At 45.8% G+C, this 72,089-nt stretch overlaps 1 protein-coding gene across 2 annotated transcripts; it reads right to left on the reverse strand.

Annotated features, from left to right (window-relative positions):
* Nucleotides 1-4,483: 4,483 nt before the first annotated feature.
* Nucleotides 4,484-30,654, reverse strand: HNRNPAB (heterogeneous nuclear ribonucleoprotein A/B). Of its 2 annotated transcripts, none has more exons than XM_069763897.1 (9): nucleotides 30,499-30,654; nucleotides 30,159-30,381; nucleotides 15,233-15,401; nucleotides 14,777-14,935; nucleotides 12,666-12,797; nucleotides 9,489-9,585; nucleotides 5,136-5,291; nucleotides 4,935-5,017; nucleotides 4,484-4,794 (listed from the first exon to the last, which is right to left on the reverse strand). In XM_069763897.1, the coding sequence occupies exons 2-8, from the start codon at nucleotides 30,350-30,352 to the stop codon at nucleotides 4,947-4,949; spliced, it is 978 nt and encodes a 325-aa protein (XP_069619998.1). In that variant the 5' UTR covers nucleotides 30,353-30,381; nucleotides 30,499-30,654; the 3' UTR covers nucleotides 4,484-4,794; nucleotides 4,935-4,946. The 2 variants fall into 2 exon arrangements, with proteins under 2 accessions (XP_069619998.1, XP_069619999.1); XM_069763898.1 differs by having other exon boundaries at nucleotides 30,198-30,381; nucleotides 30,499-30,637.
* Nucleotides 30,655-72,089: the final 41,435 nt, after the last annotated feature.

The following is a 72,089-nucleotide window of genomic DNA, read 5'->3' on the forward strand; positions in this document are numbered from 1 at the left end:
GCTCTCAGCCAGGAAAACCATGGCCTCTTGGGCCAGAACGAGCAATTAGGATCACGTTTGCTCTGTCCTCCCTTATCTTCCTGATCACTGTCGGAAGTAGTATCAGCGGGGGAAAGGCATATGCCTTCTTGAATACCCATGGTACTTGTAGGGCGTCGAAGATATCTGGATTGTCAGATCGGAACAATGATGCAAATTTGACTTGCCTGTTTTGTCTTGTCGCAAAGAGATCTATCTCGGGAGTGCCCCACTTTTTTATTATCATACAAAAGATACGACGATTTAGAACCCACTCTCCTTGGTGGAGAGTGTGGCGACTGAGGAAATCTGCTCTCGAATTGTCGATTCCTCTCACATGTAGCGCTGATAGGGACAGGAGGTGTTCCTCTGCCATGGCTAGAATATCGTTGGCTATAGACATGAGTCCTTCCGATCTTGTTCCTCCTTGGTGGTTTATATATGCTACCGCTGTCATGTTGTCTGAAAAGACTCTTGTATGCGTTCCGTGTAGCTGCGGAAGAAATTCAGATAAGGCATGATAAACAGCCTTCAGCTCTTTTTTATTAGAAGAATCATCTGATTCTCTAGGAGACCACAGACCTTGCACTATTTGGCTTTCTAAATGTGCTCCCCAACCACTAGGACTGGCGTCAGTGAAAACAGTTTTTGATGGTTTAACCACCCAGGGGACCCCACTGGAAAGATGATTCGGATTTAACCACCAAGAGATTGTATCACGTCTGTCGTTAAGGAAATACGAGTATCTAATCGGCCATGTAACCTTTCTTCCTCACGAAGTATTGTATACTGCAATTTCCTGCTATGGAATTGAGCCCACGGAACAGCTGGAATACAAGAAGTGAAGGAACCAAGAAGGGACATACCTTCTCTTAGGGAAATTAGGGGGTGGTTAATCACTGATTGTACTTTGTTTATGATTGCTATTTGTTTTGACTCGGGAAGAAAGCACATTTGATTTGTAGAGTCTAGAATAATTCCTAAAAATTTTTGCTCAGTTGTGGGGGACAATTTAGATTTTTCCCAATTCACTAACCACCCTAACCCCTGTAAGGAAGAAACTGAATCAGATAAGCGTTGATGACATTGAGAAAGAGTTCCCGACTATCAATAGGTCATCTAAATAGGGTATTATGAGGGTATCTTTTAACCTCAAATATGACATTACCTCTGAGATCAGTTTTGTGAAAACTCTAGGGGCTATTGATAGTCCAAAGGGCATTGATGTGTATTGATAATGCCGTATCTGACCTTTGACCATAACTGCCACCCGTAGATATTGTTGATGCTCTCTGAAGATTAAAAGATGATAGTATGCATCTTTAAGGTCAAGAACTGCCATGAAGCAATGGGGAAACAGAAGCTTAATAGTTGACCGAATGGATTCCATTTTAAAAGTTTGGTTCTCTAAGAAGACATTTAGTCTCTTAAGGTTAATTATTGTTCTGTATGATCCGTCGGGTTTTGAAATAAAAAATAAAGGGGAATAAAATCCCCTTCCTTTTTAATGAAAAGGGACTTTCACTAATACTCCTTTGGACAGGAGAGTTATTTCCTGTTCCAAGGCCTCTTGTTGTGATGGTGAACCTAAGGAAGTCAAACAAAACGAGTCCGGGGGAACTTGAGAAAATCTTAGTTTTAGGCCTGTAGTTATAAGGCTAGTTGCCCATGAATTAGAGGTTATTGCCAGCCATTGTGTGGAGAAGGACAACCTACCACCAACGGGTAGATCTGTCCTAGCGGGGTTTATCCTCAGGTTTGAAAGGGCGTTTTCCGAAGAAGGCTCCTTTCTGCTTAAAGTCCTTATTAGCCCAACAGTCCTGGTTTTTATAGTCCCGTCTTCTGTTGAACATGGGCTTTCGGAACGCTCTCCTATAAGATGGAAGATAAGTGTTATTGGGGAACCCTTTCTTCCTCTCACCCGCTTTGGTAAGAATGTCATCCAATTGAGTACCAAATAGGTACTCACCCTGGCAGGGCAGACCACATAACTTGGATTTTGTTTGTGGATCTCCTTTCCATCCCTTTAGCCACAAGGCGCAGCGAGCCGCGTTGGTTAGACCTGCTGATTTGGCTGCTAATCGGATGGAATCAGCCAAAGAATCTGCCAAAAAGGCAGTAGCTCCTCTAATTAACGGAATAGATGACATGAGTTTATTACGGGAAAGGCCACCTTTTAAGCCTTCTTCCAGATCATTCAACCAAACCATCATGGATCTAGCAGTACATGTGGCCGAGATAGCTGGTCTAAAAGCTCCTGTACAGGATTCCCAAGCTCTTTTTAAAAGGGAGTCTGCTTTCCGATCGAGCGGGTCTTGCAAGGATCCTGAATCTTCAACAGGCAATAAAGATTTCTTAGAAGTGGATGCCACTGCCGCATCTACTTTTGGGGCTTTTACCCATTTGGAGAAATCCTCGTCATTAAAGGGATAGCGACGTTTTGAAGAAGACGGCAACCCTCTTTGCCCCCGACTTTCCCACTTTTTTTTGACTAACTCCTTTATTGCTGGAATAATAGGAAAGGAAGGTCTCTTTCTCAGACAGGCCAGCAAACATCACGTCCTGTGGTGTTTTAAGGGTCTTAGTATCTTCCATACCCATGGTGTTACGTACTGATCTGACTAAATGGTCAATGCTTTCTGTAGGGAAACCTGTATCCTGTTCACCCTCCGAGGATATAACCTCTTGGGAACTGTCCGACTCCTTATCCTCAACCTCAGATGACTGTTCAGATATAGGAGAGCTGTATTTCTTCCTACTTCCAGGAATTTTATCCGAGTTTCGAAAAGCTCGCAACTCCTCTCTTATCATGCTACGTATATCATCCGACCTTACTGAAGACTCCTCTCGTAAGGTGGATTCGATGCAAGACTGGCATAACTTTTTTAAATAGGTATCCGGGAGCGGCTGAGAGCATAAGGCACATTGCTTATGTTTGGATTTCCCTGTTCTTTTAACCTAGGGAATTAGATGAAAGAGGGAGTATAATCAGCTTAAAATAGGGTAGACACACACTCACCCTGAAGCTGTCATAATACCGGCTGGAGAGGAGGAGACGGAGGCACAGATGGAGGAACCGACCGGTCCGATCTTTTTTCCCTGGTGCTCTTGGAGGATGATCTGCGGCTGCTAGTCCGGCTTCCTGGTCTAACAGCGTTAACTTCAGAAGAAGGCAACGTTGTATCTTGAGGAGATGCCATGATGGACGCCGGGAATCAGCGCCGGCGTCCTTTTGTTATGGGGGCCACCATCTTCTTCCTGCCGCACCCGGAAGTGACCACTACATCCGGGTTGCGGCTCTGCTGTGTGCGCCTGCGCTTCTATCCAGCGATCGCGCAGGCGCCGTCCTCCTCCTCCATCACCCCGGAAGCTGTAGTAATACTTCCGGGGGAGAAATTACTGGCCCCACGCTGCCTGTGCGCCACCCGAGGCTGGCGTCACAGGATCTTACCCCAGCGGTCCGGCCCGCAGGTCTGCTGGATGCTTCTCCGTGAGCCAGGCGCCTCCCCGATCCTGGCCTCACGGTACCTGCCAGCAGAGGGGGGAAGCTGAGACAGGACCCCCGACGCTGCTTCCAGCTCTGGAGCCTTTGCCGTCCCTATTCAGGTAAACCGCGCAAGCGGCGTCCAGGCTGGGAATCCTCTTCTCTCCAGGTCTCCCGTAGGAACAGGAAACCAACTGTGGGAGCGAGGGGGACCGCCCCTTTTATTCTCTCCATAGGGTTTCCTGTTCCTAGGGGCGGATCCCCTCTCTCAAGTGGGTGCTGTCGTGGCGAAGAGAAAAAAGGGCACATTCGGGGAAGTGAGGTGGATGCTTAGTGGAAAGGCTGACCGCAAGCACTCCTCTCAGATTCCCAGTCCCACATTCATATATGTAAAAGAATATTGCCAACGTTATGCAGTGCTCTTTGAAATGTCAAGATACTGCTCTGCTCAGATCTGACTTCCAGATAGTGCTCAAGTACTTTTGGGATTTGCATGGCAAGTGCAGTGGGTGGGCTTTGCATGGACAGCTCTCATGCCCTTCTCAGTTCCATGCCACCTGTCAGATTTAGCTTTAAACTGGTTTTTAAAAAGTTCAGAATTTAATCAACATTAAAATTACTCCATTAGTTAACACAATCAAATAGTGTTTTGATACATTGGCTTCATTTTTATGCAACTCATCCATCCATTTGTAAAACATTACTTATGGAGGTTATTGCTCTTGGAGTGCTGGCACAAGTTATGCTAGAAACACTGGGCAGTAGAGCCAAGTAGCCATATATAAGCCAGCATCATGAGTGGGTCTTATCCTAATTAATGGGACCTCTGCACAATATTTTCAGGATGCCAAGTTCCATAAGCCACTGTACTGCTTGGGGTAGGTTAGCATATCTCCATTTGTAATATCTACACCACAATTAGACATGCATGCCCAGACAATCCTGTCAACGTGCACTTACAATTAAAACCAAAGAAACAGATTAGTCAAAGTTGTTTTTATTTCAAAAGCTTTGACAGCTTCAAAAATGTAATGGTGAATTTGCACATGTAAAATACCTTACAATACACATTAGAATCCAAAAGGTACCAAAAAGTACAGTAAAATTAACACTTCCAATTCTGGAAATGTATGACACAAACAATACAAAATAAAAAGGTGGAAGTTGACACTGGTTCCCTAGGATGAGGCCATCTGTACAAAAAGGAGCATGAGTCCTTACTTAACTCCAAGAGGCAGTCCCTAGAAGCAGAGCTGCAGTTTTAAGCAGACCCCCAAATCAGCTGTATTTACCTAATGATAGAATAATAAGTTATTACTTATTCATACAATTTAACACTGCCAATTTTTACAGTATACATGAAAGTCTGGGAGAATGCAAAAAAAATAAATTTGAAATTTGTGCCGCACTGGAACTCCTAAATGATGCATACCTGAAGAAATGTTCAGTATGGCTTGTAGTTATTTTGATGGCCACCACGTCTAGGAGTTTTTCCATAATTTGCACTGCCCTGACCTAACATGGGGAGGGAAAGAAAATAAAGGCCTTGGAAAATAGATTCTACATTGCTCAGGTGTATAGCAATGAAGAATTTAGATGAGTTTTTCTTGATTTCTTAACTAGTGACACTTACTGTAATCATAACCTGGTCCATATCCATAATACCCGTATCCAGTGTAGTCATAGCTTCCATAGCCACCATATCCTTGTTGGCCATAGCCATATCCTTGATTGCCATAACCTTGGTTCCAGTAACTGCTGTATCCTTGATTCCAACTCTGTCCTTGACCTACGAAGACATTTGTCAATACATACCAATATCTGAAACAAACATGTACAGAGGAGGTAGTTTGGGTGGAAGAGACCTAAAAAGTATTTAGTATAACGGAAGGGGATAAAACTGATGTTTACCATAGCGCTATGCATAAACTGGTCCAAAATGAGTATTTTGAAGTCTCCTCAGCGTGATCATCACTATGTGGTGGCCTAAACATCAGTTTACACTTCACATTTTCAAGCCTTAAACATGATAATGCATTGAATAGTGTTTTGTTGGAAGCTACAAAATATTTAAGTGCCAATACCCAAAATAATAGTCTCATAAGTTAAATGTTACACAGCTAATGATTACTTTAATGATTACTTTTAGGGTTTGTTCACATTGAGTTTTAAAAGCTTCTACCTGAAAAGACAGCATCACAGCAAGTCTTCACATGAAGCTTTTTTGATTTTCCTGAATGAAAAACTCAAAGCCATGGCCAAAAAACTGCAACATAAATTGACAAGCCATTTTGAGATCAGGAAAAAACTGCAGCAAAAAACTCTGAAGTTTATAGACATCACAAGTCAGAAATTAGCTGTGTGAATGAAACTTTATAGAAATCCAAGTTTACTGGTACTGTAAAAGTGTTTTCTGCATGAAAAGGTCTTGACAACCTTTAATAGAAGTGAGTGACATTTCTATAATCTCATTCACATTGTCTTTTTCCAGAATTTCAGTTGTCATTTTTAGGACAATTGTGCAATTCGTGCAAACAAAAATATACTGCCTTTTAACATTCCATTAAGAGCAACCTAATGGCATTCACCATCTCCAAGATTCTATTTCAGTATGTACGGACCTAATATTAGCAAATCAGAAGAACTACACTACACTTATGTCATTTACCCTATGTGCATGGCAATTGCTTAGGCATCCATGGTTATGACAAGTGACTTTGCAGTCAAGAGGTTGTAACCATGGATACCCAAGCTACTGTAATACCCTGCACATGGGGTAAATGACCGCCAATCAGAAAAACTAATACAGTTCTAATTGGAGGCATTTGCGAAGGTTACACCTACTAAATACTGGAAGGGTATCTTGGAAATGGGAATACTCCTTTAAAACCCACTGCAGCTCTGCTGCATCTGCCAATGGCTTTACAGTTAAAAATAGGCCCAAATTCATCAAGAGTAAAACATTGTTCACACCAGCTTTAAGGGAGTCTACGGAGTCTGGTGTCCGATTCACTAAGGCACACATCTTAGAGAATCAGGCATGACTGGAAAGCCACAAGTCGTGCATTTGCTGCAGATTGCAATATTTTTTCACCAGATGTCAAAGGGTGAAATGTGAGGATGACCTGCAACGAGTGGGTGATAAGTGGATAGTAGAGATCTTTTTATACCATTTCTATAAGCTTCATAATACTGCAGAATTGCCAGTTTTAAGACATAGCTTTAAAAGGGAATGTACCTAAAAATTATCCACTGTTTAAAACTAGGTTTGTGTTACTAGTATAACACATTTTTCTTTATACAATGATCTGCCTGATATAAGTTATGACCAGCACCTGTCACGACTGATATACAACATTCTATAATGCTGTACATCTACCCCCAACCCGACCTGCAAAAGAAAAATAAGTTATACTCACCTGCTGGGCGGCCCAGTCCGAGCGGTGTCTATGTTCTTAGTCCGGCGCCTCCCATTTTCTTATGATCGCCACCCTCCTGCTTGCTTCATGTGGATGACATGGCAGCATTATCCACACAGGCTCCCTGGCATAGTGCTCCTGCACAGGCGTACTTCTGTCTTGTTGAGGGCAGAGCAAAGTACTGCAGTGCGCTGGTGCCAGGGCCCTTTGACCTTTCCTGGCACCTGTGCACTAATACTTTGCTCTGCCCTCAACAGGACAGAAATACGCCTGCGCAGGAGCGAGACACGAAGCAAGCAGGAGGACGGCATAGCAAAATGGGAGGCGCTGGACCAAGAACAGCGACATCCCTCAGACCAGACCGCCCCACTCCACAGGCGAGTATAATCTGTTACTTCTCTGCTCCTACAGGTCAGGTTGGGGCAGATATGAGGCATTATAGAATGCTATATATCAGCCCAGAAGGGTGGGGGCCATAACTGGCTACAGGTTCCCCCCTTTAAGTTAGTTTCTCTTTAACCTGTGTGCCCATGTAAACCGTAGACTGCTGAAGAGTAGTACACATCTCACATCAGATGCCTTGTTGATAAATCTTTAATCCGTCTGAGATTACCTCTTCCAGGTTATAGGCAGGACGTTGCACAGAAGAGAACGCTTACTTCAAAATGCATATTTCACTTCCCATCAATGCTGCTTAATCCCCGACATCAGCCGCTTGAGTGGAATGTGCATTACTGATTTTTTCCCATCCAGTGCCTTCTGCGCAGGTGCCGTTCCCAATGCCATTACACGTGTGCTAGATAGCACTAGGAATGGCAGTTGATGAAGAAACAAAACAGTAATGCGCATGCACGAGATTTCCTCAAGCGGCTGATGGCAGAGGGATAGAGCGACACTGATGGGAAGTGCGATGTGGTGATGAAGCGTTCTCGGAGACTATAGGCAGGACGCTGCCCTGAAGAGATGTCCGTTACACGCGGATTCACGAGGATTTATCCACAACAGGGAATCTAATACGAGACACGGGCATCTCTCTCCAGCAGTCTATAACCTCTATGCTCTTAATAGCAGGGCTGTGGAGTCGGAGTACATTTTGGTGAAGTCTGTATAAAAAGGGACAAACTCCTAAAATAATCAATTGGGTATAGTTTAATGCAGAACACTCCTAATAAAGTATGGCCATCAACATCTCATACCTATAGACCAGTAGGCAACAGCGAAAAGTTTGCAAATACACAGATCACCAACCAGCAATAAACAAAACACATCTTTACTCAAAAAAAAAAAAAAAAAAAAAGGCAAGTCAGACTATTAGAACCATTTAAAAAGCACAATTGGTTATGTTCGCCACTGTTCTTAAATACATATTGTACAGACCAAAAGTTTGGACACGCCTCATTTAAAGATTTTTCGGTATTTCCATGACTATGAAAATTGTACATTCACACTGCAGGCATCAAAACTATGAATATATAGCTATACATGATTGTAAGACATCCACTAGGATACCAAATAATGCACAGATTCACATGGACATTGAACAGCAAAACAGGAATAGACTGACCTGCAGAAAAAATGTCTATGTGAATCGCTGCATTATGTGGTATCCTAGTGGATGTCTTATAAACATGTATAGCTATATGTATTTAAGAACCGTGGTGAACATAAAACCATTTAGAAAGCACAACTGGTTAATAGTCTGACCTGCATTTTTTAAATAAAGATTTGTTATTTATTGCTAGTTGGTGTCCCCTGTATGCAAACTTTTTGCTCTTATACATGTGCTGTAAATTTTCTCAAGAGTTTGGGAAAGTTATGAAAAGTCTGCTCTGTTCCTGATCTAAGGATCTCGGCTGCACGTTATGTACATGCTCAGCAGTGACGTGCTGTATTGTCTGGGAAAATTGAGGAGTCCGTAATTAGGCTTACAGACCCCATAGCCCTGCATGATGGCTGTAGAACAAATATGTTGACAGATTCACCTTAATACGGAGCTGATGAAACCAGAAAGTAATGTCACAACATTCACATGCTCATTAGCGCTTTAATGGTACAAAATACAGTAAGCCAGGCTTCTGCTATTAATGCTATGTGGACCTTTCAAAAACCAGAAGTAAAGTAACACTTTTGCAAGATCTTTAATATGGGGGAGAAAAAAAAAAAAAAAACCAGTTAGTCTGGGCAAGATAAGGAATTCTATTTTTCCAGCCATCTCAGTTGGTTGGCATAATACTGAAGTCTAGGTGTCATTTACATGATGGTGCAGGTACGTTGCATTTCTAGAAGCCCCTGTATCTGCAGAATATTCACTGCAACATGGCATTTGAAGAAACTGGTCATGATTTCTTTGGACTCATGAAATGACCAAATTTGGAAGTAAATTAGACCAATATGCCAATACTGTGTTATGGAACCATACAAACTCCAGTTTAACAGGTTCATTCAAAGCCTTTATTTTTTCTGTACATCTTGGATAACATTGTTAAACATTAATTGTAACATAATATGTTCTCAATGTTTACTGAACCACTAAGCAGGTACTCCAAGACATCCCTTGTATTACTCACCTTTTCCACCCCGTCCACCTCTACCGCCAAAGCCGCCTCCTCTTCCACCATACTGTTGTTGATATACTTCTTTAGGTTGGGCTATCTTAATCTCACACTAAAAAGAAACAAGGGAACAATTTAAAAAAAAAAAAAAAAAAAACCATAGCTCCATCCCTGAATGAGGATCAGACAACTATTATACCCAACAAGACCACATCTATACTCTAAGGGCCATTTAGATAGTTATATCATTTGGGGGCTGCACAAAAATCAAACTTGGAAGGTACCCAGCTAAATTTGGTCAAACCATTAACTCACCCCTAATGTGATGGCTAATGTGGTGAGGCATGTGAGGTTAGGTGGTATGGATTATGTTGCTACACAACTGCTTTCACATGTGGGTGTCTGGAGCACTTTCAAAGTTTTGTAAAGAGTGTGCAGCAGCAATTTGTTCTGAACACTGATGTATACTGTACTTATGCCGCTCTCAAAGAGGAAAGTTAATCACTTGCTTAGGGTATGTTCCCACAATTGGGAATTGCTACATATTTATGCAGCATCAAACCAGCAGCGGCCAGATGTTCCAGCATAGTGGATGGGGTTTCTAGAAATCCCATGTCCACTAGATGAGCATCTGAGCCTGTGGACACTGACATGGAGTCCTTCAAGACTGCGGCGTGTACATTTTTCTTGCAGAGACAATCAAGAATATTGAATGCTGTAAATCCACACAGTTCAGTGAAGACATACGGATTCACCAGTGCTCAATAGAAGGCAGCACCCAAAGCTTCCAGATCGTGGGCACGTACCCCTACATTACAGCAGTGGGGGGGCTGCAGTAGAGATACATCAGACACTAGGGTTTTACTGTATACAGTGGGGTTGGAGCATGTACATCACAGGAGACAAGGGCTGCTGCTGGCTTCACCTGTGGGATGGGAGCACATCGTACACAATCCTTCAATGAATGTGCTGCAGTGTTTAGTAGTGAACACTATGCATGCAAAAATAATTATCCCCTGAAGCTTTTTACAGTTTTGCATTTTCGTTTTTCACTCCCCTCCTTCCCAGAGCCATAACTTTTTCCATCAATATGGCCACGTGAGGGCCAATTTTTTGCAGGACGAGTTGTACTTTTGAATGACATCATTGGTTTTTACCATGTCTTGTACTAGAAAATGAGAAAAAAAAAATTCCAAAAGCGGTGAAATTGCAAAAAAAGTACAATCTCAAAATTGTTGTGTGACTTTTTTTGCTAGGTTCACTAAATGCTTAAACTGACCAGCCATTATGATTCTCCAGGCCATTACGAGTTCATAGACACCAAACATGTCTAGGCTATTTTTTATCTAAGTGGTGAAGAGTCCATTTTTCAGGATTTCTGGTCGGGTGAGGGATTATCTTTTGCGTGCCAAGTAGTGATGAGAGAGTACTCGTTGCTTGGGTTTTCCCAGAGCATGCTCGGGTTGTCTCCAAGTATTTGTTAGTGTTTAGAGATTTAGTTTTCATTGCCTCAGCTGCATGATTTACAGCTTGAATACATGTGGGGATTCCCTAGCAACCCCCACATGTACCCAGGCTGGCTAGCAGCCGTAAATCATGCAACTGCGTCAACAAAAACTTAATCTCCGAGCACTAAAATACTCAGACCACCCGAGCGTGCTCAGCAAAACCCGAGCAATGAGTACACTCGATCACTAGTGCCAAGCTGACGTTTTTAATGATAGCATTTCAGTGCAGATATGTTCTTTTCATCATCCGTTATTGCATTTTATTGCAATATTGCGGCAGCCAAAAACGTAATTTTGGCAGTTTGAATTTTCTCGCTACGCCGTTTAGAGATCAGGTTAATTTTTTTTTATTGATAGATCGGGATTCTGAACATGGCGATACCAAATGTGTAGGTTTGATTTTTTTCTTTTATTTGGAAAGGGAGGAGGAGGGTGGGGGGGGCCCGATTTCAACTATTTTTTTATTTTTCATATTTAAATAATTTTTTTTTTTTGCCATGCTTTAATAGCCTCCATGGCAGGCTCGAAGCTGGCATAGCCTGATTGGTTCTACTACATAGGAGCGATGCTTAGATCGCTCCTATGTAGTAGAACTACAGCATTGCTATGAGCCGACCACAAGGTGGCACTCACAGCAATCTGGTGTCAACCATAGAGGTCTGCTGGAGATCACGAGACGGGGGTCAGCGGTGCACGCATTTCCAGCCCAATGGCTGGAAGCACTTGTCAAATGCCACTGCCAGCGTTTGACAGCAGCATTAACTAGTTAACCGCGGCGGGTGGATCAAGATTCCACCTGCCGATATTGCGGGCACATGACAGCTGTACAAAACAGGAGGTGCTCGGAGAGGTCAGAGGCTCAGCGCCTGCGCACTGCAATACTTTATTCTGCCCTTAAGAGGGTAGATGAGTACACCTGTGCAGGAGCGCGATGAAGCAACAGGAGGGCGGCATTGCAAGAAGATGGTCGGGTCGGTGGCCTATCTACAGCATTATAGAATGCTGTAGATAAGCTCTGAAAGGCGGTGGCCATATCTTATATTGGCCAAAACTGCTGACAGGTTCGTAACTTTTCACGAAAATTTTACTTTAGACCCAAATCAGCATTTGACGGCGGCATTTAACTAGTTAACAGCAGCGGAAGAATCGTGATTTCACCAGCTATTGTGGGCACATGTCAGTTGTACAAAACAGCCGACATGTCTCGGCTTTGATGTGGGCTCACTGCCGCAGCCCACATCAAAGCGGGGGTTCTGCCATCGGACATACTATTCCATCTGATGGCGGAAAGGGGTTAAATATTCTTTTTTGCTTCCACGTTCATTTGAATTTTGTGAAGCATCTTGAGGGGTGCAGTTTAGAAAGGTGGCGTCACTCTTGGGTATTTTCTGTCATATAGACCCCTCAAAGTCACTTCAAATGTGATGCGTGATCCCTAAAAAAAGGTTTTATAATTTGTTGGAAAAATGAGAACTTGCTGGTCAACTTTTAACACTTCCTATGCAAGAAAAAAAAAATTGTTTAAAAAATTATACTGATGAAAAAGGTTAAAAGCGTAGTGCAATCATGGATTGGGACAGACTCTAGATGAGTGTGCTAATGCCTTTACCACAAACATCACTGGCCAGTGTTAATATAGGAAGACTAGAGTCAAGTTTGTCACAAACAAAAAGAAAAAAGTTACCTTGCTACCACTGACGTTATGGAACTTCTTTTCCAAGATCTTTTTGACAGGGTCTTCTTCTTTGAATGTAATGAACACAAAGCCTCGTCTTTTGTTGGTTTTTGGGTCCATTGGAAGTTCAACTGCTTCAATCTGAAATGTGACGTTTAGTAAGAATGCAAGCATTTGTTAAATTCCCCAAATATTGTCTGGTTTCAGGGCCAACTACCCACTTTTTTTGTAACTTCATGTAAAAATAAACCTTTCCTTAATTCCACTGATCAAAATGTGAGCTGCTTGGCAAATCTAAGGTTCTAAGTGAAGATTTACTAAAATATGAAGTATGTGGAACATTAAGACTACCTACCAACACAGACCGATGTTAGTTGTAGGTGGTTTTCAAGTGTTAATTACTCCAGATTTTTTTTTTTTTTAAACCACAACTGAGTTTCCAACTGTTCAGGATTTACAAGTCCAAATAGAATATGCCAACAGCTGAGCTTGAGCCCCCTTCACACAAAGACACTTTCCCAGAACATAAGTGAAACTTTTGCTGGAGGGTGTTGCAGTTTTCAGAAAGTAAATGCATACATGTAATTTAAATAAAAAAAAAAAAAAAAAAAAAACTTTATCCCCTTCATGACCTTGGGATTTTTCGTTTCTGTGTTCGTTTTTCACTCCTCTCCTTCCCAGAGCCATAACTTTTTTATTTTTCTGTCAATTTGGCCATGTGAGGGCTTATCTTTTGCGGGACGAGTTGTACTTTTGAACGACATCATTGGTTTTAGCATGTCGTGTACTAGAAAACGGGAAAAAAATTCTAAGTGCTGTGAAATTGCAAAAAAAGTGCAATCCCACACTTGTTTTTTGTTTGGCTTTTTTGCTAGGCTCACTAAATGCTAAAACTGACCTGCCATTATGATTCTCCAGGTCAGTACGAATTCATAGACACCTAACATGACTAGGTTATTTTTTACCTAAGTGGTGAAAAAAATTGATAAAATCGGGCGATTCTGAGCGCGGCGATACCAAATGTGTAGATTTGATTTTTTTTTTTATATTCATTTATTTTGATTGGGGCGAAAGGGGGGCGATTTAAACTTTTATATTTTTTCACATTTTTTTTAAACTTTTTTTTTTTTACTTTTGCCATGCTTCAATAGCCTCCATGGGAGGCTAGAAGCAGGCATAGCACGATCGGCTCTGCTACATAGCAGCGATCATCAGATCGCTGCTATGTAGCAGAATTGCAGGTGTGCTGTGAGCGCCGACCACAAGGTGGCGCTCACAGCTGCCGAGGATCAGTAACCATAGAGGTCTCAAGGACCTCTATGGTTACTATTCTGAAGCATCGCCGACCCCCGATCATGTGACGGGGGTCGGCGATGACGTCATTTCCGGCCGCCCGGCCGGAAATGGTAGTTAAATGCCGCTGTCTGCGATCGACAGCGGCATTTAACTAGTTGATAGGTGCGGGCAGATCGCGATTCTGCCCGCGCCTATTACGGGCACATGTCAGCTGTTCAAAACAGCTGACATGTCCCGGCTTTGATGCGGGCTCACCGCGGAGCCCTGCATCAAAGCAGGGGCTCTGACCTCGGACATACTATCCCGTCCGAGGTCAGAAAGGGGTTATAGGGAATCTGTCACCAGTTTAATGGCATAGCAGCTAAAAATATCACCTTATTAAGTGTCTGCTATGCATTCCCTACATCGTTATAGAACCCCCGACTCACCTTGTATACTCACAAAAACGTTTTTAATGTGTCCCGTGCTGTATCAGTCTGGTCCGATGGGCATGGTTTTGGGCCTCTACATCATGCCCATCGGCTGTTGGCCGCCATCACACATCATAGAGGTTGCACGGGGCAAGAGGTGTTATCTATGGCGACCAAAAGCCGATTGGCGTGATGTAGAGGCCTGAAACCATGCCCATGGGACCGGACTGAAATATACAGCGCGGGACACAAAAAAAGGTTTTTGCAAGTATACAAGGGGAGTCAGGGGGGTTCTATAACAATGTAGGGAATGCATAGATGCTTAAGGCGATATTTTTAGATGCTATGTCATAAAACTGGTGACAGATTCCCTTTAAGATTTGATACAGGGTTAACTGCTTATTTGAACTTTACCTCTCCAAAAGTTACAAAGTATTCTCTTATCTTGTCTTCTCCTGCTTCTGGATTCAATCCACCAACAAATATTTTCTTTATTGGATCTTTCTTCATTGCCATTGCCTTTTTAGGATCAATCAGCCTTCCATCCAATCTATGTTCCTTTTGCTCCAGAACCTGAAATGGAGTTTTGTAAAAAGACAGTGAACAATTTATAAAGCGTTTCACGGTTCATGTACACATTACCTACTCATACATTAGTACTTATCTGCCATATTCACTAGTTGCCTTTTTTTTTTTTACAATATGTATAAAGAAAGTAAACCAGTAACTTATCAAAGTCTGCCCCCCTCTGTACATGCAAGAGATTGTTAAAAACATTCCTAGTGCCTTATACAGAACACCGGCAGTCTTAGGTCACCACAAACTCCCTCCCAGTCATAGGCATGCATGTCACCCAGGAGTAAAACAAACCTTGTCAACACTTGAAGAATCTTTAAATAGAATAAAGCCAAATCCTCTAGATCGCCCTGTATTAGAGTCCATCTTGATAGTACAATCCGACACCTCTCCAAACTTTGAAAAATAATCTTTCAGGTCTTTCTTGCTTGTATCCCAACTGAGACCTCCAACAAACATTTTCCTAGATGGAAGTGCATCAGGTTAGGGAGAATTAAGTGTTAGAAGAATCACAGATGTTATTTTTAACCACTTCCAATTTTTTGTATAAATTACATGTCTGAACTTTGTTAAAAAAAAAAAAAAAAGTTTTAACTTGGAGTAGAAAACCCATCCCCTTATACATTAGAGCTGAATGCTCATGTGACACTACCTTTTTAGATGGGACAGAATCTGGAATCCTCAGTACCCAACATTAAGCTAAAAACACATCTCTCCTAAAAGTGGACAATTTGTATCAAGTTGACAAATTAAAGGGAATCTGCCAGTAGGATCAACACTTCTAAGCTATAGAAATGTAGGTCATTGAAAGCCAAACAAAGCGATACCTTGCTTTCTCTGGAATAAGACAGCAAAAATTGTTTTGTTTTTCTTTAAAGGGAATCTGTCACCCCATTTTAGGCCTATAAGCTAAGGCCACCGCCATCAGGGGCTTATCTACAGCATTCTATAATGCCCCCGATGTAGCCTGAAAGAAAAACAAGTTAGATTATATTCACCCAGTGGCGGTCCAGGCCGACGGGCGTTGTGGTCCGGCGCCTCCCATCTTCATACAATGACGTCCTCTTTGCTTCTTGCCGCGGCTCCTGCGCAGGCGTACTTTGTCTGCCCTGTTGAGGGCAGAGCAAAGTACTGCAGTGTGCAAGCGCCGGGAAAGGTCAGAGGGGCCTGGAGCCGCGGCAGGAAGCAAAGAAGAGGACGTCATCGTATGAAGATGGGAGGTGCCGGACCCAGACCGCAAAGCCCATCGGACCGGACAGGGACCGCCCCTGGGTGGGTAATCTTTCAGGTTACATCGGGGGCATTCTATAATGCTGTAGATAGCCCCTGATGGTGGTGGCCTTAGCCTATAGGCCTAAAATGGAGTGTATTGTTCTTCAATACAAAAAGTAAAACTCAGTCATTACAGAGTGATCTATTTTAAGTGTATTTCTGTTAATGTTCACGACTATGGCCAGCAGCCAAAACAAAAAAAAGTAATTATCTCAGTAAATTACAATACTTTATAACACCAGCTTGAAAAAGGATTTTAGAATCTGAAATGTTGGCCTACTGAAATGCATGTTCAGTAGTGATGAGCGAATATACTCGTTATTTCTCGAGCACGCTCGGGTATCCTCCGAGTATTTTTTAGTGCTCGGAGATTTAGTTTTCCTTACCTCAGCTGAGTGATTTACATCCGTTAGCCAGCTTGATTACATGTGGGGATTCCCTAGGAACCAGGCAACCCCCACATGTACTTATGCTGGCTAACATGTAAATCATTCAGCTGCGGCGATGAAAACAATCTCCGAGCACTAAAAGATACTCGGAGGACACCCAAGCGTGCTCGAGAAATCTCGACTAACGAGTATATTCCCTCATCAATAATGTTCAGTAAATGCATTAAATACTTTTCCATCAATTAGGCTATGCTCACATTAGCGTTGGGTCGGGCGCAGCCCTATATTTAACATGGGGGCGCATGGACATGCGTTGTCTTGCGTTTTGTGACTCATGCGGCATTTTTGGCGCAAGCATCAGGGCGCAGAGGACGCAAGTTGCATTTTTTTGCGTCCAAAATAAAGCCAAAAATGGACGCATGCATCACAAAACAATGCGTTTTTGCATGCGTTGTGTCAGCGACGCAACACACAACAACGCAAATGTGAACGTAACCTTACTGCATCAATGAGGTGTGGCATGGCGGCAACCAGCCTGTGGCACTGCTGAAGTGTTATGGAAGCCCATGTTGCTTCAGCTCATCTGCATTGTTGGGTGTGGCCAAGGAAGCACAGTGATACTGTGGTTTTTAAACCAGGTATTGGTATTTTTGGCAGTGTGGACAGGTGCCAAGTCCTGCTTGAGAATGGAATTTCCATCTCCAAAAAGCTTGTCAGCAGAGGGAAGCATTAAGTGCTCTAAAATTTCCTGGTAGACTGCTGCGCTGACATTGGTCTTGATAAAACACAGTGGATCTACACCAGCTGATGACATGGCTCACCAAACCATCACTGATTGTGGAAACGTCACACTAGACCTCAAGCAGCTTGGATTGTGGCCTCCACTCTTCCTCCAGACTCTGGGACCTTGATTTCCAAATGAAATGAAAATTTACCTTCATCTGAAAACACCTTGGACCACAGAGCAACAGTCCAGTTCTTTTTCTCCTTGGCCCAGGTAAGACGCTTCTGGCATTGTTTATTGGTCATGAGCGACTTGACATAAGGAATGTGACACTTGTAGCCCATGTCCTGGATACATCTGTGTGTGGTGACTCTTGAAGCAATGACTCCAGCAGCAGTCCACTCCTTGTGAATCTCCCCCAATGTTTGAATGGCCTTTTCTTAATCCTTTCAAGGCTGTGGTTATCCTGGTTGCTTGTGCACCTTTTTTTTGCCACTTTCCTTCCACTCAGCTCTCCATTAATATGCTTTGGATATCACAATCTGAACAACCAGCTTCTTTAGCAATGACCTTGTGCCTTAACCTCCTTGTGGAGTGTGTATTGACACACTGCCTTCTGGACATCTGTCAAGTCAGCAGCTTTACCCATGATTGTGGACCCTACTGACAGACTAAGGGACCTTTTTAAATGCTTAGGCTGGGTTCCCATTGCGTTATGGGACCGCGTTAAACGGACAGCGTTGCACGGCGAAATTAACGCCGTGCAACGCGTCCGTTAACGCGCCCATTCACGCTAATGGGAACGCGCTACACTAGCGCGTGCCATGATCAGCACGCGCTAGCGACGCGCCGGAGATTCCTGGCGCGCCGTGGACGCTGCTTGCAGCGTCCGAGGCGCGCCCGCGGTCCGTTCCCCGCTCTCGCAGATCGGGGATCTGCGAGAGCGGGGACGTTACCGCGACCCCGAACGCGGCCCCATAAAAAACATTGCGTTAGCGCAATCCGCTAGCGCTAAACGGATTGCACTAACGCAATGTGACCCTAGCCTTAGGAAGCCTTTGCAGAACGTTTGTTAATTATTCTAATTTACTGAGGTAATGACTTATGAGTTCTCATTGGCTGTAAGCCATAATCCTCAAAAAAAAAAAAAAAACACTTGAAATATTACAACCAGAGTGATCTGACTATATAAAATGAGTTTCACTTTTTGTATTGACGAACTGAAATAAATTAACTATGATATTCTAATTTTGTGAGAAGAAGCTGTACATCTAGAGGAAGAGAGTCTCTCACTTCACACAAGTGTATGCAATTTCTTAGTAGGTGGGGCAAGGGCAAGTGAAGCAGCTGCCGATTGGCTGGAGGGATCGCATAAAAAGGTCAATCCCATGCCGGCACCAGAGGGAACTGGAAGTGTTATACAAAGGGGAAACTGGGATTGAGAAGGGCTTTCATGAGTAGTGGACAACCCCTTTAAGAACTATGGGGTGGACACAGATCTCCATGAGAATCTGCCTCCATATCATTTTATATGAGGGAGTTACCAGTGTGATATGTAATGGCTGCTCTCTGCAGAGCTGTGTCATTAAAACATCTGCAGGCTCCTTAGTGCTTCAGCTTCCATCTCACATGCCAGCAAGCAGTGTTGTAATACAGAAGAGCTGTGAGAGCTGTGTGTTTGTAATGAGAAAAAAAAAATGGAAATTAGCTTTTGAGAGCTAAGAAAATGGATTTCTCTGGAATAAGACATTGGATCAGATATGAAGGCTTCTCTTTATACTCATGTAGGTCATGGAAAGTTGACTAAACAGCTAAGGGGAGATGGGGTGTTTGACAGATTCCCTTTAAAGAATCACCATGTCCATTCTATTGAAGGGTCAGTCTATTGTGCAAGTGGATGTCAGACTTGATGCACATGTATTGAGTGGATCATGTAGTCAACCTTATGAACAGCTGCAGGCCGATATGCAGGTTCAGCCAGGTGCAGTGTCTTGTAGCCACTTATGCCAAGCTCTATTATGCCTGAAAACACTTGCAGGACCCCTAGCCACAATGCAACTGCATTGTGAGGGTGCCTCAGTATTTTACGGCTCAGATGCCATAAGAAAAAAGGGATTAGGTGGCCTAAATCCGGTATAACTCAAATTCCGGACGTCACAGCTGAAACCTGCTGCATTCAACTCCACAGAGTAATGTCAAACGCTGGGGTTAAAACCTAAACTGCAAGACAGTGGGAAGCAGCATTATGAAATCTCCATACTTCTGACGTCTTATATGCGAGTGAACAATGACAAAAAATAATTTAGAAGTATCCACCAGAGCCCTTTCCACCAACGCCTTGGTTATAGGCACTGTAGACTGACTGCAATCTCTGCAGGAATACTCCTCTAAATGGGATCACATTCACGAATGACAACTGCATTTAAGAGCTCCGGAGTGCCAACTGTGAAATGTTGTGTCTTTCATTGGATCCAAGACTTACACAACTTTTTTGGAGAGAAAGTGCTTGAAAAAAACTGAACATGTAATTTGCAATGTTGAAAAGACTCGTGCACATTTGTTACACCTGCCCAGGGTATCCCAGGCTCTGCTTCAGTCTCCCGACCTGTTGTGCTCCACGACAGGTTTTACAAGTTTTCCAGGATTAATGACATCTCTCTAGATCCAGTTAAACACACCCGTGTCTTGGGACTGAACCCATGATTGGTGTGCTCCACATGCTTCCACTTAATCAGCCCTGCTGCTCTTATAAATCCTGACTGCCCCAAGTCCTCGCACCCACATGTCTTCCTATGGTCAGTATGCCCCTTGTGAGTAACATGCTCATTCGTAGAGTTTCACATCAGTTTCAGGCAGGTTACGAAGCAGACCCACCTCAAAAATATGTTTGTACACCCTAACAAACTAATGGAATCCTCAAATACCAAAAAATCCCTCTATAAATATTTTTAACCAACTACTTAGAAATCTGCTTTATATTAATACCCCATCCTTCATAGATGGGTCATTTATACATCCTGTAAGGGTTCATTTAAGGAGTCTCAAACAAGTCATCAGGACAACTCCTGCACTCACTTTTCCCTTCCATCATGCTGCACGGAACAAGACATCATGGAGGAGCACTGCAGTCATCACAGCCTCTTCCACTGCTGCCCTCTGCAGTCAGTAGTATCGATATAAGTAATTGGAGAGGCGATCCACCACCAGCACATTTACCTCTAGCCTGCAGCTTCTCTAAGGCTGGGTTCACACTGCGTCAATGGTGTCCGTTAGACCCACTACGTTACACCGCGGCATAAACGCGGTGTAACGTAGTCCGTAAGGCTACTTTCACGCCGACGTACCGACGCATGCTGTGAAGCAAAATCACAACGGGGGCAGCGGATGCAGTTTTACAATGCATCTGCTGCCCCATTGTAAGGTTCAAGGAGGAGGGGGCGGAGTTCCGGCCGAGCATGCGCGTCAGAAGAAACGGACCCAACGAACAAAAAAACGTTGCAAGCAATGTTTTTTGTTCCGACGGACCGCAAAAACACGTAGCATCCGTCGCACGATGGATGCAACGTGTGGCAATGCGTTGCTAATTTTAGTCTATGGGGAAAAACGCATCCTGCAGACAACTTTGCAGGATGCGTTTTTTCTCCAAAACGACGCATTGCGACGTACGTCGTACGATGCTAGTGTGAAAGTAGCCTTACGGCCGCCATTGACTGCAATGTTGGACGCATCGCTAGCGCATGCCCACAATAGGCGTGCGCTAGGGATGTGCCGTCATTGAGTGACGGACCTGGAGACGCGGGCTACAGTGTTTCCAGGTCCGTCACCGCTGGCGCAGATCAAGCTAGCAGATGCTCTATCTGCGCTAGCGCGATGCAAACGCCGGAACTTGCGTTACAGCAGCCTGTTAGTGTATGTGCTGAACGGGCTGCTGCTAACGCAGTGTGAACTTAGCCTAAAACAGGATGTCAAAAGGCAGTGAGAATGAGCAGTGAGGCATACCAGCTCCATTTCAGATTTTCACAGTGGTGTCCCACAGCTTACATCACCACCCTGAAAAGGTGATTAGGGGGGGGCTGGTGATGTTGTCACTCATACTCATCCCCTGATGACATCCTGTTTAAGAGAATCAAGCTGCGTAACTTATCAGGAATATTGATTTCAGAAATCAGCAAAGCACATCAATGTAAGAAGCTGCGGTAAGTGACTAAAGTAATGTCCCATTGATGGACTGTTCCGGGGTGTGTTCTAGAAGAGAAGTCTAGGACCTGCCTCCTGATTACCTATCGTTTGAGACACCATGAAATGTGTTTTACACCTCATGTGAGGTTTCATTTAAACATTCGCTTTATAGGGGGGAACAAAAACAAAACACAAGATAAAGAATGTTTCAGGTTTTGCTCATTTGGCATGCATTTGCCAGTAGTTGGAAAAATGATCCCGACTACTTGTTCCCCAGTTATTGACATGTGTAAATGGCTGTTAAAATCTGCCATGTTTACACTTCTGCAATAGGAACAGAACCAATACCGATCAATCACATGGCGTTACGAACATCATGAAGCTGACAACTGTCTAATGGGGGCTTAAAGTTCCTTTTTGGTAGCCATGATTTTATTAGGCAGGGAAAAACGGTCCTGCATGGTTTGCCAATATTTCTGACAAACCACAGCAGAGGCTCACAAAGCTAGAAAGGTTCTCACCATTGACCTAGAATTATTTTCACCAGGATTGCAGCTAGACATCATCCACAGATCACTGACAATTGCCCGATTGCTAGAAATCAAACTAATAGGGTAATGCTTGCCATTCAGTCAAAGGCCATGGAAGTTGTGAAGATGACCAAATGCAGTGCTCAGGCCCAAAGAAAATAGGAGTAGCCATGTGCATGCAGTCAGCACACCATTTAATGGAGGCTCTAGAGCAACATTCCCATTATTGGTGGTGGGAAAAAGTACAGGCCCCAATGATCAGGCACTTGCCAATCATCATGTTAATGGGTAATATTCATTATGGAAAAGCACTTTATATAAGGCAATACAGAATTCTAGTCTGAGTGAAAGAGCCCTTTAGGAAGGGCACTAAGATAGCTGGTTGAATAGTAGCAAGATACAACATTAGGCGCCATTACCAAGCTGCAGTCAAGCGTCTGCTGAGCACTTCCTGTGCAACGACTGGCATAGGCTGTAAGGCTATGTGCACACATAGGAAATGCGGATGTTGTGCAGAAAATTCTGCACCACATCTACTGGCAGAATCCGCAGCTTCAGATTTGCCGCTAAATTGATGCGGATTTCTATCATGGAGGGATGCAGAAACGCTGCAGATTCGCACAAAAGTAGTGACATGCATTTTAAAATCCGCAGTAATTCCACACTGATTTTTCTGCACCATGTGCACAACTTTTTTTTTTTTTTTACAATGATTTACATGGTACTGTAAATCACAGTGTGGATCTGCAGCGTTTCTGCACGGAAAAATCCGCTGCGGATCCGCACTAAATCCGCATCGTGTGCACACAGCCTAAAGGTCTGGTTACATGTACCAACAGCACAATATGATCAGCACCAGGTCTGCCCATAAAAACAAGCAATGAGCACCAGGGCTGTGGAGTTGTGGTCCATTTTGGTGGCATCCATATCAAATGGATAGATTCCTAAAATATTTAATTGGGTACAGTAGTTCCGTGCAGGATGTGCTGTAAATTTTTTTTTTTTTTACACAATTTGTTATAAGATGTCCTATAAATAAATGTACATGTTGAGTAGTGAGGCAGTGCTGTGGAGTCGCAAGTCTGGGAAATGGAGTCAGTGGTTTGCTTATCACCTCAACAGCCCTGACATGCATTGAGCGAAAGGCTAGGCAGTGGGATTCCTTATTAACATTCATTTACAATTAGCTTTCAGTGTAAATGCTCCTTTCCATGAAAAAGGACATTCTCAGTTGGCAAACTCCGCTGACATCGGTGAATACCTGCCCTATTTACATGTGTCCTTGCAGAGATTGTGGTCAATCCTGAGTGAGGCAGAGCGGAACATTTAAAGGGCTTGTCCCAAGAACAAAGTACATTTTGATCAATAGATCTTTGAAGAATAATAAGCTCCACAATTGGATGCCTGCAAATAAAATGCTCCAGTGCTGCGATAATCTAATAAATATGCCCCTGCTGTGTACTGTGTAATGGCTGTGTCTGACCGTACAGGGACATATCACAGGATCATACCACAGCTCCTGGGCAGGGGATCACAGCTGATTCTTTGTGTGAAAGCATTTCACTGCCTGTTTTTAAACAACATTTTACCTCACAGAAAGAATCATGATATCCCATGAAGTAATGTCTCATCTTATCCTTCCATCCCTGCCCAGGAGATGTGCGATGATCAGTCCATGTTCCTGTACGGTCAGACAGTACACAGAAGGAAATAAACACGGCACACTGGAATAATGCTGCCGGTGGTGCTCAAGTCGGGTGTCCAAACCATACAATTATGCAAAAAAAATTACTTGGCACTCAGTATTTTGAAGGAAAAAAAAAAAAAAAAAAAAAAAAAAAAGATTCCTTCTTTATTGTACATCCAGACAAAATAGATTAAACGTTTTCGGTCCGTCATAGGACCTTCATCAGAATATCCTTATTGGAGAAAACTGGAAAATAAACACTTATAATATCCCGGTTGAAGAAAGTGAATTCACAGTTAGCAGTTTTGTGCTGGATGTCATGTGAAATTATGGGAATAAAGGCAGCTGTATGCCGTCTGGTGATGGTAATGCCAACTGTAGGAATGGGTAAGGAAATCAAGGTATATATGAAACCCCTTACATGAGCTTAGTTAATAGTATACCTGGACCTGGTGGGGCTATTCACATAACTGGAGAGGAACAGCGCTACTTGAATATGCAAAGGACTTGCGACAGGAATGGCGCCGAGTACCTCGGTAAGACATATGGCAAGCCCACCCTGGAGGAAAGCTGCTGTGTGTCTGTCCTGCTTCTTAAACCCGGAAGCAGGACACAGCAGCTTTCCTCCATAGCCCTCGTGCTCACCGGTGGTATCGCCACATGACGGACCTGGGTAATAAGCATCATCCCCTTTGCAAGTTTCCTGCCAAGTAATGGAGTGCTGCTCATCTCTTACCACGTCACATTAGCTTTCCCCCTCCTGGGCATACCTACTGAAGGGTGGGCTTGCCATAGGTCTTAAGGTACCGTCACACTAGACGATATCGCTAGCGATCCGTGACGTTGCAGCGTCCTGGCTAGCGATATCGTCCAGTGTGACAGGCAGCAGCGATCAGGCCCCTGCTGTGATATCGCTGGTCGGGGCAGAAAGGCCAGAACTTTATTTCGTCGCTGGACGTCCCGCTGTCATCGCTGGATAGGCGTGTGTGACGCCGATTCAGCGATGTCTTCGCTGGTAACCAGGGTAAACATCGGGTTACTAAGCGCAGGGCCGCGCTTAGTAACCCGATGTTTACCCTGGTTACCATAGTTAAAGTAAAAAAAACAACCACTACATACTTACCTACCACTGTCGGTCCCCGGCGCTCTGCTTCTCTGTACTGGCTGTGAGCACCGGGCAGCCGGAAAGCAGAGCGGTGACGTCACCGCTGTGCTTTCCAGCCGCTGTGCTCACAGCCAGAGCAGAGAAGCAGAGCGCCGGGGACAGACACGGAAGGTAAGTATGTAGTGGTTGTTTTTTTTACTTTAACTATGGTAACCAGGGTAAACATTGGGTTACTAAGCGCGGCCCTGCGCTTAGTAACCCGATGTTTACCCTGGTTACCGGCATCGTTGGTCGCTGGAGAGCTGTCTGTGTGACAGCTCTCCAGCGACGCTGCAGCGATCCGGATCGTTGTCAGTATCGCTGCAGCGTCGCTTAGTGTGACGGTACCTTTACCGAGGTACTCTGCGCCATTCCTGTCGCAAGTCCTTTGCATATTCAAGTAGCGCTGTTCCTCTCCAGTTATGTGAATAGCCCCACCAGGTCCAGGTATACTATTAACTAAGCTCATGTAAGGGGTTTCATATATACCTTGATTTCCTTACCCATTCCTACAGTTGGCAATACCATCACCAGACGGCATACAGCTGCCTTTATTCCCATAATTTCACATGACATCCAGCACAAAACTGCTAACTGTGAATTCACTTTCTTCAACCGGGATATTATAAGTGTTTATTTTCCAGTTTTCTCCAATAAGGATATTCTGATGAAGGTCCTATGACGGACCGAAAACGTTTAATCTATTTTGTCTGGATGTACAATAAAGAAGGAATCTATTTTTTTTTTTCAAATACCAAGTGCCAAGTAATTTTTTTTGCCCAAGGCTAGGTTCACATTGCGTTAGTGGGTGTCCGCTGACTGAATCCGTTACATGGTGAAATTAACGCTATGTAACGGATCCGTTAGCGCACCCATTGACCGCAATGTATCTAACGCATCGCTAACGTATGCCATTTTTGGCATGCGTATGTCCCGTTATTTTCTGACGAACCTCGAACACTGCTTGCAGCGTTTTTGGGTCCATTCTCGCTAGCGCAGATCGGGCATCTGCGCTAGCGGGATCGCTAAACGCAATCCTTTTTGTACATTTCGTTAGCGTATGCGCTAAACGGATTGCACTAACGCAATGTGAACCTAGCCTAACAGTACACAGAAGGGGCACATTTATAAGATACTCAGCACAGGGACATTTTCTTTTTTAAAAGTATCCAATTGAGGAAATTATTCTACAAAGATCTCTTGGTTAAAGTGTACTTTGTTCTTGGGACATTTCATTTATTTTTGTTTAAACATTCAAAGTGGAAATTATTCTTCGAAAGATGTATTGGATCAAATATTGAGTACATGTAACCTATTCATGGGGAAACCCCTTTAAGTCTATGTGAAATGTTTTCATAAATTCCTGTTGATACAATAACCTGCACATGAAACATTAACATAACATTTGTCCTACTGTAGCAGCATTTCATGTGAACCATTAAGCACCACTCCACATATTTTGCACCTAGCCCCACAGTTCCCAGCCACAGGATCCATCTTTTATCAGTGCCATTCTGTCTCTGGTAGTTTGTGATCTGCCGGATCGCTCTAGTGTTTGCTGGGCAAACAAAGCTTCATGCTTACAAGGAGAGCTTGTGACACTTAGGGTACCGTCACACAGTGCCATTTCGATCGCTCCGACGGTACGATTCGTGATGTTCCAGCGATATCGTTACGATATCGCTGTGTCTGACACGCAGCAGCGATCAGGGATCCTGCTGAGAATCGTACATCGTAGCAGATCGTTTGGAACTTTCTTTCGTCGCTAGATCTCCCGCTGTCATCGCTAGATCGGTGTGTGTGACACCGATCTAGCGATGCGTTCGCTTGTAACCAGGGTAAACATCGGGTTACTAAGCGCAGGGCCGTGCTTAGTAACCCGATGTTTACCCTGGTTACCAGCGTAAATGTAAAAAAAAAAAACCAAAAAACAGCACATACTTACATTCCGGTGTCTGTCCCTTGCCGTCTGCTTCCCGCACTCACTGACTGCCGGCCGTAAAGTGAAAGCAGAGCACAGCGGTGACGTCACCGCTGTGCTTTCACTTTACGGCCGGCAGTCAGTGAGTGCGGGAAGCAGACGGCAAGGGACAGACACCGGAATGTAAGTATGTAGTGTTTGGTTTTTTTTACGCTGGTAACCAGGGTAAACATTGGGTTACTAAGCGCGGTCCTGCGCTTAGTAACCCGATGTTTACCCTGGTTACCTGGGTACCTCGGCATCGTTGGTCGCTGGAGAGCTGTCTGTGTGACAGCTCCCCAGCGACCACACTACGATTTACCTACGATCACGGCCAGGTCGTCTCGCTGGTCGTGATCGTAGGTAAATCGTATAGTGTGACGGTACCCTTAGACTTGTCAGCTCGAAGTCATGGCCACAAGACTGCAGACTGGAGTGACACTGGGAACAGCTCAAGACAGAGGCTGAAGTACATTACTAGGGGCAGGGAATGCAAAATTAGTGACACCAGAGATCTAAAAACCAATCCACCCACACCTCTGAGTGGCGCTTTAAGCTGTACATAGAATATTCTGGGGAATTTTACAGCATCCGGCACAGGTCTCTTAAAGAGGTGTTTCCTGGACTGCAGTGTGCTGAACCCTTTCATGACAATGGTCTACATCAGGTGCATGAAGAATCTACATCCAGCAATGCCGCTAAGGGCTCACTCACACAACCGTATTAATCGGACGAGTAATCTGATTAAAAAAAATAAATGAAAATAATCGAATGTCACACGGACCATCAGTATGGCTTTTGTTTTGTATAGAAACATTGCAATTCTGAAAGGGAAACTAAGGGGCCCCGTAAAAGACAGTTAAAAAGAAAAAAAAACTCCCAGATGAGAACAGGACATTAGATAGATCTATACAAAATCAAGAACAGCCGCACTCTTTAATGGCCAAGATATATGAAAACACTAAATACATGAGATCTAAACTGCGTTGTTTCTAAATATCTACTTACAGAAAATGAAAGTTCCTAGTGCATAATTGGCAATTCATATAGGCACATCAACCACCCAAGGTGGGCCTCCCTCTGAGGGGCACCTGTCCCTCTAAACAGGGCTCTCAGGCTACACTATCAGAGGGAGGTCACCTGCAGTGGTTGATGGGTGTATATGAAGTGGTCAATTTATGCCCCAAGAATGCTTGTTTGGAAGTAGATTTTATTTAGCAACAACGCAGTTTAGATCTCATGTATAGAGGTGTTTGCGTATATCTTGGCCCTTACAGAGTGCTGCTGGGGTTTTTTGGACATTGTGTAGTCATTGCAGCTTGCATCTGTTAACATTGGGCATACACCAACAGGAGAGACTAGAGAAACCTGCTCACATTGCTGCTTTCAAGTTGATGGCAGCATGATTACAGGTTCAAGATTCCTAGGGAGAAAGCCATAGTGGTTTCAAATGAGGACAGGACAAACACTTGTCAGGTCTGCAGACAAAAAAAGAAAAATAAAATCTAAAATTTAGAGACTGTCAAACTAAAGATGAAAAGAACCTGAAAAATACCAGAACTGTCATTCTTTCAGTCACCTCACTAACCCAAAATCTGCAATAAAAAGCCAACACTGCATGAGAGGTTAGAGCGTAGAGACTAGCCCTTCTGGCAAGAGATGAAACTGATGGCTCTGGAAGAGGCAAACGATACAACATACTTGCAAACCACCTGCCCTGTCATGAAAGGGTTAAAGCCCATGAGTTTTGTATAGTCCTTGCTTATATGCATCCATTCATATGCCATCTGCTCCAAGGACCATGGATGCATATAGTCATGTGGGTTAGCAGGGAGGTGTGATCAGGTGCAGAGGCCATGTTGTGCTCTTACTGATCACCACTCATCTGTAGCTCAAAAACACAGAAGCCAAGCAGAGCAAGATGCAAGAGACGTGAAGGATCACCAGGACCGGCACAGTAGTGGACGGGCGGCCTCACAGATCACCGGCACAGTAGTGGACGGGCGGCCTCACAGATCACCGGCACAGTAGTGGACGGGCGGCCTCACAGATCACCGGCACAGTAGTGGACGGGCGGCCTCACAGATCACCGGCACAGTAGTGGACGGGCGGCCTCACAGATCACCGGCACAGTAGTGGACGGGCGGCCTCACAGATCACCGGCACAGTAGTGGACGGGCGGCCTCACAGATCACCGGCACAGTAGTGGACGGGCGGCCTCACAGATCACCGGCACAGTAGTGGACGGGCGGCCTCACAGATCACCGGCACAGTAGTGGACGGGCGGCCTCACAGATCACCGGCACAGTAGTGGACGGGCGGCCTCACAGATCACCGGCACAGTAGTGGACGGGCGGCCTCACAGATCACCGGCACAGTAGTGGACGGGCGGCCTCACAGATCACCGGCACAGTAGTGGACGGGCGGCCTCACAGATCACCGGCACAGTAGTGGACGGGCGGCCTCACAGATCACCGGCACAGTAGTGGACGGGCGGCCTCACAGATCACCGGCACAGTAGTGGACGGGCGGCCTCACAGATCACCGGCACAGTAGTGGACGGGCGGCCTCACAGATCACCGGCACAGTAGTGGACGGGCGGCCTCACAGATCACCGGCACAGTAGTGGACGGGCGGCCTCACAGATCACCGGCACAGTAGTGGACGGGCGGCCTCACAGATCACCGGCACAGTAGTGGACGGGCGGCCTCACAGATCACCGGCACAGTAGTGGACGGGCGGCCTCACAGATCACCGGCACAGTAGTGGACGGGCGGCCTCACAGATCACCGGCACAGTAGTGGACGGGCGGCCTCACAGATCACCGGCACAGTAGTGGACGGGCGGCCTCACAGATCACCGGCACAGTAGTGGACGGGCGGCCTCACAGATCACCGGCACAGTAGTGGACGGGCGGCCTCACAGATCACCGGCACAGTAGTGGACGGGCGGCCTCACAGATCACCGGCACAGTAGTGGACGGGCGGCCTCACAGATCACCGGGACAGTAGTGGATGGGCGGCCTCACAGATCACCGGGACAGTAGTGGATGGGCGGCCTCACAGATCACATGAAATGACTGCTCAGGACGGATCGCGGCAAAAAAAAAAAAAAACATACACAGCACTGAGCCCTGCAGCCGGCCCGCACACGGCAGGAGGCCCCGCACACGGCGGAATACGGCTGCAGCGCTCAGAGCGGGGCAGGGATGGAGCCGGCCAGAAAGCACGCCAGGCCCCTCCCCTCCCCCTACAGCAGATGGCGCCAACAAAAGCAGGGGAACAAAGGATGCACCGTTAGATATACAGTTACCAGAGGAAGGCTCCACAACTTACGCGGCTTGATTTACACTGGGGGAAATATCAGGTACGCACCCTGCGTCCTCCTCGGCCTTGCTTGCATTGATCTGCTCACCCTCGGACCCATTTTGGCCTACCAGCGCCGCGGACTGTTTAGCGTCGGCGTCGCCCTCTGCAGCTTCATGGCCGTTCTCGGAGGTTTCCATGTACTGCTGCTCGGCCTCGGACATTTCGGTGCAGTCGGGCAAGGTGATCACGTCTAGGGAGAGAGCGAGAGATTAGTGCGGCCCAGCTCGGAGGCGCTCACGCAGCTGCCCGTGACCACGCGCGGCACACGGAGGCCAGAATCCCGCCCGCGCCACTCACGGAACCGTACCTTAAAAACAGTCACGGAAGGTGTGGCGTCACTGTAAGCCTAAGCCTCCTGGTTGCCTGACCGCGCACGGAACCTCTGCGAGCGCTCGCCTCCTCCAAAATGGTTTCTCGTGAGAAAGCCAACTCGTGGCTACCTTTATAAAGCCGGAACGGGCCCGGCTGAACACCAGCGCACCCTATAGGTCACTGAGCGGGCGCCCGCGTATCATGGAGCGTCGCTATTGGCTAGTTCGTCGCCGAGGGTTAGAGGCGGGGCATGTCTGCAGCGTTTTATCGCGAGAGTTTCTGAGTGGCTGAGCCTGGGGGGAGCTTATTGTTTGGCGGCGGCGACTGCGGTTCCCATGGACAAGTCGCTTGCTTACCGCTGTACAGTCGGTGATGCTTACAGTTGGGTGCTTTACAGGAGCAGAAGGCCACTCAAAGGGGGTCTGTCACCCCCAAAACACTCACCCCCTGCTCCAGGTATGTGGGGTCTCTGCCCCTGTAAAAGCATACCTATAGTGTAGCTGCCGTTTGTGACTCAGCTGCCATGAAAACTGATGTGTCATATGCAAATGAGGCGGGTTTGGTGCCCCTCTGTGTGGCCAAGAGCTCCTCACCCCATATGCCAAAGGATTTTATATATGGAGCACTGTCATATGTTCATTGCCAGCAGCTGACCCCTGCATCCGAATTCATATGGTGTTATAGTTGGCTTGGCTCCCTGTCTGCTGTATAGTCCGGTGCTCCTGTCTGCGGTATAGTCCGGTGCTCCTGTCTGCGGTATAGTCCGGTGCTCCTGTCTGCGGTATAGTCCGGTGCTCCTGTCTGCGGTATAGTCCGGTGCTCCTGTCTGCAGTATAGTCCGGTGCTCCTGTCTGCTGTATAGTCCGGTGCTCCTGTCTGCTGTATAGTCCGGTGCTCCTGTCTGCAGTATAGTCCGGTGCTCCTGTCTGCAGTATAGTCCGGTGCTCCTGTCTGCAGTATAGTCCGGTGCTCCTGTCTGCAGTATAGTCCGGTGCTCCTGTCTGCTGTATAGTCCGGTGCTCCTGTCTGCAGTATAGTCCGGTGCTCCTGTCTGCTGTATAGTCCGGTGCTCCTGTCTGCTGTATAGTCCGGTGCTCCTGTCTGCTTTATAGTCCGGTGCTCCTGTCTGCTGTATAGTCCGGTGCTCCTGTCTGCAGTATAGTCCGGTGCTCCTGTCTGCAGTATAGTCCGGTGCTCCTGTCTGCAGTATAGTCCGGTGCTCCTGTCTGCAGTATAGTCCGGTGCTCCTGTCTGCAGTATAGTCCGGTGCTCCTGTCTGCAGTATAGTCCGGGGCCCGGTGCTTCTGTCTGCTGTATAGTCCAGTGCTCCTGTCTGCTGTATAGTCCAGTGCTCCTGTCTGCAGTATAGTCCGGGGCCCGGTGCTCCTGTCTGCAGTATAGTCCAGTGCTCCTGTCTGCAGTATAGTCCGGGGCCCGATGCTTCTGTCTGCTGTATAGTCCAGTGCTCCTGTCTGCAGTATAGTCCGGGGCCCGGTGCTCCTGTCTGCAATATAGTCCGGTGCTCCTGTCTGCAGTATAGTCCGGTGCTCCTGTCTGCAGTATAGTCCGGTGCTCCTGTCTGCAGTATAGTCCGGTGCTCCTGTCTGCAGTATAGTCCGGTGCTCCTGTCTGCTGTATAGTCCGGTGCTCCTGTCTGCTGTATAGTCCGGTGCTCCTGTCTGCTGTATAGTCCGGTGCTCCTGTCTGCTGTATAGTCCGGTGCTCCTGTCTGCTGTATAGTCCGGTGCTCCTGTCTGCAGTATAGTCCGGTGCTCCTGTCTGCAGTATAGTCCGGTGCTCCTGTCTGCAGTATAGTCCGGTGCTCCTGTCTGCAGTATAGTCCGGTGCTCCTGTCTGCAGTATAGTCCGGTGCTCCTGTCTGCAGTATAGTCCAGTGCTCCTGTCTGCAGTATAGTCCAGTGCTCCTGTCTGCAGTATAGTCCAGTGCTCCTGTCTGCAGTATAGTCCGGGGCCCGGTGCTTCTGTCTGCTGTATAGTCCAGTGCTTCTGTCTGCTGTATAGTCCAGTGCTCCTGTCTACAGTATAGTCCGGGGCCCGGTGCTCCTGTCTGCAGTATAGTCCAGTGCTCCTGTCTGCAGTATAGTCCGGGGCCCGGTGCTCCTGTCTGCAGTATAGTCCAGTGCTCCTGTCTGCAGTATAGTCCGGGGCCCGGTGCTCCTGTCTGCAGTATAGTCCAGTGCTGTCTGCAGTATAGTCCAGTGCTCCTGTCTGCAGTATAGTCCAGTGCTCCTGTCTGCAGTATAGTCCAGTGCTCCTGTCTGCAGTATAGTCCAGTGCTCCTGTCTGCAGTATAGTCCAGTGCTCCTGTCTGCAGTATAGTCCAGTGCTCCTGTCTGCAGTATAGTCCAGTGCTCCTGTCTGCAATATAGTCCAGTGCTCCTGTCTGCATTATAGTCCAGTGCTCCTGTCTGCAGTATAGTCCGGGGCCCAGTGCTCCTGTCTGCAGTATAGTCCGGGGCCCGGTGCTCCTGTCTGCAGTATAGTCCAGTGCTCCTGTCTGCAGTATAGTCCGGGGCCCGGTGCTCCTGTCTGCAGTATAGTCCAGTGCTCCTGTCTGCAGTATAGTCCGGGGCCCGGTGCTCCTGTCTGCAGTATAGTCCGGGGCCCGGTGCTTCTGTCTGCTGTGTAGTCCAGTGCTCCTGTCTGCTGTATAGTCCAGTGCTCCTGTCTGCTGTATAGTCCGGGGCCCGGTGCTCCTGTCTGCAGTATAGTCCAGTGCTCCTGTCTGCAGTATAGTCCGGGGCCCGGTGCTCCTGTCTGCAGTATAGTCCAGTGCTCCTGTCTGCAGTATAGTCCGGGGCCCGGTGCTCCTGTCTGCAGTATAGTCCAGTGCTCCTGTCTGCAGTATAGTACAGTGCTGTCTGCAGTATAGTCCAGTGCTCCTGTCTGCTGTATAGTCCAGTGCTCCTGTCTGCAGTATAGTCCAGTGCTCCTGTCTGCAGTATAGTCCAGTGCTCCTGTCTGCAGTATAGTCCAGTGCTCCTGTCTGCAGTATAGTCCGGGGCCCGGTGCTCCTGTCTGCAGTATAGTCCAGTGCTCCTGTCTGCAGTATAGTCCGGGGCCCGGTGCTCCTGTCTGCAGTATAGTCCAGTGCTCCTGTCTGCAGTATAGTACAGTGCTGTCTGCAGTATAGTCCAGTGCTCCTGTCTGCTGTATAGTCCAGTGCTCCTGTCTGCAGTATAGTCCAGTGCTCCTGTCTGCAGTATAGTCCAGTGCTCCTGTCTGCAGTATAGTCCAGTGCTCCTGTCTGAATTATAGTCCAGTGTTCCTGTCTGCAGTATAGTCCGGGGCCCAGTGCTCTTGTCTGCAGTATAGTCCGGGGCCCGGTGCTCCTGTCTGCAGTATAGTCCAGTGCTCCTGTCTGCAGTATAGTCCGGGGCCCGGTGCTCCTGTCTGCAGTATAGTCCAGTGCTCCTGTCTGCAGTATAGTCCGGGGCCCGGTGCTCCTGTCTGCTGTATAGTCCAGTGCTCCTGTCTGCAGTATAGTCCGGGGCCCGGTGCTCCTGTCTGCAGTATAGTCCAGTGCTCCTGTCTGCAGTATAGTCCAGTGCTCCTGTCTGCAGTATAGTCCAGTGCTCCTGTCTGCAGTATAGTCCAGTGCTCCTGTCTGCAGTATAGTCCAGTGCTCCTGTCTGCAGTATAGTCCGGGGCCCGGTGCTCCTGTCTGCAGTATAGTCTGGGGCCCGGTGCTCCTGTCTGCAGTATAGTCCAGTGCTCCTGTCTGCAGTATAGTCCGGGGCCCGGTGCTCCTGTCTGTCTGCAGTATAGTCCGGTGCTCCTGTCTGCAGTATAGTCCAGTGCTCCTGTCTGCAGTATAGTTCGGGGCCCGGTGCTCCTGTCTGCAGTATAGTCCAGTGCTCCTGTCTGCAGTATAGTCCAGTGCTCCTGTCTGCAGTATAGTCCAGTGCTGTCTGCAGTATAGTCCAGTGCTCCTGTCTGCAGTATAGTCCAGTGCTGTCTGCTGTATAGTCCAGTGCTCCTGTCTGCTGTATAGTCCAGTGCTCCTGTCTGCAGTATAGTCCGGGGCCCACTGCTCCTGTCTGCAGTATAGTCCGGGGCCCGGTGCTCCTGTCTGCAGTACAGTCCGGGGCCCGGTGCTCCTGTCTGCAGTACAGTCCGGGGCCCGGTGCTCCTGTCTGCAGTATAGTCCGGTGCTCCTGTCTGCAGTATAGTCCGGTGCTCCTGTCTGCAGTATAGTCCGGTGCTCCTGTCTTCAGTACAGTCCGGGGCCCGGTGCTCCTGTCTGCAGTACAGTCCGGGGCCCGGTGCTCCTGTCTGCAGTACAGTCCGGGGCCCGGTGCTCCTGTCTGCAGTACAGTCCGGGGCCCGGTGCTCCTGTCTGCAGTACAGTCCGGGGCCCGGTGCTCCTGTCTGCAGTACAGTCCGGGGCCCGGTGCTCCTGTCTGCAGTACAGTCCGGGGCCCGGTGCTCCTGTCTGCAGTATAGTCTGGTGCTCCTGTCTGCAGTATAGTTTGGGGCCCGGTGCTCCTGTCTGCAGTACAGTCTGGGGCCCGGTGCTCCTGTCTGCAGTATAGTCCGGGGCCCGATGCTCCTGTCTGCAGTACAGTCTGGGGCCCGGTGCTCCTGTCTGCAGTATAGTCCGGGGCCCGGTGCTCCTGTCTGCAGTATAGTCCGGGGCCCACTGCTCCTGTCTGCAGTATAGTCCGGGGCCCGGTGCTCCTCTCTGCAGTATAGTCCGGGGCCCACTGCTCCTGTCTGCAGTATAGTCTGTTGCTCCTGTCTGCAGTATAGTCCGGGGCCCGGTGCTCCTGTTTGCAGTATAGTCTGGGGCCGGTGCTCCTGTCTGCAGTATAGTCTGGGGCCGGTGCTCCTGTCTGCAGTACAGTCCGGGGCCCGCTGCTCCTGTCTACAGTACATTCCGGGGCCCGCTGCTCCTGTCTGCAGTACGGTCCGGGGCCCACTGCTCCTGTCTGCAGTATAGTCCGAGGTCCGGTGCTCCTGTCTGCAGCATAATCCGGGGCCCGGTGCTCCTGTCTGCAGTATAGTCCGGGGCCCACTGCTCCTGTCTGCAGTATAGTCCGGAGCCCAGAGCTCCTGTCTGCAGTATAGTCTGGGGCCCACTTCTCCTGTCTGCAGTATAGTCCGGGGCCCACTGCTCCTGTCTGCAGTATAGTCCGGGGCCCGGTGCTCCTGTCTGCAGTATAGTCCGGGGCCCGGTGCTCCTGTCTGCAGTATAGTCCGGGGCCCACTGCTCCTGTCTGCAGTATAGTCTGCTGCTCCTGTCTGCAGTATAGTCCGGGGCCCGGTGCTCCTGTCTGCAGTATAGTCTGGGGCCGGTGCTCCTGCCTGCAGTATAGTCTAGGGCCGGTGCTCCTGTCTGCAGTACGGTCCGGGGCCCGCTGCTCCTGTCTGCAGGACGGTCTGCAGTACGGTCCGGGGCCCACTGCTCCTGTCTGCAGTATAGTCCGGGGCCCAGAGCTCCTGTCTGCAGTATAGTCTGGGGCCCACTTCTCCTGTCTGCAGTATATTCCGGGGCCCACTGCTCCTGTCTGCAGTATAGTCCGGGGCCCACTTCTCCTGTCTGCAGTATAGTCCGGTGCTCCTGTCTGCAGTATAGTCCGGGGCCCGGTGCTCCTGTCTGCAGTACAGTCCGGGGCCCGGTGCTCCTGTCTGCAGTACAGTCCGGGGCCCGGTGCTCCTGTCTGCAGTACAGTCCGGGCCCGGTGCTCCTGTCTGCAGTACAGTCCGGGGCCCGGTACTCCTGTCTGCAGTACAGTCCGGGGCCCGGTGTGTTATGTTTGCTAATGACAGGTGTTATGAAGGCAATCCAGAAACACAGTGTGCTTAGCGATCAGAGCGCACACAGTGATCTGACAAATACCCAAAAATACAAGAACGAGCTCTGAGACGTGGAAACTCTGTAGACTGCACACCTGATCCTATCCTAAACACAACTAAAAGCGGCTGTGGATTGCGCCTAACAACTACCTAGGCAACTCGGCACAGCCTAAGAAACTAGCTAGCCTGAAGATAGAAAAATAGGCCTGACTTGCCCCAGAGAAATTCCCCAAAGGAAAAGGCAGCCCCCCACATATAATGACTGTGAGTAAGATGAAAAGACAAAACGTAGGGATGAAATAGATTCAGCAAAGTGGGGCCCGATATTCTAGGACAGAGCGAGGACAGTAAAGCGAACTTTGCAGTCTACAAAAAACCCTAAAGCAAAACCACGCAAAGGGGGCAAAAAAAACCCACCGTGCCGAACTAACAGCACGGCGGTACACCCTTTGCGTCTCAGAGCTTCCAGCAAAACAAAAGACAAGCTGGACAGAAAAAAAGCAACAAAAAGCACTTAGCTATACAGAACAGCAGGTCACAGGAACAATCAGGAGAAGCTCAGATCCAACACTGAAACATTGACAAGGAGCAAGGATAGCAGCATCAGGCGGAGTTAAGTAATGAAGCAGTTAACGAGCTCACCAGAACACCTGAGGGAGGAAGCTCAGAAGCTGCAGTACCACTTGTGACCACAGGAGTGAATTCAGCCACAGAATTCACAACAGTACCCCCCCCTTGAGGAGGGGTCACCGAACCCTCACCAGAGCCCCCAGGCCGACCAGGATGAGCCGCATGAAAGGCACGAACAAGATCGGAAGCATGAACATCAGAGGCAAAAACCCAGGAATTATCTTCCTGAGCATAACCCTTCCATTTAACCAGATACTGGAGTTTCCGTCTAGAAACACGAGAATCCAAAATCTTCTCCACAATATACTCCAATTCCCCCTCCACCAAAACCGGGGCAGGAGGCTCAACAGATGGAACCATAGGTGCCACGTATCTCCGCAACAACGACCTATGGAATACATTATGTATGGAAAAGGAGTCTGGGAGGGTCAAACGAAAAGACACAGGATTGAGAACCTCAGAAATCCTATACGGACCAATAAAACGAGGTTTAAATTTAGGAGAGGAAACCTTCATAGGAATATGACGAGAAGATAACCAAACCAGATCCCCAACACGAAGTCGGGGACCCACACGGCGTCTGCGATTAGCGAAAAGTTGAGCTTTCTCCTGGGACAAGATCAAATTGTCCACTACCTGAGTCCAGATCTGCTGCAACCTATCCACCACAGAATCCACACCAGGACAGTCCGAAGACTCAACCTGTCCTGAAGAGAAACGAGGATGGAACCCAGAATTGCAAAAAAATGGAGAAACCAAGGTAGCCGAGCTGGCCCGATTATTAAGGGCGAACTCAGCCAACGGCAAAAAGGACACCCAATCATCCTGGTCTGCAGAAACAAAACATCTCAGATATGTTTCCAAGGTCTGATTGGTTCGTTCGGTCTGGCCATTAGTCTGAGGATGGAAAGCCGAGGAAAAGGATAGGTCAATGCCCATCCTACCACAAAAGGCTCGCCAAAACCTTGAAACAAACTGGGAACCTCTGTCAGAAACAATATTCTCAGGAATGCCATGCAACCGAACCACATGCTGAAAGAACAAAGGTACCAAATCAGAGGAGGAAGGTCAGAAATGAAATCCATCGAAATATGTGTCCAAGGCCTCTTTGGGACCGGCAAGGGCAAAAGCAACCCACTGGCACGAGAACAGCAGGGCTTAGCCCTAGCACAAATCCCACAGGACTGCACAAAAGTACGTACATCCCGTGACAGAGATGGCCACCAGAAGGATCTAGCCACTAACTCTCTGGTACCAAAGATTCCAGGATGACCAGCCAACACCGAACAATGAAGTTCAGAGATAAGTTTATTAGTCCACCTATCAGGGACGAACAGTTTCTCTGCTGGACAACGATCAGGTTTATTCGCCTGAAATTTTTGCAGCACCCGCCGCAAATCAGGGGAGATGGCAGACACAATGACTCCTTCCTTGAGGATACCCGCTGGCTCAGATAAACCCGGAGAGTCGGGCACAAAACTCCTAGACAGAGCATCCGCCTTCACATTTTTAGAGCCCGGAAGGTACGAAATCACAAAGTCGAAGCGGGCAAAAAATAACGACCAACGGGCCTGTCTAGGATTCAAGCGCTTGGCAGACTCGAGATAAGTCAAGTTCTTATGATCAGTCAATACCACCACGCGATGCTTAGCTCCTTCAAGCCAATGACGCCACTCCTCGAATGCCCACTTCATGGCCAGCAACTCTCGATTGCCCACATCATAATTACGCTCAGCGGGCGAAAACTTCCTGGAAAAGAAAGCACATGGTTTCATCACTGAGCTATCAGAACCTCTCTGTGACAAAACCGCCCCTGCTCCAATCTCAGAAGCATCAACCTCGACCTGGAACGGAAGAGAAACATCTGGCTGACACAACACAGGGGCAGAACAAAAACGACGCTTCAACTCCTGAAAAGCTTCCACAGCAGCAGAAGACCAATTAACCAAATCAGCACCCTTCTTGGTCAAATCGGTCAATGGTTTGGCAATGCTAGAAAAATTACAGATGAAGCGACGATAAAAATTAGCAAAGCCCAGGAACTTTTGCAGACTTTTCAGAGATGTCGGCTGAATCCAATCCTGGATGGCTTGGACCTTAACTGGATCCATCTCGATAGTAGAAGGGGTAAAGATGAACCCCAAAAATGAAACTTTCTGCACACCGAAGAGACACTTTGATCCCTTCACAAACAAAGAGTTAGCACGCAGGACCTGAAAAACCATTCTGACCTGCTTCACATGAGACTCCCAATCATCTGAGAAGATCAAAATGTCATCCAAGTAAACAATCAGGAATTTATCCAGATACTCACGGAAGATGTCATGCATAAAAGACTGAAACACAGATGGAGCATTGGCAAGTCCGAACGGCATCACTAGATACTCAAAATGACCCTCGGGCGTATTGAATGCAGTTTTCCATTCATCTCCTTGCCTGATTCTCACCAGATTATACGCACCACGAAGATCTATCTTAGTGAACCAACTAGCCCCCTTAATCCGAGCAAACAAGTTAGATAACAATGGCAAGGGATACTGAAATTTAACAGTGATCTTATTAAGAAGGCGGTAATCAATACACGGTCTCAGCGAACCATCCTTCTTGGCTACAAAGAAGAACCCTGCTCCCAGTGGTGATGACGATGGGCGAATATGTCCCTTCTCCAGGGATTCCTTCGCATAACTGCGCATAGCGGCGTGTTCGGGCACGGATAAATTAAATAATCGACCTTTAGGGAATTTACTACCAGGAATCAAATTGATAGCACAATCACAATCCCTATGCGGAGGTAGAGCATCGGACTTGGGCTCTTCAAATACATCCTGATAATCAGACAAGAACTCTGGGACCTCAGAAGGGGTGGATGACGAAATCGACAAAAATGGAACATCACCATGTACCCCCTGACAACCCCAGCTGGATACCGACATGGAATTCCAATCCAATACTGGATTATGGGTTTGTAGCCATGGCAACCCCAACACGACCACATCATGCAGATTATGCAACACCAGAAAGCGAATAACTTCCTGATGTGCAGGAGCCATGCACATGGTCAGCTGGGCCCAGTATTGAGGTTTATTCTTGGCCAAAGGTGTAGCATCAATTCCTCTCAATGGAATAGGACACCGCAAAGGCTCCAAGAAAAACCCACAACGTTTAGCATAATCCAAATCCATCAGATTCAGGGCAGCGCCCGAATCCACAAACGCCATGACAGAAAACGACGACAAAGAGCATATCAAGGTAATGGACAGAAGGAATTTGGACTGTACAGTACCAATGACGGCAGACCTAGCGGACCGCTTAGTGCGCTTAGGACAATCAGAAATAGCATGAGTGGAATCACCACAGTAGAAACACAGACCATTCAGACGTCTGTATTCCTGCCGTTCAACTCTAGTCATAGTCCTATCGCACTGCATAGGCTCAGGTTTAACCTCAGGCAGTACCGCCAAATGGTGCACAGATTTACGCTCGCGCAAGCGTCGACCGATCTGAATGGCCAAAGACAAAGACTCATTCAAACCAGCAGGCATAGGAAATCCCACCATGACATCCTTAAGAGCCTCAGAGAGACCCTTTCTGAACAAAGCTGCCAGCGCAGATTCATTCCACTGAGTGAGTACTGACCATTTCCTAAATTTCTGACAATATACTTCTATATCATCCTGACCCTGGCACAAAGCCAGCAAATTTTTCTCAGCCTGATCCACTGAATTAGGCTCATCGTACAGCAATCCGAGCGCCAGGAAAAACGCATCGACACTACTCAATGCAGGGTCTCCTGGCGCAAGAGAAAATGCCCAGTCTTGAGGGTCGCCGCGCAAAAAAGAAATAATAATCAAAACCTGTTGAATAGGATTACCAGAAGAATGAGGTTTCAAGGCCAGAAATAGCTTACAATTATTTTTGAAACTTAGAAACTTAGTTCTATCTCCAAAAAACAAATCAGGAATAGGAATTCTTGGTTCTAACATAGATTTCTGATCAATAGTATCTTGAATTTTTTGTACATTTATAACGAGATTATCCATTGAAGAGCACAGACCCTGAATATCCATGTCCACACCTGTGTCCAGAATCACCCAAATGTCTAGGGGAAAAAAAAAAAAGTGAACACAGAGCAGAAAAAAAGAAAAAAATGATGTCAGAACTTTTTCTTTCCCTCTATTGAGAATCAGTAGTTTGGCTCCTTGTACTGTTATGTTTGCTAATGACAGGTGTTATGAAGGCAATCCAGAAACACAGTGTGCTTAGCGATCAGAGCGCACACAGTGATCTGACAAATACCCAAAAATACAAGAACGAGCTCTGAGACGTGGAAACTCTGTAGACTGCACACCTGATCCTATCCTAAACACAACTAAAAGCGGCTGTGGATTGCGCCTAACAACTACCTAGGCAACTCGGCACAGCCTAAGAAACTAGCTAGCCTGAAGATAGAAAAATAGGCCTGACTTGCCCCAGAGAAATTCCCCAAAGGAAAAGGCAGCCCCCCACATATAATGACTGTGAGTAAGATGAAAAGACAAAACGTAGGGATGAAATAGATTCAGCAAAGTGGGGCCCGATATTCTAGGACAGAGCGAGGACAGTAAAGCGAACTTTGCAGTCTACAAAAAACCCTAAAGCAAAACCACGCAAAGGGGGCAAAAAAAACCCACCGTGCCGAACTAACGGCACGGCGGTACACCCTTTGCGTCTCAGAGCTTCCAGCAAAACAAAAGACAAGCTGGACAGAAAAAAAGCAACAAAAAGCAAAAAGCACTTAGCTATACAGAACAGCAGGTCACAGGAACAATCAGGAGAAGCTCAGATCCAACACTGAAACATTGACAAGGAGCAAGGATAGCAGCATCAGGCGGAGTTAAGTAATGAAGCAGTTAACGAGCTCACCAGAACACCTGAGGGAGGAAGCTCAGAAGCTGCAGTACCACTTGTGACCACAGGAGTGAATTCAGCCACAGAATTCACAACACCGGTGCTCCTGTCTGCAGTACAGTCCGGGGCCCGGTGCTCCTGTCTGCAGTACAGTCCGGGGCCCGGTGCTCCTGTCTGCAGTATAGTCCGGTGCTCCTGTCTGCAGTATAGTCTGGTGCTCCTGTCTGCAGTATAGTTTGGGACCCGGTGCTCCTGTCTGCAGTACAGTCTGGGGCCCGGTGCTCCTATCTGCAGTATAGTTCGGGGCCCGGTGCTCCTGTCTGCAGTATAGTCCGGGGCCCGGTGCTCCTGTCTGCAGTATAGTCCGGGGCCCGGTGCTCCTGTCTGCAGTATAGTCCGGGGCCCTGTGCTCCTGTCTGCAGTATAGTCCGGGGCCCACTGCTCCTGTCTGCAGTATAGTTTGTTGCTCCTGTCTGCAGTATAGTCCGGGGCCCGGTGCTCCTGTTTGCAGTATAGTCTGGGGCCGGTGCTCCTGTCTGCAGTATAGTCTGGGGCCGGTGCTCCTGTCTGCAGTACGATCCGGGGCCCGCTGCTCCTGTCTGCAGTACGGTCCGGGGCCCACTGCTCCTGTCTGCAGTATAGTCCGGGGTCCGGTGCTCCTGTCTGCAGCATAATCCGGGGCCCGGTGCTCCTGTCTGCAGTATAGTCCGGGGCCCACTGCTCCTGTCTGCAGTATAGTCCGGGGCCCAGAGCTCCTGTCTGCAGTATAGTCTGGGGCCCACTTCTCCTGTCTGCAGTATAGTCCGGGGCCCACTGCTCCTGTCTGCAGTATAGTCCGGGGCCCGGTGCTCCTGTCTGCAGTATAGTCCGGGGCCCGGTGCCCCTGTCTGCAGTATAGTCCGGGGCCCGGTGCTCCTGTCTGCAGTATAGTCCGGGGCCCACTGCTCCTGTCTGCAGTATAGTCTGTTGCTCCTGTCTGCAGTATAGTCCGGGGCCCGGTGCTCCTGTCTGCAGTATAGTCTGGGGCCGGTGCTCCTGGCTGCAGTATAGTCTGGGGCCGGTGCTCCTGTCTGCAGTACGGTCCGGGGCCCGCTGCTCCTGTCTGCAGTACGGTCCGGGGCCCACTGCTCCTGTCTGCAGTATAGTCCGGGGTCCGGTGCTCCTGTCTGCAGCATAATCCGGGGCCCGGTGCTCCTGTCTGCAGTAGAGTCCGGGGCCCACTGCTCCTGTCTGCAGTATAGTCCGGGGCCCAGAGCTCCTGTCTGCAGTATAGTCTGGGGCCCACTTCTCCTGTCTGCAGTATATTCCGGGGCCCACTGCTCCTGTCTGCAGTATAGTCCGGGGCCCACTTCTCCTGTCTGCAGTATAGTCCGGTGCTCCTGTCTGCAGTATGGTCCGGGGCCCGGTGCTCCTGTCTGCAGTATAGTCCGGTGCTCCTGTCTGCAGTATAGTCCGGGGCCCGCTGCTCCTGTCTGCAGTATAGTCCGCTGCTCCTGTCTGCAGTATAGTCCAGGACCCGGTGCTCCTGTCTGCAGTACGATCTGCAGTAAGATCACTTACAATAGGTAACTAGAAGTGTCAATCGCAAAGTATAGACCTATAGATAATGCTGGTATAAATTTATTTTTTAACTGTCCATAGCCATCCAGTTGTTGTAATTGGCGCCATCACTAGGCCAATAAAGGTTACCTTCCAGTTTTCGTGCTGTAGGGAGGAAAAATTGTAGGACCTTTTGCTCGCATGTTTAACCAGCACTTATTGCTATGCATTGCAAAGCTATTAAGGACCTTTCAGTCACGTGATCGCTGCATCATTGCATACATTAATGGCCTTCCCGTCACTATGCGCCTACGCATTCCACAAAGGTGTGAGCGTACAGATAGGACCTTGTGGTCATGTGACTATCATGTCATTACAGGTCTCAATAGGTTTTAGTTTTAAATCATGGGACCATGCTGATAAACAGTTGTTCAACACTTTTAACTCCCTCCTCTGCCGACCACTGCCCCCTTTGACTTCCCTAATCTTTGCCGAGGACTCTGCTACGCACTGCAAAAATAAGATAGACTAAACAATGCAAGTCTTTGTTGTCCAACGACCACAACCCCTTTATATACCAGGCCAATGCCCTAACTCCATAACTTACCTCTCCAAAATCACTGAAAGAGAGCTTGCTCATCTTCTCTCCAAATCACACCTCACCACTTGTCACTTGACCCCATCCAACAACCTCACCACCACACTTTTCCCATCCATAACACATCTCTTCAACCTATCACTAACTTCTGGTACCTTCACCTCTGCTTTCAAACACCTATCCTCAATAAGCCATCCCTTGACCCAAACGCTATGTCCAGCTATTGCCTCATTGTTTTGCTCCAATTTGCTTCCAAACTCCTTGAACAGCACGTCTACGCTGAACTTTCCTCTCACTTTGCATCTGACTCACTCTTCGATAAGCTACAATCTGACTTCCGTCCCCACCATTCCACTATGACTGCCCTGACCAAACTTACTAACGACGTACAGCCAAAGCTAACAGACAATTCTCTATGCTCCTCCTTCTTGACCTGTCCTCTGCCTTCTACACAGTTGACCACTGCCTCTTACTACAGATCATCTCTTCCTTTGGTGTCAATGATCTTCACCTATCCTGGATTTCCTCATACCTTACCAACCGCACATTTAGCTTTTCCTACTCCCACACTACCTCCTGATTTCGCCCTCTCTCTGTTGGTGTCTCTTAAGGCTCCGTCCTAGGACCCCTTCTCTTGTCAATCTATACCCTTGGCCTGAGACAGCTCATAAAGTTCTATGGCTTCCAGTCCCATATATATGCTGATGACACTCAGATCTACCTCTCTGGCCCAGATGTCACCTCTCTGCTGTTCAGAATACCGGAGTGTTTATCAGCCATATCCTTCTTCTCCTCTCGCTTCCTCAAGCTCAATGTGGACAAATCTGAACTAATTATCTTTCCTCCATCTCGCATATCTTCCCTACCTGATCTATCTATCACAATAAATTAAATCACACTTTCCCTTGTCCCGGAAATCCGCTGCCTCGGAGTAACCCTTGACTCTGCTCTGTCCTTCAAACCGCACATCCAAGCTCTCGCCACCTCCTGTCGCCTCCAGCTCAAAAATATTTCCAGGATCCGTCCTTCCCTCAACTCTCTCTACCAAAATGTTTGTGCATGCCCTAATTATCTCCCGCCTTGACTACTTCAACATCCTCTGTGACCTACCTTCTAACACTCTCGCACCCCTCCAGTCCGTCCTTAACTCTGCTGCCTGACTAATTCATCTCCTCACTACACTCCTGCCTCTCCTCTTTGCAAATCCCTTCACTGGCTCCCAATTTCCCAGCGAATCCAGTTTAAACTACTAACACTGACCTACAAAGCCATCCCTAACCTTTCTCCTCCGTATATTTCCAAACTAATCTCCCAATATCTTCCCTCACGTAATCTCTGGTGCTCCCAAGACCTCCTTCTCTACTCCACGCTTATTCGCTCTTTACCCAATGGCCTCCAAGATTTCTCACGAATATCCCCCATCCTCTGGAATTCTGTGCCCCAACACATCCGGTTATCCACCACATTTGGATCCTTCAGACGGAAACTGAAAACCCATCTCTTCAAAAAAGCTTACAGCCTGCAATGACCACACGGCCACCTCAACACCATCGGAGCTACTGCAACCCCGACCAACTGTTTCCTTCCCCATAATCCTGTAGAATGTAAGCCCACAAGGACAGGGTCCTCTCCTCTCTGTACCAGTCTGTCATTGTTAGTTTGTTTACTGTAAGTGATATTTAAAGGGACTCTGTCACCTGAATTTGGCGGGACTGGTTTTGGGTCATATGGGCGGAGTTTTCAGGTTTTTGATTCACCCTTTCCTTACCCGCTGGCTGCATGCTGGCTGCAATATTGGATTGAAGTTCATTCTCTGTCCTCCATAGTACACGCCTGCGCAAAGCAATCTTGCCTTGTGCAGGCGTGTACTATGGAGGACAGAGAATGAACTTCAATCCAATATTGCAGCCAGCATGCAGCCAGCGGGTAAGGAAAGGGTGAATCAAACACCCGAAAACTCCGCCCATATGACCCAAAACCAGTCCCGCCAAATTCAGGTGACAGGTTCCCTTTAAAAGGAGGTGTGGAAACCACAAGAGAAACGACCAATACTGGGTAAATCACACATATAAGTAGTCTTTATTCACAAAATATTACAATCATAAAAACATGATAATCTTTGGACGACAATAGCACACGGTAAAACAATGGTGATGGTCACCGCAACAAGTCGCCACTGTACAGAGAGACGTGCAGACCGAATACCGCAGGCTACCATATATAGAGGACACGCACATATAGGTGAACGCACCCACAAAGAATGCTTGCTGGAAAATAACATGCACTTGTGTTGTAAATCAAAATATATATGCAGTGGGATGCCTGAGCAAAAAATACACTAAAATATACCACAGTGGGTTGATGTCATAAGGCACCACATCCGACTAGGCCACAATGTGCCAGCTCACTAGCAAGGCGGCAACACAATATGTGCATAAAGGCTAATACTCCCCATGTGTGTGCCTCTCCCCCATGGTCAGACATGACCATCTATCCCATAATATAAATATAGCTGCAAGGAACATACCAGGGCAAGCGGCCACAAGCACAGCTATAAATTACCTGTAAAGGGGGGGCGCTTTAAACGTAGCCGGGTCCGGTCCACACGTCCGCCAGACGCGCGTTTCGGAGCGGAAGCTCCTTCGTCAGGGGGCGTGTCGGCTAGTTCTGATGACGGGGTTTTAATACAGAGAGGCTGATGATTGCTGGGACGACTGCCGGAAGTGACGCAGGCGCCGCTATGGTAACCGGCGACTCCAGGCGGCGTCATGCAAAGGCGTCGCCATAATGATGGCAACCGTCCATGCATAGTGACGCCACAGGCCGCCCAGGGTAGCCGGGCCAAACGCGCATGCGTGCAGGCAGCGTCGCAGCAACCTATCAAGCCCCGAACAGAAACCACAATAATGGTGATAAAGGTACCCTCAGGACAGGGACGAGACAAAACCACAAAAAGTAAATTCTCAAAAGGACAGAGGGAAGAAGAGGGAAAGGGAATAAGACGACCCCACTTAAAACACCCGCAGTATATAGGGCCGAAACCACCCTCAATGCCCCCTGACCATAAAGGGTCATAACATACGTGATCCTAGATGGTACAAGATCACCACACCCGGGTGTAGCGAGCCCCCCTAAAAAGAGGGAACCCACATAGGCATACCCCGCAAGTAATGGGTACCAAGGACTTAGTGTAAAAAATACAAAATGACCAAAACATTTAAATAACCATCAATTATACACGTATCATACAATAGACATAAAACAGTCATGTAGGACAACGATTTTCATCAGATTTCCATCTTCATGAATCTTCCTACAGTATCCAAAAAAGAAGAACTTGAACCCCATTACAGAGTAATTCGACATAACCGGATCTATTATGTATCTAGAAATGATAAAAAGTTAAAAACAAGTACAGAAACAACTCCATGCGAAAAACCGCCACCAACCGTACCTAAGCCCAGATCACAGAAAAGGCACAAAACTAATAGTTTCGTTTAATCCATGGGGGTGGACAGTATTTAAAGTCCACATCCACCTCGTCTCAAGTTGTGCCAACCGTTGGGAGATATTACCCGCCCTGATACCCGTATCTATCATGTCAATCCCCTTAACCCGCAGGACACTACTGTCACATCTGTGGTGTGACTTAAAGTGCCTGGGTATCGTTTCTAAAAACGTGTTGTTTCTGTACTTGCTTTTAACTTTTTATCATTTCTAGATAGATCCGGGTGTGTCGAATGACTCTGTAATGGGGTTCAAGTTCTTCTTTTTTGGATACTGTAGGAAGATTCATGAAGGTGGAAATCTGATGAAAATCGTTGTCCTACATGACTGTTTTATGTCTATTGTATGATACGTGTATAATTGATGGTTATTTAAATGTTTTGGTCATTTTGTATTTTTTACACTAAGTCCTTGGTACCCATTACTTGCGGGGTATGCCTATGTGGGTTCCCCCCGGGTGTGGTGATCTTGTACCATCTAGGATCACGTATGTTATGACCCTTTATGGTCAGGGGGCATTGAGGGTGGTTTCGGCCCTATATACTGCGGGTGTTTTAAGTGGGGTCGTCTTATTCCCTTTCCCTCTTCTTCCCTCTGTCCTTTTGAGAATTTACTTTTTGTGGTTTTGTCTCGTCCCTGTCCTGAGGGTACCTTTATCACCATTATTGTGGTTTCTGTTCGGGGCTTGATAGGTTGCTGCGACGCTGCCTGCACGCATGCGCGCTTGGCCCGGCTACCCTGGGCGGCCTGTGGCGTCACTATGCATGGACGGTTGCCATCGTTATGGCGACGCCTTTGCATGACGCCGCCGCCTGAAGTCGCCGGTTACAATAGCAGCGCCTGCGTCACTTCCGGCAGTTGTCCCAGCAATCATCAGCCTCTCTGTATTAAAACCCCGTCATCAGAACTAGCCGACACGCCCCCTGACGAAGGAGCTCCCGCTCCGAAACGCGCGTCGGGCGGACGTGTGGACCGGACCCGGCTACGTTTAAAGCGCCCCCCCTTTACAGGTAATTTATAGCTGTGCTTGTGGCCGCTTGCCCTGGTATGTACCTTGCAGCTATATTTATATTATGGGATAGATGGTCATGTCTGACCATGGGGGAGAGGCACACACATGGGGAGTATTAGCCTTTATGCACATATTGTGTTGCCGCCTTGCTAGTGAGCTGGCACATTGTGGCCTAGTCGGATGTGGTGCCTTATGACATCAACCCACTGTGGTATATTTTAGTGTATTTTTTACTCAGGCATCCCACTGCATATATATTTTGATTTACAACACAAGTGCATGTTATTTTCCAGCAAGCATTCTTTGTGGGTGCGTTCACCTATATGTCCACACCTCCTTTTGCATTTGGTTTTCAACGACTGGGTTGTGATTGTATCCATCATACAGCAACAGATATATATATATATATATATATATGTATTAGAGATTCACGTGATGTTGCTATTTAATACCTTTACCATTTTACTGTAAGTGATATTTGTATTTTGATGTAACCCCTTCTCATGTACAGTACCATGGAATCAATGGTGCTGTATAAATAAATAATAATAAAATAGCCGCACATAACCACTCCAGTGCCATAAGACATACATTTGGCACAAATAGTGTTCGCATATGGCCCGAATATGCCAAAATCAGATTTGAGGCCAAAATCCGAGCAAATTGGCTCATCTCTAAATAGAACCTAATATTATTGTGTTATTCTTTTAAGTTTATTATTAGAATTCCTGAAGTGAACTTGCCATTATAGAGTTGACTATGTAATGCGTCAATAATACCTACAGTCATGGCCAAAAGTACTGACACCCCTGCAATTCTGTCAGATAATACTAATTTTCTTCCTAAAAATGATTGCAAACACAAATTATTTGGTATTATTATCTTCATTTAATTTGTCTTAAATGAAAAAACGCAAAAAGAATTGTCCTAAAGCCAAATTGGATATAATTCCACACCAAGCATAAAAAAGGAGATGGACAAAATTATTGGCACTGTTCGAAAAATCATGTGATGCTTCTCTAATTTGTGTAATTAACAGCACCTGTAACTTACCTGTGGCACCTAACAGGTGTTGGCAATAACTAAATCACACTTGCAGCCAGTTGACATGGATTAAAGTTGACTCAACCGCTGTCCTGTGTTCTTGTGTGTACCATATTGAGCATGGAGAAAAGAAAGAAGACCAAAGAACTGTCTGATGACTTGAGAAACCAAATTGTGAGGAAGCATGAGCAATCGCAAGGCTACAAGTCCATCTCCAAAGACCTGAATGATCCTGTGTCTACCGTGCGCGGTGTCATCAAGAAGTTTAAAGCCCATGGCACTGTGGCTAACCTCCCTGGATGTGGACGGAAAAGAAAAATTGACAAGAGATTTCAATGCAAGATTTTGCGGATGTTGGATAAAGAACCTCGACTAACATCCAAACAAGTTCAAGCTGCCCTGCAGTCCGAGGGTACAACAGTGTCAACCCGTACTATCCGTCGGCGTCTGAATGAAAAGTGACTATGGTAGGAGACCCAGGAAGACCCCACTTCTTACCCCGAGACATAAAAAATCCAGGCTGGAGTTTGCCAAAAGTTGCCTAAAAAAGCCTAATACGTTTTGGAAGAATGTTCTCTGGTCACATGAGACAAAAGTAGAGCTTTTTGGGCAAAGGCATTGACCCAAAACACACTTCAAAAAGCACTAGAAAATGGTTTGAGAGAAAGAACTGGAGACTTCTAAGGTGGCCAGCAATGAGTCCAGACCTGAATCCCATAGAACACCTGTGGAGAGATCTAAAAATGGCAGTTTGGAGAAGGCACCCTTCAAATATCAGGGACCTGGAGCAGTTTGCCAAAGAAGAATGGTCTAAAATTCCAGCAGAGCATTGTCAGAAACTCATTGATGGTTACCGGAAGCGGTTGGTTGCAGTTACTTTGGCTAAAGGTTGTGCAACCAAGTATTAGGCTGAGGGTGCCAATACTTTTGTCTGGCCCATTTTTGGAGTTTTGTGTGAAATGATCAATGTTTTGCTTTTTGCTTCATTCTCTTTTGTGTTTTTTCATTTAAGACAAATTAAATGAAGATAATAATACCAAATAATTTGTGTTTGCAATCATTTTCAGGAAGAAAATTAGTATTATCTGACAGAATTGCAGGGGTGTCAGTACTTTTGGCCATGACTGTAATACTAAATGTCCTAATTTACCATTAATAATACCATTGTGAATTCTAATCCATCAAGGTGAACTCATCATGGTTAATATTCAATTTTTGTGACACTTCCATTTAATAAATAATGTCTATCTCTCTTTCCTTTATAAGTCCAAGGTACCATAATGCACTTAAATAAAAATAAATAACTCTTCAATCCTCCCGCGAAATTCCTGAACCGTCTTACCCACATATAGTTTAGGAAGTGGGCATTTTGCTACCTACACTACTGCTTTGGTTTTGTAGTTAATCCTATCCTTCATCGTAAACTTACGATCATCAAAAGGATTAAGGAATACCCTGATACTGGGCAGATCCTGGCAGAAACTGCAGGAGTTACCTGGATGTGAGCCTGTCTGTCTCTGATTAAGCCAAGTCGGTCATCTCTGTGGTATTCTCGATGGTGCAAAATGGCTATCTTCTAATTGTTCTTGTAAATTGAGGCCCCTTCAATATGTCACTGAAGGATAGAGAGGAATCACCTTCCTCAATTCAGTCTACCTGCAGGATGGGCCAGTATCTGTGCTGTATATTCATGACTCCCAGGTTCTGGCCATCGAAAGTTCATATAAATCTAATCTGGGAATTTTCTTTTTCCTTTACTCCCGGTCTCAATAAACTCTCTCTCCATTGATTTTTTGCCCTGCTAGAGGCTTTATGTAGAACTTTTTTTGAGGTAGCTCCTTGCTTCAAATCTTTTTAAAAAGATTATTGCATTCTGTCCAAAAGCTTTCATTTTCTTATCAATTTCTTTAGGACATCAAGTATCGTTCCATTGGTATGTCCGCTTTTAGTGCATGGTTGTGTCAGCTGTTCCAGTGTAAGAAGACATTCGTTGATGTCGACTTTCTAAAAATGGCAGTAGTAATGTGGCCATCATCTCAGATAGTTATAGTTAAATCCCCAAAAATTATACTTTTATTCCCATTCTCAGGTGTAAAAAAATGTCAGTTTTACTTTTATTAAGAAGTGTAACAAAGTCCATAAACAAAAATGCATGACCGTCCCCCAAATAAAATGTGACGTGTAAAAAAAGAAATTCTTCGTCAAAAACAATTTGAACTTCCCACCACCCTAAAAATAAATTAGCAAAGGTAGGTGCACATGATGTGCCCATGGCTGTGCCTCTCACTTGGTGATAAGTGCCGTCAAAAGTAAAATAATTGTGTTCCAAAGCAACCTCGTGCAATAGCAAATTTACTGTGTGACCTGAATTGTGTAGCTTTGGTGGATAAGAATTGTGCTGATGCAGTGACACCTACAGTACAGACCAAAAGTTTGGACACACCTTCTCATTTATATAGTAACATAGTTAGTAAGGCCGAAAAAAGACATTTGTCCATCCAGTTCAGCCTATATTCCATCATAATAAATCCCCAGATCTACGTCCTTCTACAGAACCTAATAATTGTATGATACAATATTGTTCTGCTCCAGGAAGACATCCAGGCCTCTCTTGAACTCCTCGACTGAGTTTAAAGATTTTTCTGTATTTTCATGACTATGAAAATTGTAAATTCACACTGAAGGCATAAAAACTATGAATTAACACATGTGGAATGATATACTTAACAAAAAAGTGTGAAACAACTGAAAATATGTCTTATATTCTAGGTTTTTCAAAGTAGCCACCTTTTGCTTTGATGACTGCTTTGCACACTTTTGGCAATCTTTTGATGAGCTTCAAGAGGTAGTCACCAGGAATGGTCTTCCAACAATCTTGAAGGAGTTCCCAGAGATGCTTAGCACTTGTTGGCCCTTTTGCCTTCACTCTGCGGTCCAGTTTACCCCAAACCATCTTGATTAGGTTCAGGTCTGGTAACTGTGGAGGCCACGTCATCTGGCGTAGCACCCCATCACTTTCCTTCTTGGTCAAATAGCCCTTACACAGCCTGGAGGTGTGTTTTGGGTCATTGTACTGTTGAAAAATAAATGATGGTCCAACTAAACGCAAACCAGATGGAATAGCATGCCGCTGCAAGATGCTTTGATAGCAATGATGGTTTAGTATGCCTTCAATTTTGAATAAATCCTCAACAGTGTGACCAGCAAAGCACCCTCACACCTCCTCCATGCTGCATGGTGGGAACCAGGCATGTAGAGTCCATCCACAGGGCCGCCATCAGGGCATTACAGCCATTACTGCTGTATGGGGCCCGGTCAGCAGCAGTACACAGAGGGGCCCGCAGATCCGGGGCCCCACTGTTGTGCTTCTACTGATCGGGCCCCATCATGTAGTAAAATACTGTGCACTGCGGCGCTGGGGCCCGGGAGCCTTTTTGGAGCTGTGCACGGCCGTCTCACCTAGTCGGCTGCACAGCTCCTGCTCGGCTGTGGCTAGAATGTATGGGCTCCCTGCAGGTCCTGACTACAGCCCATACATTCTAGCCGTCTCAGTAGTGAATGTGCTAGAATGTAGGGGCTCCTGTCAGGTCCTCTCAGCAGCACATACATTCTAGCTGCTGCTTCACTGCTGGAAACACTAGACGCCCCGGGAACGACTGAGGTAAGTATAAAAAACATTTTTGTTTTTTTAATAGGTGAGGTGAGGTGGGGGGGAGTGAGACTGCAGATGATGGGGTGTGTTTTAGGGAGTACTGTACATGATGAAATAATAGGGGGCTGCAAATGATAAAGTGTATTTGAGGGGGTACTACACATGAAATGATTGGGGCTGCAAATGAAGTAAGGGGGACTGCAGATGAAGTGAAGGGGGGATAGGGGACTGCAAATGATGATGTGGGGGTGATGGGGACTGCAAATGATGTGGGGGGACTGCAAATGATGTGGGGGGACTGCAAATGATGATGTGGGGGTGATGGGAACTGCAAATGATGTGGGGGTGATGGGGACTGCAAATGATGATGTGGGGGTGATGGGGACTGCAAATGATGATGTGGGGGTGATGGGGACTGCAAATGATGTTGGGGGACTGCAAATGATGTGGGGGTGATGGGGACTGCAAATGATGTGGGGGTTATGGGGACTGCAAATGATGATGTGGGGGGGATGGGGACTGCAAATGATGTTGGGGGACTGCAAATGATGATGTGGGGTGATGGGGACTGCAAATGATGTGGGGGTGATGGGAACTGCAAATGATGTGGGGGTGATGGAGACTGCAAATGATGTGGGGGTGATGGAGACTGCAAATGATGATGTGGGGGTGATGGGGACTGCAAATGATGTTGGGGGACTGCAAATGATGATGTGGGGTGATGGGGACTGCAAATGATGTTGGGGGACTGCAAATGATGATGTGGGGGTGATGGGGACTGCAAATGATGTGGGGGTGATGGAGACTGCAAATGATGATGTGGGGGTGATGGGGACTGCAAATGATGTTGGGGGACTGCAAACGATGATGTGGGGGTGATGGGGACTGCAAATGATGTGGGGGTGATGGGGACTGCAAATGATGTGGGGGTGATGGGAACTGCAAATGATGTGGGGGTGATGGAGACTGCAAATGATGTGGGGTGATGGAGACTGCAAATGATGATGTGGGGGTGATGGGGACTGCAAATGATGTTGGGGGACTGCAAATGATGATGTGGGGGTGATGGGGACTGCAAATGATGTTGGGGGACTGCAAATGATGATGTGGGGGTGATGGGGACTGCAAATGATGTGGGGGTGATGGGGACTGCAAATGATGTGGGGGTGATGGAGACTGCAAATGATGATGTGGGGGTGATGGGGACTGCAAATGATGTTGGGGGACTGCAAATGATGATGTGGGGGTGATGGGAACTGCAAATGATGTGGGGGTGATGGGGACTGCAAATGATGTGGGGGTGATGGGGACTGCAAATGATGATGTGGGGGTGATGGGGACTGCAAATGATGATGTGGGGGTGATGGGGACTGCAAATGATGTTGGGGGACTGCAAATGATGTGGGGGTGATGGGGACTGCAAATGATGATGTGGGGGGGATGGGGACTGCAAATGATGTTGGGGGACTGCAAATGATGATGTGGGGTGATGGGGACTGCAAATGATGTGGGGGTGATGGGAACTGCAAATGATGTGGGGGTGATGGAGACTGCAAATGATGTGGGGGTGATGGAGACTGCAAATGATGATGTGGGGGTGATGGGGACTGCAAATGATGTTGGGGGACTGCAAATGATGATGTGGGGTGATGGGGACTGCAAATGATGTTGGGGGACTGCAAATGATGATGTGGGGGTGATGGGGACTGCAAATGATGTGGGGGTGATGGAGACTGCAAATGATGATGTGGGGGTGATGGGGACTGCAAATGATGTTGGGGGACTGCAAATGATGATGTGGGGGTGATGGGGACTGCAAATGATGTGGGGGTGATGGGGACTGCAAATGATGTGGGGGTGATGGGAACTGCAAATGATGTGGGGGTGATGGAGACTGCAAATGATGTGGGGTGATGGAGACTGCAAATGATGATGTGGGGGTGATGGGGACTGCAAATGATGTTGGGGGACTGCAAATGATGATGTGGGGGTGATGGGGACTGCAAATGATGTTGGGGGACTGCAAATGATGATGTGGGGGTGATGGGGACTGCAAATGATGTGGGGGTGATGGGGACTGCAAATGATGTGGGGGTGATGGAGACTGCAAATGATGATGTGGGGGTGATGGGGACTGCAAATGATGTTGGGGGACTGCAAATGATGATGTGGGGGTGATGGGGACTGCAAATGATGTTGGGGGACTGCAAATGATGATGTGGGGGTGATGGGGACTGCAAATGATGATGTGGGGGTGATGGCAACTGCAAATGATGTGGGGGGACTGCAAATGATGATGTGGGAGTGATGGGGACTGCAAATGATGTGGGGGTGATGGGAACTGCAAATGATGTGGGGGTGATGGAGACTGCAAATGATGTGGGGGTGATGGAGACTGCAAATGATGATGTGGGGGTGATGGGGACTGCAAATGATGTTGGGGGACTGCAAATGATGATGTGGGGGTGATGGGGACTGCAAATGATGTGGGGGTGATGGGGACTGCAAATGATGTGGGGGTGATGGGAACTGCAAATGATGTGGGGGTGATGGAGACTGCAAATGATGATGTGGGGGTGATGGGGACTGCAAATGATGTTGGGGGACTGCAAACGATGTGGGGGTGATGGGGACTGCAGATGATGATGGGGGGTGATGGGGACTGCAAATGATGTGGGGGGACTGCAAATGATGATGTGGGGGTGATGGGGACTGCAAATGATGTGGGGGTGATGGGGACTGCAAATGATGTGGGGGTGATGGGAATTGCAAATGATGTGGGGGTGATGGGAATTGCAAATGATGTGGGGGGGATGGGGATAGGTAATGATGTGGGAGTGATAGGGACTGCAGATGATGAAGTGTGTTTGAGGGGGTTCTGCACATGATGAAATGATAGGGGGCTGCAAATGATGAAGTAAGGGGGACTGCAGATAAAGTGACGGGGGGGATAGGGGACTAAATGATGATAGGGGACTAAATGATGAAGTGGGGGTGATGGGGACTGCACATGAAGTGAGTGTGAGGGACGTGGACAGCAATTGAATTGAACTTGGGGGTGGGAAGAGCAAATGATGTATTGAAGGTGGGGAGAGCAAATAATGAATTTTGAGGGTGGGGAAGATCAATTGATAATGAATAGAGGGTGGGAGAGAGAGAAGACGTGGCAATGAATTGAGGCAGAAGGGGCATGTAACTATAATGAATTGGGGTAAGGGTTAGAGCGGGAGGTACATAGTGGGTTCGTTGAGGATAAAGTAACTGGTAATAAATTGGAAGAATACAGGTGCTAATTAATTTATATATTAAATGAGGAAAGTGGCTATATACAGATAGTGGGGGCACAGTGGCGGATTATAATTTATATTTGGAATGGTGGGTTGCATAATAACCAATTATATATTAATGGTGGGTGAACGTCTGTAGTCAGATGTGTAGTGTAGAAGAAAGGGAAAAAATGGGGAATGTGCTCTGGAAGCGGTGCTCTAGATAACTGTGTTATTTTATGCAGATGAGATGAGTCCTGGCAGAAAGAAGTGATAGCGGTCTGCGCTGGATTAAAAAGAAACGCAAAGATGAAGGACTTTAGCTAGAGACGTCACTGGTGAGTATGTTACCTGTACACTGACACCATACACTGTATACTGTATACAGTGCTCCTGTGTATAATGTCACTGGTGATCACTATACTATCTGTACACTATACACTATATACAGAGCTCCTTTGTATAATGTCACTAGTGATTGCTGTATTACATGTACACTGTACCCTATATACAGAGCTCCTGTGTATAATGTCACTAGTGATCACTATATTATCTGTACACTATACACTATATACAGAGCTCCTGTGTATAATGTCACTAGTGATCGCTGTATTACATGTACACTATACACTATATACAGAGCTCTTGTGTATAATGTCACTAGTGATCGCTGTATTACATGTACACTGACACTATATGAAGAGCTCCTGTGTATAATGGCATCGGCGACCACTGTATTACCTGTACACACACTGCATACTAAGTACAGATCTCCTGTGTATAATGGCATTTATGGTGATAGTATTTTTTTTTTTATTAATGATCAGTATTGTACTATTCAGTCACAATGTGGTGGTAATATGTTGTCCGGCCATGGTGTAGCGGTATTTGTTCCTTGTATGTGCTATTATTCGGTCACTGTGTGGTGGTAATATGTGGTCTGTTCATGTTGTGTTGGTATTTGTTCCTTGTATGTAGTTGGTCACCATGTGATGGTAATATGTGGTCTGGACATGCTGCGGTGGTATTTGTCCCTTGTATGTGATATTGTTCAGTCACTGTGGTGGTAATATGTGGTCTGCACATGGTGTGGCGGTATTTGTTCCTTGTAGATAGTATTATAGGTCACTATGTGGTGATAATATGGTGTCTGGTCATGGTGTTGTGGTATTTGTCCCTTGTATGTGGTATTATTGGTCAATTGAAAAATAAATAAAAATACACCTAAATTGTATTGCATATTTTAACAAATGTTTAATAGATTAGAGTAGAGTAGGGCTCGGCCAAAAGAGTCTACCTTGTTGTCGTCTCAAATTTAAAAAAACCTTTTGGCCAAAACAAAAGCTGCTGGCTATGTGTTTGATCTGGTAATGGGAACTGTTAATGTGTGATTTGTGAGAAGTGGAGTTTTGGCAAGAGACAGCGGTGGGGCTGTTGACAGTTCGAGGGGTGGAGGCGGGGCTGGGGTGGAGCCTGGGCGGAGTCTTAAGGGGCCCTGAAAATTTTGCCAGTATGGGGCCCTGAAATTCCTAGTGGCAGCCCTGTCCATCCATTCACCTTTTCTGCGTCGCACAAAGAAACGGTGGTTGGAACCAAAAATCTCAAATTTGGACTCATCAGACCAAAGCACAGAATTCCACTGGTCTAATATCCATTCCTTGTGTTCTTTAGCCCAAACAAGTCTCTTCTGCTTGTTTCCTGTCCTTAGCAGTGGTTTCCTAGCAGCTATTTCACAATGAAGGCCTGCTGCACAAAGTCTCCTCTTAACAGTTGTTGTATAGATGTGTCTGCTGCTAGAACTCTGTGTGGCATTGACCTGGTCTCTAATCTGAGCTGCTGTTAACCTGCGATTTCTGAGGCTGGTGACTTGGATAAACTTATCCTTAGAAGCAGAGGTGACTCTTGTTCTTCCTTTCCTGGGGCAGTCCTCATGTGAGCCAGTTTCTTTGTAGCGCTTGATGGTTTTTGCCACTGCACTTAGGGACACTTTCAAAGTTTTCCCAATTTTCAGACTGATTGACCGTCATTTCTTAAAGTAATGATGGCCACTTGTTTTTCTTAGCTGCTTTTTTCTTGCCATAATACAAATTCTAACAGTCTATTCAGTAGGACTATCAGCTGTGTATCCACCAGACTTCTGCTCAACACAACTGATGGTCCCAACCCCATTTATAAGGCAATAAATCCCACTTATTAAACCTGACAGGGCACACCTGTGAAGTGAAAACCATTTCCGGTGACTATCACTTGAAGCTCATCAAGAGAATGCCAAGAGCTTGCAAAGCAGTCATCAAAGCAAAAGGTGGCTACTGTGAAGAACCTAGAATATAAGACATAATTTCAGTTGTTTCACACTTTTTTGTTAAGTATATCATTCCACATGTGTTAATTCATAGTTTTGATGCCTTCAGTGTGAATGTACAATTTTCATATTTCAAAAACCTGACCTGCACATGGATGTGCAGGTCAGGTTTTTGAAATGTATTCTCTAGCCTTCTGATCGTGCACTCCCCGCCTCCTAGCTTCAGGTGTTTTAATTATAGTAGGTCCAATACCCCTCCACATAGAGAGAGAATTTGAGTCCAAGAAGAGGTTTTTACATGTACCCATTCAGATGGAGACGTTTATTCTCAGTGAGGTAGGTCAAACGTAGGACCTCGTATAAGAGAGATGCCTTAACGTGGCTACGAGGTACACATAAAATTGGCCATTTTTGTGCGCTAAAAGCTCTCATTTTTCATATTTCTAGTGCAGTAATGCAGTTCAAATTTCGTTTTTTCAAGTTTGCATGTTTTGGCGCTGCAGTGTGCTGCCCTATTTATTTAACTATGTACAATTTTCATAGTCAGGAAAATACAGAAAAATCTTTAACCCCTTAATCCCATATGACGTACTATCCCGTCGGGGTGGGCCTTAATTCCCACCGACGGGATAGTACGTCAAAGCGATCGGCCGCGCTCACGGGGGAACGCGGCCGGGTGTCAGCTATCGCAGCTGACATCCGGCACTATGTGCCAGGAGCAGTCACGGACCGCTCCCGGCACATTAACCCCCGTCACACCGCGATCAAACATGATCGCGGTGTGCCGGCGGTACAGGGAAGCATCGCGCAGGGAGGGGGCTCCCTGCATGCTTCCCTGAGACGATCGGTACAAGGTGATGTGCTCACCTTGTACCGAGCGTCTTCTCCCTGCAGGCCCCGGATCCAAAATGGCCACGGGGCTGCATACGGGTCCTGCAGGGAGTACTTCCGGGTCAGGAGCAGGCTGCAGCTGCAGCTCTGTAAGCCTGCAGCGATGAGTGAAATCGCCGATCTTACAGAGTGCTGTGCAAACTGTAAGATTCGCGATCTGTGATGTCCCCCCCTGGGACAAAGTAAAAAAAAAATTTCCACATGTGTAAAAAAAAAAAAAAAATTACTAAATAAATAATAAAAAAAAAATATTCCCATAAATACATTTCTTTATCTAAAAAAAAAACCAAAACAATAAAAGTACACATTTAGTATCGTCGTGTCCGTAACGACCCAACCTATAAAACTGTCCCACTAGTTAACCCCTTCAGTGAACACCGTAAGAAAAAAAAAAAAACGAGCCAAAAAAACAACGCTTTATTATCATACTGCCGAACAAAAAGTGGAATAACACGCGATCAAAAAGACGGATGTAAATAACCATGGTACCGCTGAAAACGTCATCTTGTCCCGCAAAAAACGAGCCGCAACAAAGCATAATAAGCAAAAAAATAAAAAAGTTATAGTCCTGAGAATAAAGCGATGCCAAAATAATTATTTTTTCTATAATAGCTTTTATCATATAAAAGCGCCAAAACATTAAAAAAATGATATAAATGAGATATCGCTGTAATCGTACTGACCCGACGAATAAAACTGCTTTATCAATTTTACCAAATGCGGAACGGTATAAACGCCTCCCCCAAAAGAAATTCATGAATAGCTGGTTTTTGGTCATTCTGCCTCACAAAAATCGGAATAAAAAGTGATCATAAACTGTCACGTGTCCAAAAATGTTACCAATAAAAACGTCAACTCGTCCCGCAAAAAACAAGACCTCAGATGACTCTGTGGACCAAAATATGGAAAAATTATAGGTCTCAAAATGTGGAGACGCAAAAACTTTTTTGCTATAAAAAAAGCATCTTTTAGTGTGTGACAGCTGCCAATCATAAAAATCTGATATAAAAAACGCTATAAAAGTAAATCAAACCCTCCTTCATCACCCCCTTAGTTAGGGAAAAATAATAAAATTAAAAAAATGTATTTATTTACATTTTCCCATCAGGGCTTGGGTTAGGGCTAGGGTTGGGGCTAGGGTTAGGGCTAGGGCTGGGGTTAGGGTTGGGGCTAGGGTTGGGGCTAGGGTTAGGGTTGGGGTTAGGGTTGGGGTTGAAGTTAGGGTTGGGGCTAAAGTTAGGGTTAGGGTTGGGGCTAAAGTTAGGGTTAGGGTTAAAGTTAGGGTTAGGATTATATTTAGGGTTGGGATTAGAATTAGGGGTGTGTCAGGGTTAGGGGTGTGGTTAGGGTTACCGTTGGGATTAGGGTTAGGGGTGTTGTTGGATTAAGGTTTCAGCAAAAAACAGGCAAAGATGCTTACCTGTCTAAATAGGCCTCAATACAAATGCACAAGCAGGGTGCAGCGGACCCAAACAAAATAGCAAGTGCACAGGTGCAATACCTAATGAAACAGCCAGCCTTCAACAAGGGTTTGGCCGTGTGGTACACCAATGCATTAAGATAAAATACTCTGTATGTGGCGTGTTCACACAAGGAATACAAAGCATCTGGCTACAGCCTATTAATGACGCCATATGGCGGGCTGCCCAGTGCTAAAATGCATCCCGTGCGAACAGAGGCCACAGTGTACAGAACAATTTGGGCCCAGCTGCACCCTGCAAAAAATATACGTGCAAAAAAAACATAAATATATGTAAGGTATTAGTTGATATTAGGGCCATAATATGGAAGCTGGCAACCCACGCCAAGGGTCCTTACGTATTGCCAGTCCTACTCTAACATGAAAAACACCAAAAAAGGACACATTCAAGAAAAAACACCAAAAAACAGGCAAAGATGCTTACCTGTCTAAATAGGCCTCAATACAAATGCACAAGCAGGGTGCACCCTGCTTGTGCATTTGTATTGAGGCCTATTTAGACAGGTAAGCATCTTTGCCTGTTTTTTGGTGTTTTTTCTTGAATGTATCCTTTTTTGGTGTTTTTCGGATTAAGGTTTCAGGTAGAATTGGGGAGTTTCCACTGTTCAGGCACATCAGGGGCTCTCCAAACGCGACATGGCGTCCGATCTCCATTCCAGCCAATTCTGCGTTGAAAAAGTAAAACAGTGCTCCTTCCCTTCCGAGCTCTCCGGTGCGCCCAAACAGGGGTTTACCCCAACCTATGGGGTATCAGCGTACTCAGGACAAATTGGACAACAACTTTTGGGGTCCAAGTTCTCTTGTTATCCTTGGGAAAATAAAAATGTGGGGGGCTAAAAATCATTTTTGTGGGAAAAATAAGATTTTTTTATTTTCACGGCTCTGCGTTGTAAACTGCAGTGAAACACTTGGGGGTTCAAAGTTCTCACAACACATCTAGATAAGTTCCTTGGGGGGTCTAGTTTCCAATATGGGGTCACTTGTGGGGGGTTTCTACTGTTTGTGTATATCAGGGGCTCTGCAAATGCAATGTGATGCCTGCAGACCAATCCATCTAAGTCTGTATTCCAAATGGCGCTCCTTCCCTTCCGAGCTCTGCCATGCGCCCAAACAGTGGTTTCCCCCCCACATATGGGGTATCGGCGTACTCAGGATAAATTGGACAACAACTTTTGGGGTCCAATTTATCCTGTTACTCTTGTGAAAATACAAAACTGGGGGCTAAAAAATCATTTTTGTGAAAAAGAAAGAATTTTTATTTTCACGGCTCTGCGTTATAAACTTTAGTGAAACACTTGGGGGCTCAAAGCTCTCAAAACACATCTAGATAAGTTCCTTAGGGGGTCTACTTTCCAAAATGGTGTCACTTGTGGATGGTTTCAATGTTTAGGCACATCAGGGGCTCTCCAAACGCAACATGGCGTCCCATCTCAATTCCAGTCAATTTTGCATTGAAAAGTCAAATGGCGCTCCTTCCCTTCCGAGCTCTGCCATGCGCCCAAACAACGGTTTACACCCACATATGGGGTATCAACGTACTCAGGACAAATTGCACAACAACTTTTGTGGTCTAATTTCTTCTCTTACCCTTGGGAAAATAAAAAATTGGGGGCAAAAATATCATTTTTGTGAAAAAACATGATTTTTTATTTTTACGGCTCTGCATTATAAACTTCTATGAAGCACTTGTTGGATCAAAGTGCTAACCACACATCTAGATAAGTTCCTCAAGGGGTCTACTTTCCAAAATGGTGTCACTTGTGGGGGGTTTCAATGTTTAGGCACATCAGGGGCTCTCCAAACGCAACATGGCGTCCCATCTCAATTCCAGTCAATTTTGCATTGAAAAGTCAAATGGCGCTCCTTCACTTCCGAGCTCTGCCATGCGCCCAAACAGTGATTCCCCCCACATATGGGGTATCAAGGTACTCAGGAAAAATTGTACAACAACTTTTGGGGTCCATTTTCTCCTGTTACCCTTGGTAAAATAAAACAAATTGGAGCTGAAATAAATTTTGTGTGAAAAAAAGTTAAATGTTCATTTTTATTTAAACATTCCAAAAATTCCTGTAAAACACCTGAAGGGTTAATAAACTTTTTGAATGTGGTTTTGAGCACCTTGAGGGGTGCAGTTTTTAGAATGGTGTCATACTTGGGTATTTTCTATCATATAAACCCCTCAAAATGACTTCAAATGAGATGTGGTCATTAAAAAAAATGGTGTTGTAAAAATGAGAAATTGCTGGTCAACTTTTAACCCTTATAACTCCCTAACAAAAAAAAAAATTTGGTTCCAAAATTGTGCTGATCTAAAGTAGACATGTGGGAAATGTAACTTATTAAGTATTTTGCATGACATGTGGAGACCAGACTGAACCAAAGAATCCATCTTGTCTTCCTCCTGAGAAATCTGCTTCTAAACAGCAAACTTGACATTTCCTTTTATGGAAGTAATCACGCGCGCATTCCTTCTTGTTATCATAGTCCTTCACCCACATACCAGATATTGTAACATTTCACTAGTATAGACTTGTTTTGTAAGAGATTGTGAAATATGAGCGCATGTGCGCATGTCTGTAAATGCCTAACTTTTTACTATATAAAGAAGGGACAGCACCCAGTGAGGCAGGCGTGCTCCGGGGCTACCCCTGTTTATGACCACACAACCTTTGTGCTGCGTGTCATTTACTTGGATCCCTACATCCAGGAAGCCAGGGACGGAAAAGGACTCAACATTTCTTGCCGCCCGAACAGGGACCCGAGGCGAGAGTATCTGCTCGAGATTCACCTGCGGATACGGACAACGGAGATCTGGGATAATGGACGGCAAATGAACTGAAAAACCTGGCCAGGTAAGAGACATTATTAGTTCTCTTTTATCTGCCCTGTATTATCTGAAAGATCTCTACGAGCCGTGTCACGCTGGGTTAGTCTAGTAGTGAGTAGATACCTATAAAACTCGGGTTACCATATTGTATAGATTTATGAGTCCTGTCCCTGGCAGTGTGTGAACAGTGTGAAGGTTGTGGCATGTTATGAAAGAAGGATAAAAGTACGTAAAACAATAAGCCGAAATTGTTAGGACAAGTCTTATTAGTGAAGTCAGCCTAACTGGGTCATGTGGTTGCGTCCTTTTGGGGAGACCTCCGCCCATGCTTGACTCTCTTTAAGAACTTGTTTCTTCATTTCTGGATAAGAGTTTGATAGAATGAGCCCAGGACACGGGTCCATGAGCCTGGGACAAGTATGATAACAGAGACGGAAAGTTTGGTGATCTGTTTGGTGTTGCTGATCCTGTTTGCGTGCATTGTAGGAATCAAGTTTATTCTGCACATTAGAAAGAACGGAGCAGATCAGCCCTTCAATATTTTAGCTCCCTAGGAAGAAGGCAACGAGACATCACTCCAGAGAGGTGGTTGTCCAAACGTCACCTAGGATAAGTGTAGCTATTATTGAAAAGAAAAATGGGAAATAAACAGACAAAAACCGTCTTAGGACAAGTAGAAGCAAAAGATATCATACAGGAAAGATGTGGAAAGACAGAAGGCAGATCAGAAGGGTAAGAAAAAAATTGGGAATTTCAGAAGCACTTATGTTTAGCACTGAATGGGAAAGACTGAGTAAAGAACGAGGTGGAATTATCAGGGATAATGGGTGGGAAGAAATCATACACTGTATGATAAAGGTCTCAAAAACAGCTAAAGAGGAGAATTGGAAGTATGATCCAGACACTTCCAAATGGAGTATGGGTACGAGAAAAATGTTGTGCTACGACTCATTCAGTTCCTCCTCCTTATCTAGATCCGAATGTTCAACCATTTGTACCTTCAGGAGGTACAGAGGAAGGGAAACCCATACCAAATTTATATCCTGGGTTAAGTGGGGTGGAAGGATGGGTATGCCAAAATTGTGGCCAGCAGAATCCGGATTGGAGAACTGAGTGTTCCGCCTGTGGGGCCCCTAAAGGCCATCAGTTATTAGCACCTGTTAGGATAATAACAAAGGGAGTGAGAGAAGCTGATCCCGAGAATCCTAATCAAAGAATTACTAGGCAAATTGAAACACAGCAGTATTTTCCATGGACACCAGCTGAGGGTATGTCTCTTCTTATGAATGCACCAGATCCAACTCGATACCCAAATAGATTTGCTAGTTATATAGAGCAAATAATTCGCACACATAATGGTTCATGGATGGATGGAATGGAATTATGTAGGCTAAAAATGCCATCGGGAATGTTTCAGGAGCTGATTGTAGCAACACAGGCTCAAAGACCAGCAGGAGAAAATGTAAGAGCACCTTTTGTGATAGTCAGGAAACCGGTTTGTAGAGGCTCTAAATCAGTTCATGCAAGGAAAACAGAGGGAGAGAGGATCCACAGGCATAGTTATGCAGAAAGCAGGTCAATCCATAGATGAGTATTCCCGGGAGCTGGAAGATAGCTTTAGGGATGAGGGATTAAATATTGCTGATCCAGGAGTCCTCCGGCTCTATACTAAACAATTGATTGAGGGACTTGAACCAGGCATTAAGGAAAGATTCAAGTCAGCTACGCCAGATTGGAGAACTCTAGAACAACCACAGATAGTGAAACAAAGATGTATGGGCATTGCTATGGATTTAAGAGAAAAGAAAAAACCTGTCAGAATAGCGCAAGCAAACACAACAGGTGGAAGGGCAAGACATAATTTTCCCTGTCATTACTGCAAGAAACCAGGACATTTCCAGAGAGAATGTAGAAAGAAGCAGGCAGACATAAAATCAGGAAAATTTGTACCAAAGAATAAGCCCTCAGACACCCAACAGACATCCATAGTGGATGGTCCCATACCAGACTCAGATTGACTCAATGTGTTACAAACTTCCCTACCAGCTAGAAGACCTATAATACAGGTGAATGTGGGGGGAAGAGAGATTCCATTTTTGATAGATACAGGTGCAACTTCCTCAATTTTGAATCAAGATTTTCTTCCGAACCCAGAAGATGTTTCACAGCAAACAACTTTGGCTGAGGGTTATGATGGGGTAATTCGAACACTGCCATATACTGTGCCCCTAGAGGTCTCATTAGGACCTAAATGTTTTGCATCCAGATTTTTGTATGCCAGAGGTGCCCCAACATGTTTGTTGGGAACTGATGTCCTAAAGAAATTAGAAGCTAACATCAATTTTAGGGAAGATGGCACAGTTATGCTGACTATCCCTGATGATGCAGAAATATTAGAACAATATGTCAGAATTCAGGCTTTTGAGGATTATACTGAAGAAAAAGAGTACACCACAGATCTAGACCTCTCAACGGTCCCAGAAACACTGTGGGCACAGGGTGACACTGATGTGGGATTATTGCATATCTCTCCTGTAAAACTATCTGTGCAACCAGGAACTGTTCTCCCACAGCTCAGACAATACCCTGTGAGTGCCCAGCAGGAACTAGCGATTACAAAACAGATAGAGGGATATAGAGAGAAAGGAGTTTTGGTAGAGATACAATCACCTGCTAACACTCCTCTGTATCCAGTCAAGAAGAGAACTTTTGATAAGGGTTCTATGCCCAAATATCGTATGGTACATGATCTAAGAGAAATAAACAAAGTTCTAGATCCAATCACCCCAGTTGTACCCAATCCTCATACGTTACTATCACAGATACCAGCCAGTTCTCAAGTGTTTACTGTAATAGATCTTTCAAATGCATTTTTCTCGGTTCCTTTACACCAAGACAGTTGGCATTTGTTTGCATTTACATTTAAGGGCAAACAGTTGGCGTGGACACGCCTTCCACAGGGAATGATACACTCCCCTACTCTTTATTCAAATGCCCTACAAACAGTCCTCCAGAGGTTTGAGCCCGAACCACAGGTAGTAATTTTGCAGTATGTGGATGACCTACTACTTTGCTGCCCAGATCTAGAAACTGCAGAAAGGTCCACTGTGAGTTTACTATGTTTTCTAGAAAAAGAAGGGTGTAAAGTGAATAGACAAAAGCTACAAGTTTGTCAGACCAAAGTGGTCTTTCTAGGTCATTGCATTTCTCAAGGTAAAAAGCATCTTACACCTCAAAGAACTGAAGCAATAAGACAGATGAATGAGCCTAGAAATCATAAACAGCTACGAGCATTTTTAGGAATAGTGTCTCATTGTAGACAATGGATTATACATGCCAGTCAACTAATGCAACCACTGTATGACTGTGTAAAAAGTGAACCTTACATGTTGACAAAAGAAGGTCAGATTTCGTTCCAACAATTAAAAAATGCCCTTGTTTCAGCTCCAGCGTTAGGGCTACCAGACTACACCAAACCATTTCAGCTTATGGCTGCAGAAGTTGATTCCCATGCTACAGGAGTTCTTACCCAGAAGCATGCAGGGAAACAAAGACCAATTGCATATCTTTCAGCAAGGTTAGATCCCGTAGCTAGAGCAGCGCCAACCTGTGTACGTGTAGTTGTTGCTGTCTCATTATTGTTGGACAAAGCATCAGAAATTGTCCTAGAGCATCCACTCACAGTTCAAACTACACATGATGTTTATGGGATATTAAACCAGGTTCAACCAAAACACATTTCCATGGCCAGACATTTGCGGCTGCAGTGTTCTTTGCTGCTCCCCTCTACTATCACTTGCTAGGCTTCAGACTCTCAATTTAGCTACACTGCTACCTCTCGAGTCTGAAGGGGGGAATAAGGACACTGATTCATACGCAAATTTTTTTCCCTACAGACACACATGATTGTACAGAGCTCATTTTACAAGAAACGGTAGGCTTACCCAATGTATCCGAAACACCACTTCAAAATCCATATTTAGAGCTGTTTATAGATGGTAGTAGGTTTGCAGATGACACAGGTAACTTCCATACAGGGTATGCAGTTGTGTCAGAATCTGAAACTCTCAAAGCAGAACCGCTTCCACCGAAACAATCTGCACAAGAAGCAGAACTAACAGCATTGATTGAAGCTCTAAAAATAGCTGAGAATCAGACAGCTAATATATACACTGATTCTAGGTATGCACATGGTATTGTGTTTGATTTTGGAGTAATCTGGAGAGCTAGAGGTTACATGACAGCGTCAGGACAACCTGTAAAACATGCTTCTCTGATCAAACAGATCTTAGAGGCTGCACAAGAAACAAAAGAAGTAGCAGTAATCAAGGTAGCTGCACATGTGAGACTCGACACTAGGGAATCTAGGGGAAATGATAGGGCTGATAAAGCAGCCAAAGCAGCAGCAGTCAAACCCTTACAACAGGTCCATACTGTAAATCCCACGGAAAATACTGAACATAGACTGAGACAAGCACAGGAAGATGCAGGAGAAGAGGAGAGGGACAGGTGGAAAAAGGAAGGGGCAGAAGAACAAGCGGGAATTTGGAAGAAAGATGGACTAATATGTCTACCTAGAGCCTGGTACCCGATTGTAGTTGGTGGATTGCACCACCCTACGCATGTGTCTGCAAATGCAATGACACTACTGGCAAAGCAAGTCTGGTTGGCTCCAGGTTTTGGCAACTACGCAAGAGACTATTGTGCTGCATGCGTTATATGCCTGGCACATAATCCCGGACAGACAGCAAAGACCCCTATGAAGCACCACGTCCGACCTCTCTACCCGTTTCAACGGTTACAGATAGACTTTATCCAGCTGCCAAAGAGTAATGGGTATGAGTATGTGTTGGTGTGTGTGGACATGTTCTCGGGGTGGCCAGAGGCCTATCCAGTTCGGAAGGCTTCAGCTAAAAACACTGCTGTAAAGCTAGTTGCCGAACTGGTGCCCCGTTATGGTCTCCCTGAAGTGATCGAGTCAGATAGGGGTACTCATTTCACTGGAGAAATATTTCAAAATGTACTGAAAATGTTGGGTGTTGAAAGTCAGTTACACACTCCGTATCATCCTCAAAGTTCTGGTAAGGTGGAACGCATGAATGGAACTTTAAAATTAAAAATACAGAAAGCCATGGCTGAAACAGGAAAGCCTTGGACAGAATGCCTTCCACTGGCCCTTTACTCAATACGCAATACCCCAAGGGGTAAGACTAAACTGTCTCCATATGAAATTTTGTTTGGCAGGACTGCCAATTTAGGATGTTATTTTCCACAGCAACTTGTGTTAAATATTGAGTCATTGACTTCTTATGTGCAAAATCTTCAGAAACAATTAACTAAGGTGCATGCACAAGTTTTTGCTTCCCTTCCAGATCCTGACAACACTGAAGGAAGTCACAAGTTGGAACCAGGTGATCAAGTCTATGTAAAAAGACACACCAGAAAGGCTCTTGAACCAAGATTTGACGGACCCTTCCAAGTCCTATTGACCACACCTACATCAGTCAAGCTTGAAGGAAAGGCATCATGGATACACGCAAGTCATTGCAAAAAAGCAGTATAAGACTCATGATATTGATGTTAATAATGTTAACCTCAACGGAGGCATGGGAAAGACTGAATTCTCTAGCCCCTTTTAACAATAGATTCGTGCAACATCATAGAAAATTAGTGCATGACTTGTTAAATAATACGCAACCCCTGGCAGATTGTTGGATCTGTACCCATTCACCAGTATCAGCCACAAGTATACCTTTTCTAGCAGTTCCCGTGTCAGCTGAAGAGATATTCGTTTGGCCTAATTGTTCAGACAACCTGGCCAACAACCAATCTGGCAACACTAGACTATGGAATACTACAATCGCTATACCAATTGTGGGATGGGTAGAATTTCCTTGGTGGCAAGGTAATCTCTCAGGAAGTAGTACACATCTACAATATTTGGCCTATAAGGGTGGGGCCTGGGTACCTAGGAATAAGACTGGATTAACTGAGTTAGGACAGGTCCCCACTGAAAATCTACAGCTCAGTTTCAGTACAACCACCCCTTCCTCTGATGCTTTCAAACCTACAGTATTGGAAAGATACATACATAATAGAAAATGGGAACATTCTGAGTTGTTCCCCCAAGGTGATGCAGACAGTTGTACAAGTAAGCCAGGGAACCTGGTTTGTAATGAATCCAATGAGTATGATATTTAAATTAAAAGACGTACAACGACTCAGGGATCAGTATGACAAAGACAATGACCAAAATAAGGATAGCTGGTGGTCAGATACCTTTTCTTTTCTTAACCCGGCCAATTGGTTCAGAGGGATCGGTGGGTGGGTTACCGGAATTATGCAAAGCCTAATACATATAGTTATTGTTATTGTAATTATATATGTATTGTTCAAGGTTGTACTCAAGGGTATCTCGGTATGCACAAATAAATTTTGTGTAATTGATACGAGAATATAAAGTTTTTTTATATGTTATCCGATCGTCATATTAATCCTTGTCATTTTTTATGCTTGAATTTGTAATGTTTTAGTATACTGCCGTATAAAGAAGAGAATGCACAGACTTCATGCAAGAATTTATGATAGATTATAAAAGAATATGTCAAAGGGGGGAATTGTGGAGACCAGACTGAACCAAAGAATCCATCTTGTCTTCCTCCTGAGAAATCTGCTTCTAAACAGCAAACTTGACATTTCCTTTTATGGAAGTAATCACGCGCGCATTCCTTCTTGTTATCATAGTCCTTCACCCACATACCAGATATTGTAACATTTCACTAGTATAGACTTGTTTTGTAAGAGATTGTGAAATATGAGCGCATGTGCGCATGTCTGTAAATGCCTAACTTTTTACTATATAAAGAAGGGACAGCACCCAGTGAGGCAGGCGTGCTCCGGGGCTACCCCTGTTTATGACCACACAACCTTTGTGCTGCGTGTCATTTACTTGGATCCCTACATCCAGGAAGCCAGGGACGGAAAAGGACTCAACAACATATCTCTGTGATTTAAGGGTATAAAAATTCAAAGTTGGAATATTGCGAAATTTTCAAAATTTTCACCAAATTTCCGTTTTTTTCTCAAATAAACGCAAGTTATATCGAATAAATTTTACCACTAACATGAAGTACAATTTGTCATGAGAAAATAATGTCAGAATCACCAAGATCCGTTGAAGCGTTCCAGAGTTATAACCTCATAAAGGGACAGTGGTCAGAATTGTAAAAATTGGCCCGGTCATTAACGTGCAAACCACCCTCGGGGCTTAAGGGGTTAAATGAGAAGAATGTACTGTAAATCGTGATCAATGCTAGCGTATAAAGCCTCAACATCAAGACTGGTGAGGGTAGTTGTTTCTGAGAGTGATGTCATGCAACTTAAGTACCATATTTTTGATGTTTCGTTTTGGAAACTAAACCTCTTAGGGAACTTACCTAGATGTATTATGACCACCTTGAACCCCCAGGTGCTTAACAAAAGTTTATAACATAGAGCTGTGAAAATACAAAATCACATTTTACCCACAAAAATGTACTTTTACTTTCACAAGAGTAACAGGAGAAAATTGACCCACCAATTTGTTGTGCAATTTCTCCTGAGTACGCCGATACCCAAAATGTGGAGGAATATGTGACGTTTTGCAAAGCAGACTTTGATGCAATGATCTGCGGTCATTATGTCATGTTTGGAGAGCTCCTGAAGTGCCTAAACAGTGAAAACACCCCACAAGTGACACTATTTTGAAAACTACACCCCTCAAGGATTTTATATAGGGGTATAGTGAGTGTTTTGAACCCACAGGTACTACACAGAATTTGATACCATTAAGTTGTCATATTGAAATTTTTGTTTTGTTCATGAAAATCTTGTTTTAGCCCCAAATTTGTCATTTTCACAATAAATAATATGAAAAAATGGACCCATAGTGTCGCAATTTGTCTAGACCCCTCAACGAATGAATCTAGGGGTGCAGTTAGTATGTTGAACCCATAGGTGCCTCACAATTTTATAACAATAAGATGTGGAAATATGACATTTTAGTAGTAAAAATGTAATTTTAGTAGTTGCTACAAATTTGTCAGGTACACAAGGGTTAATAGGTGAAACTAGACTCCACAATTTCTTGCCC

This window comes from Ranitomeya imitator, chromosome 4 (assembly GCF_032444005.1).
Source record: "Ranitomeya imitator isolate aRanImi1 chromosome 4, aRanImi1.pri, whole genome shotgun sequence".
Lineage (NCBI taxonomy): Eukaryota > Metazoa > Chordata > Amphibia > Anura > Dendrobatidae > Ranitomeya > Ranitomeya imitator.

Bases quoted from the DNA above. Each gene is read 5' to 3' on its own strand.
- HNRNPAB (XM_069763897.1), bottom strand. From the start codon at position 30,352: ATGTCCGAGGCCGAGCAGCAGTACATGGAAACCTCCGAGAACGGCCAT. The intron at 14,936-15,232 runs GTTTGTTTTACT...ACTCCATTTCAG, and splicing joins ATTCTTCAAGTGTTGACAAG to GTTCTGGAGCAAAAGGAACA. The intron at 12,798-14,776 runs GTAAAGTTCAAA...GTCACATTTCAG, and splicing joins ACTTTGTAACTTTTGGAGAG to ATTGAAGCAGTTGAACTTCC.